This window comes from Tachysurus vachellii, chromosome 18 (genome assembly GCF_030014155.1).
Source record: "Tachysurus vachellii isolate PV-2020 chromosome 18, HZAU_Pvac_v1, whole genome shotgun sequence".
NCBI classification, from domain to species: Eukaryota; Metazoa; Chordata; class Actinopteri; order Siluriformes; family Bagridae; genus Tachysurus; species Tachysurus vachellii.
Window position 1 is genome coordinate 19,314,813 of NC_083477.1, and position 62,910 is coordinate 19,377,722.

Genomic DNA, 62,910 nt, shown 5'->3' on the forward strand with positions numbered 1-62,910 from the left:
GGGTGTATCCTGCCTTGATGCCCGATGACGCCTGAGATAGGCACAGGCTCCCCGTGACCCGAGGTAGTTCGGATAAGCGGTAGAAAATGAATGAATGAATGAATGAAAACCTTTTTCTCAACACAAAGCCAAACTATTATTACAAAAGGTAATTATCTTTGCTAACAGTATTCTTTTACTCATCAGTCTTTAGATGTCTACTTAGGATTTTCACCAGGTTGTTGCCATGGATATAATCCCGATGACGTTCCTGATTTTCTTTCACAATTCAAAATTGTGCCGTTGTTTCTGCATCAAAAAACGATTTATACTGTACTCAAACCTCCATCACTGAGGCAATTAAACATTTACTTGTACATTGTCATTTACTTTGTAGCAAAAATGCAAAGATGTATGACTTGCCATGTCGAAAAAAATGGCTTAATTATCAGGGTGATGGAATAATTGTGTTTTTGGACAACATCCATTTAACCGATGTCGAGAAAGCCATGCCAGGAAAGGTGAGGAAGGCACTTCACACAATCAAAGTTTCACTGACTGCTTTTCCAGCAATTACAATAACACAGCTGTGCTTTCATACACACACACACACACACACACACACACACACACAGCTTCTGCTGGCACCATGCAAAGCACCTCGATTCATGGTCTTTTGTTTCCCTGTAGCTCCGATCAATATTATGGATTGCTGTACCTCCAAGGACCTCAGCCTTAACAGAGATCCCAAGATAACCATTTTAATTAGGATAGAAGAAACAGCTTGTGATCTCTGGGGAAACAAAAAAAGCAAATGCAAATAATCTATGCACTCCAAGAAAGTTGAATTTAATCAGTGTCAGAAATCTGTCAAACTACAACTTTTCCAATTAATATAACCGGAATATTATTTGTATATTTCTCTTTTTATATGCACCAAATAGCAGAATATATATATATATATATATATATATATATATATATATATATATATATATATATATATATAAATAATATCTCTTCAGCAAAGCAGATGGTAAAGAAATGCAGGTTAAGTACCTTAATAGTTTATAAAATTCAGACCAGATGAAGCAGCAGTTGAAACAGAACTTACAGACATGAGCTCATAAACACTATGAGCTAGCATTCCTTGGACTCCAGGAGTCAAGAAACAAGCAGTCAGGAGTCAAAGGATCAAGAAAACACTCATCACCAGGATTTGAACTTGACAAAAAATAAAAAATATTTCTTCTTGAAGTCACTATTTAAGGATATACCACACCCGAATGCTTTCTTAATGATGTGACTCCTTGACTCCTGACCCCTTGTCACTTGACTCCTGGTGTCCAAGGAACGCTAGCTCATAGTGTTTATGAGCTCATGTATGTGGAAGAGGGAAAATAGAGCAGTTTCCTCTGTGACTTTGCCCTGTGGTGCAACACCTATCAGTATCTACTTTACATCTGTGTTGTACTTTACCACATACCGAATAACTTTATATCTTTAATGCCTGAACATATTTATTCATTCATATACATAGAGGAGAGAGAGGCAGAGGAAGAAACTTCAAACAAACAGGTGCCATCTGCTATAAAATTCTACACATACATTATATATGCACCAAAATCTGTTGAACCGATCCCAAGGATCAGCCAGTTACTTTCTATTTTTTATTTTAACAGCCTGGGTTTGTTTTTTTCAAAAACATTGCCTGTGATCAGCTTCCCCAGGTAACAGCTAGGATATAATTCCCTCTATTTTCTTTAATGGAAATGAGGAAGAGGTAGAGGAGGGGGTACGGGGATGACAGGTGCCTCTTTCAGATTTACCCAGGTGCCTCTTTAGGCCTGATTCATTTTGCGTGAAGTGCTGTTGTCTCCAGCATCTCATAAATGCAGAACAATGAGCCACCGCCTCCCCTACGCCGGCGTGTACAGAGATAATTACGGCACCTTTTTTTTCCTGCCATGTTTTGGCGTCCTCTTCGGATTGGAGACAAGGAGACAAGGAGACAAGAGCACTGCATCAGGTTTGAGGCATGCAGTGAGCAATCGTCTTGAAAATATAGAACTCATACAGACGTCTCAAGGGACAAAAAAAAGTGAAGTCGTGATCGGTTGTTAACTTCCATCACATCAGGGTCTCTCGTGCAGACGTGCTGATGATGCATGAGGGGGAAGTTATCATGATTATATATTATTTTCATTGAAAGGATTTAAGAGTGATGCTGTGAGGTATCCAATGAGAAGAAAGAGGATAATTAATATTGTTCAAAGTAAAATAATTGGGTATTAGCTGATTTGTTATTATCATTAATATCTTTACATAACTAAAAAATGACATTAAACTTTACACTGTTTACATTTACTTTTAATCTGGTGGAACTTCACAACACATGTTAGATCCTGTTCTTGTGCATGAACTTGTGCTTTAGCAGATATAAAGAGTTTTTCCTTCACCTGCATTTTCAAGATGAAAAAAAATGCAGATTGACACATTCTGTGATTAAAAAAAGACTAGCCTGAGTTGGAAAATAAGAGCTTTTGAGCTTTTTTTCACAGACCTGTGATATAAAACTCTTTTAAACATTCGGAAATTAAAGGAAAGAGTTTTGAAACAATTGAAACAAGACCATAAAATGATTTTTAGTAAAAGAAAATTTAAATAAATTGTCATGGTACATTGGACCTGACTACAACCTGATCAATTGACCCTGATGCTCGAAAGGTCACATGACTGTTTATGTTGCTTCTGGTCCAGTGAAACACCATCCCAAAATGGAGTAAAATCTGAATACGGGACATAAAGTTCTACAATCTTGTGAAGAAGTTTGGTCAACAAGATGATTGATACCAAACTGGATCCAGAGGCTTCAGGGCAGTAACTAAAACCTGCCTATAAATCACATCCTTGTAATCAAGACCTGTTGCCTTAACAATGGTATTGCTATTGTGCACAATGGAAACCTTTTTTCAGCTCAACCGGTTAGTGAAAATTCCTGCTTTGACTTGCGGTTCAACATTTTTTAAACACAATACCAGACAAAAATAACGGGAAGTTCACAATAATGTTGTTATATGACTTGAGCATTCAGGACATCCTGTTTAGAGCACCATATTTGTACATATCCATGAATTGATCTGGTTCCACTTCCATCTTAGCAAAGTTAAACCTCAGTGACCCTAACCAGACAGATACTAAGGATGAACGGATGAACTTGAAAGTATAAGCATAACCTTCACATCCCTTTTCTTATTATAGTATTACAGTATATTTTACTTTGATGCTATAAAAAAAATCTATCCTATTCATATCTATCGGTGTTTGATTGAGTCATGCAGGTATTGAGAAATCCTGCTCTGAGAGCGATGTGATTCATTTCCTTTGTATAGCAGCGTCACACACATTCACACACATTAATACCGGTCTGAATTATTTACGTTGTTTACCAAAGTCAGGGTGTATGGCCTGTCAGTGTGACACCCGAGGCTATATGGGTGGCGTTATCCCTCGTCACTTTCGCTCAGTGCTTTACTTCTTTCATTTTCTTTTTCTGCTCTTTAGATCGAACAATTTATCACTTGCTGAACAGCCTCTCAGATAGAGATCCTTTTTTTCTGTGAGTGAGATTCGTTTTCAGTGGATCGTGGATGATGTTTGACTTCCGTGGGCTGATATGTGGTAATTAACCGTCATATCCACTAAGTTCACATACCTCTAATTACACAGACCCGGATTCGTGTTAGCTGTTCATTAAATGTTAGCGAGAGGCAAAATTTAGCGAATCTTCCTTTTCTTCTTTACGGATGATCTCACCAGAGTTCGTTTGCAATTACTTTTAATACGATTTCAGTTAATGATACGTTTAATCCTTTTTCTGAGAAGGTACAGGCTGTTACCTTTGACCTGTGACACTCCTTCGAAACTTGTCTTAGTCGTTGTATCTAGCCAAAAAAACCTCTTTTTTCAAACGAGAGACAGTAAGCAGCACATAATGCATTGGCAGAAGAATTACACCTCACCTATATAGACAATTGCTGCGCATAATGATTCCAATAAAGTAATTGTCCGTAACGTGAACCCACTCAACCTGTCTGACCGTTTTGTTTTGAAGAAAGACAGACAGATAATGACTGAGAGCGACAGGCTTAGTTAAAAGCATCTAGATGTTTCTGCAGAGTAGTAGTGTGAGATTTAAGACTAGGTTGTCATGTCTGATTAATGCATATGAGTCGAAGGCATAATAGGACATGTGAAGGTGTTTCTTTCACAATATATAACAGTCTCAACCAGATGCTTTGTGGAACTTTCCGGCAAGTTTTCTATCTAATTCTATCTAAAAACGCGAGCGTTCTGCATCCGACATTTCCTCAACCTTAGTTATATCACCCATAATTGGTCTCAACTTATTTTTCCTGAAATATAAACAAGTTTTAAGCAAGTCATAAACCTTAACCAGGCAGATGCTAAGAATACATGAATGAATGCTGTACATACGTTTGTTTAAACCATGATAAATAAATAAAAAATGAAAAACAACCCAGGGCTGATGCACACCTCTAGTCTTAACTTAATGCTCAGTAACTCTTTCTGGCAAGCTTGTACACACCAGTGGGCTTCATATCTGACTGCTCGCCCATATGAATGTAGAAACCTCCCACTCATGTAACTTTTTGTGTGTGTGGGTCTCATGGGAACCCAGATCTGCTGAACTGTATGTGAAATTTTCTGGCATGCACCCATCCTGGTTTTTCTATCGGTTTGGAACACAATATCTGGTGGAATAATTTATTCGTATTGGGTTACGTTCATATTACATAACGAAGTCAAAAAGAGGAAAGAAGCTCCCACACACTGTATCCCAAAGCCCAGGGACATTCACCTGCAAGGGTTTATATATGAAGTACTGATTTTACTTCCAAAAAAAAAGAAAAGAAAAAAGAAAACTTTTTTCCAAGCTCTGGATCTACTGTCCTAGAAGCAACATGGTGAATCCATCGTCAGCATCTGTAGCAGGTGTCAAAACGGAGACATACAGTTTGAAAATAAACAGGCATGACTTGACAAGAAATTAAAGTCTCAGACAACACAAGACTTCCATAAATGTTAAACAAACATTCCCTTAGACAAAACTTTCTTTTTAAGTAACATTTATCTTTTATGAGTCATTTTAGTTCATATGAAGCGTCTGCTCTTTATGTAAATTAGTCACTATAGAGACAGTAATATGCATGAATTGGTATAAACCTGTGGAAAATGCATTAATAATTTTTGACCTGTCGGAACTGAAATGTCAACAGTGAATGTAAACTCTATTTAAACTCAAATTCTGAGCTTTTAAACATAACAATCTCTGCCTCTGTACCAGTGTATGTGTTCTTCTGTGACTCCTAACTCTTGGTAGATCTCATGTTTGCTATACAGCAACACCTGTGGCTTTTATCTACCACTGAGATGAAACATTTCTCCAGCTGAAGCTCGTATCCTCAAGAAACGTCTTCCAAACAGGCGCGCAAGGTAATTAGCACCCGGATAGAAAATTGTAATGCATGCTATCATTCCTATCTTATCACGATTCACTAAGCTGACACTAAGCTGAACGAACCATATCTCATTATTCACTGCTTTTCATGTCTTCTCAGGTGTAAATCATCGGCGAGATTGCTCTCAAACCAACGCCAGCACCCGACGGAACCAAATCAGCTTAATGGAACCCCAGTCTTTAGAAAAACCGTGTCCAGCTGCCACAGCTGTGTAAACCGGCTTAGCTCCATAAGATCAAGGACGTCAATCACACGGTTGTGACATTCCAGCATCAGTGCTGTGACCCGTTAGCCAACTCAAAAGCAAGGTTTCAGAACATGGCCTGTTAAGGCAGACCGAAAACATGCAACAGGAGGTTCTAACATGTACCTGGAGAAAAAAAAAGGAGCGCAATCACACCAACACCTCCCACGCGCCAGCCAATCAATTCTCACGCCCCACTGCACCACCCACGCAAGTGTTCTCACACTGGCCTAGCAAATGCTACCCCCTGATAACCAAGAGAGACTGGAAAAGAGAGGATTTTCTATTTCTTTCATTTCAAATGACTTCTGGAACTTTCCAAACATCTGATTACACTATCAATATATATATCATCATAATTGTTATAATATATTATATTATATAAAAAATGTCTTGATTATGAGAAGCTAATTCAATATTTGAATGCAGACTAATGCTGATGTAAGGAATAAAACACAATGAGTGCTGCTTTTATAAGGATATAATCGATGAGATAACATGTGAAGCCGTGTTACTCATAACACCTGGAATTTGATTATTTTTCCTATAACAACACATCCTGAAGTGTTTATGCCTCTTCTACCACAGATATTTTACCAATAATTGCATGTTTAATTGAATAAAACACTGTAGGTGATTTGATTTTTATCCATTTGTTGTTACCATAAAACGAGTTCCTGTTTTGGCTTTTACTGTGTTATAGCAGTTCAGAGAAAGTGCAACTTTTACATCTACAATTTTAAGACTTTAGGTCCGAAACCTTTAAAAGAACATCTTTATCTCTGACTGCTGCAAATCTTGGAACTGGAGACTCCTTCCATATATTTCTGAGGTAGAGAAAGAAATAGTATGTGAACTACAACAACAGTTAAAAGTTAGGATGTTTTCAATTTGTATACAGAAATTCAGACAATTTTATTAACATTCATGTGACCTTGGTGGCTTAGTGGTTAGCATGTTCGCCTCACACCTCCAGGGTTGGGGGTTCAATTCCCGCCTCCGCCTTGTGTGTGTGTGGAGTTTGCATGTTCTCCCGTTGCCTCGGGGGTTTCCTCCGGATACTTCGGTTTCCTCCCCCGGTCCAAAGATATGCATGGTAGGTTGATTGGCATCTCTGGAAAATTGTCCATAGTGTGTGAGTGAATGAGTGTGTGTGTGCCCTGCAATGGGCTGGCACTCTGTCCAGGGTGTATCCTGCCTTGATGCCCAATGACGCCTCTGACAGGCACAGGCTCCCCGTGACCCGAGGTAGTTCAGATAAGCGGTAGAAAATGAATGAATGAATTCACATGACCTGAATTTTTAAATGCTAACTCGTAAAGAATACGCCTCATAGAGTCAGCTTAAGGACAAAAAAAAGAATAAAAGCAATGGTTTATGTAATAAGAAATATCTATTTTCTATAGAAATGGATCATTATAATCTTTTCAATGGAGTATTGTATATCATGTAATAGAAATGGCTCTCTATATCCTACATCCTACATACTCTAATTATCTTTGCATGACATCACAGTGTAATTCTGGCAAGTAAACAGTATTTTAATTCATCCTTGTAATCTGTCTGTTGCTCCTAACTCCACACATGAGGCAACGTGAATCCTGCCCCAATTAACCTCCTGTTAGCACTTGTTGCAGTTCCCACATTTGTCCACTATACACTATGGCACTTTACCAAACTCTACGGACCTGAACATTCACTACGAGACTGGACAGTGTGCAAGCTGCTCCCATGATTGTGCAAAAATTCCAAAAATAGCAATCTGTCCATTTTTAAACTAGCACTGAATCAAAACAGATCATTAGCGTTTTACCAGAATTGAACGATGACTTTGTAAAGATTTGGTGAACATTTGCTGATAGAAAGTCTGCAGTGCTCTGACACTGGAGACTCCTTCCAGAGCTCTTCTCCATATCGATAATTACACGTAGGCTGTTAACACATCTACAAGTCCATCTGAAACATGTTACCATGGAAACCATGGTGTATTACAACAACATGTAAATATTTATGCAGAACCTTGTGGTAGAGCTACTTTGCAGAGCTGCTGTTAAGTTGCTGTTTTCACTGCAACTTACTTATAACTAACTTACTTCCACTTTACAATACCTTCTCATCTGTGAACGTAAGGAAATTTCTGAAACTCTGGAAAGAGCTAGTCCTTAAGGGAGAGATAAAAGTGCTTTGATTTACTCAGTGACTGAACGCACGCGCTGGCCGGCTCACTCCGTTATACTGCACTTGTAAAGCATATCAGTGATTACACAGTTTGGCATTTTCCTGGGGCAAACATTTTTTTCTCAGTTATTTACATATGCTGACGTACAGACAGAGAGAAGAAGCACAGATTGTGTGTGTGTCTGTGTGTGTGTGTGTGTGTGTGTGTGTGTGTGTATGTGTGTGTGCACGTGGTTACGTCACAGCTGGGTAGGCTTTATAAATGCGTCCCTGGCTTTTCTTCATAAGAACAAGAGCTTTCATTCTCAAACGAGCAGCACGCGCTCCTCAACAAGACAAGGTAAAGCCCTTTAACTGTCTGCCTGTTTATCTATCTATCTCTCTATCTATCTCTCTATCTATCTCTCTATCTATCTAGATTATGTATGATTCTACAAATACTATGTGGTTGGTACAAAATATTTGACATGCATACTGTTGCTTAACATTAATGCATTTGGCTAAAATTCTTGTTTAAATCTCTAAAAACAAAGATCCTACAGCCATATAACGACAATGAGCAAGCATTAAATAGAGGATTGTTTTTTTTTATGATTTATTATTATTATTAATATTTTATTTTGTTTTTATTTTTTTTCATTACGTCTTTATTTTTTACTTTATATTTTGCAGATGTAAAATACACTGTTGTGTTGTTATTAATAATTTTTCATAACAGAATGTTTGCAATATTCTTATCATATGGCTTATATCATATATTTTATTTAAAAATGTAATATTTTAGTTGATATAATTTTATTATTATAGTTTTTTTTAATATTTAAAAAATTTTATTTTCTAATTCTTTATTTTTTTTCCTCTTTTTTCCTCATTGTACAATAAATTGTTCTCATGCATCTATCTATCTATCTATCTATCTATCTATCTATCTATCTATCTATCTATCTATCTATCTATCTATCTATCTATCAACTAGATAAATACAACAATACTTCACTAGGAGAAAGCATGCAGAGCTTGTACTAACAAGAGTTCTCTTTTTTGTCTCTCTAATTCCACATGCCTCAAATACATTCACATGAACACACACAGGATGAACTGTGGTGTGTGTGTGTGTGTACTTCTGGCCGCCCTCTCGGTCACCTATGCGGCTCGCACCCGCTCCTCTCCTGTGCAAGATGAGAACAATGCTCTGCCCTCGCAGATGGACTCCAGCATGAGCGCTGGACACGATGCCAACCCCCGCGCCAACCTCAATGAGCTGCTGGCCAGACTTATCTCCAGGAAAGGTGAGAAAAACACACACACACACACACACACACACACAAATTAACAAGTAGGTACTACTGCCTGTAAATAGATTTGTTTCAAAAGAGAGATATAGAAAGAGAGAGAGAAACAGTGATCAGAGAGAAAGAACAAGAGTGTGAGAGAGAGAGAGAGAGAGAGAGAGAGAGAGAGAGAGAGAGAGGATGGAGAAAGGGACAAAGAATCCAAGAGAAATACATAGACAGAGAGAGGTAGAGCAGATCAAAAGAGAGAGAGAGAGAGAGAGAGAGAGAGAGAGAGAGAAGCAGATTTTATTTATTCTTTTCTTTTCAAATATGTTAAAAACAATTAATCAATTTACCAAACCTATGAAGATGAATTTTGATTTTATACTAATTTTACAGAGGTTTTTTCCTTTTTTTCTCTCTCCATTTTATCATTCTCTAAAATTCTCTAAATTTTAGTTTCATGTTTTAAAATGTTCTACTTTCTCTGTGTTTTTTCTGTTTGTTTTTCTTTTAAACAGTATATTCATTTTGGTTCTTTTTTTATTCTCCTCATATTTCTTCCGACTTTCATTTATTTGGTTGTTGAGAGAGAGAGAGAGAGAGAGAGAGAGAGAGAGAGAGAGAGAGAGAGAGAGAGAGAAGAAATGCACAACATAGTTTGAGCCCTTAATAAAGAAGCTTTAAGATTATTGCAGTGCTTTTCATTATCTTTACTGTGTGTGTGATAAAGTTCCTCAGTTCGTTTCTTTTATTTGTAAAGTGCACTGCAGGCGTATCCCAGGGCAACGTCACAATTCAGCTTAACACAAGACGGTAAAAATGTCCAGCTCCAAAAGACTGCTAAACACACTGGATAATGGGGTTTCGTTTATTGTATTAAGTGATGTTGTGAGAACTGTCAATAGCATACATCACGACCTGCAGCACTCACACACTGCGCTGAATACCGAGAAAGAGACAATGCATTTAGTGCTTTCTCAGATAGTTGTGTAGCATCAGATCAATCACATAATAGTGTTCTGTTAATGAACAGGTTCTTACACACAAACACACACATACACACACACATACACACGTTTGAAGGCTTGCAAATTCCATAAAAACATAAAATATGTGTAAAAAAGACAGGAGCAAAAAAGGTAAATCATTATAGTTCTTAGTAACCAACAATTTGCAGAAAGCTCTTTAAAAATCTACTTTTTTTTTTCCAGTTACCAAAACGCAGCATACCATAGTGACACTCTGTCTATCTCTTTATCTATCTCAGTGATCTGTCTGTGTCCTGGCAAATTACTAGATGTTTAATCACATGCCACATCAGTTTTATTAAATCATTTTATTTGTTTTTGTCAGCAGAGGATTCAGAAGCCTTTCATTACCTTGACTAATAGTTTTCTGAACTCTAGAGTAATTGAAAGCTGTTACAACAGTTCAGCGTCACGTGTTAAGCCTTCCGGCTGTTTCCCGAAAACACCGTAACATCAACAGGCCTAAACAGGAACCTGAAACAGCTGGGTGCACGCCTCAGAGCGGGATATTAGCTCACGGCTTCGATGCCATCTAATTGCGAATCCTCCCAGGGCGTTCTTGCCTTTGTTCCTTCTCTTTTGAGCGTGCTAGCATAATCGTGGCTGAGCACGAACTCCAAGGTGCTTCAGAGAAACGCCATCGCAACGGTCAACAACAGTAAACATTGAGTTGCATCACATGCCCCAGCATGGCCCGGGGTGTCTGAGTGAACTGCTTAGTGCTGAGGTTATAACGACTCAACGGAGCGGTTATATGCATGTGGGTGCAATGCACTTAGACGTGAAGCAGGGGCCGAAACACAACAGCTAGCTAAGATTTAAAAGAAACCGGTTAGCATTAATCTCCTAATAGGACACGCACACACACACACGCATCTGTGAGTGTGTCTGTGTGAATTACTGTGCAAGTGTGGGAAGTGTGACTTTCACACACATCTATAATTTGCACTGAAGTGGACTAGAAATGTGTGTTGCACGTGGCAAAATGTCCCCCATCTGTTGCATTAGTATCACACCCAAAAGCATTTTCAGCAGCTTTCGCCAACACACACACACACACACACACACACCATGCCACAACACAGAACTAAGTTTTTGTCTCTGTTTACTAAAAGAGCATTCTGCACCATCATCCTGGACATTTTGCAAGAAAAAAATCTAGGGGAAAAAAAACTTCTTTTTTTTTTGTTTGGCAGCATAGAAAAAAATATATATAACACTAGAAAATTAGACAAATTTTAGTTTTATTGAAGAAGTAAAAAATAAATAAATAAATGAAAATATATGATAGATAGATAGATAGATAGATAGATAGATAGATAGATAGATAGATAGATAGATAGATAGAAATGAAAGAGAGATGAAAGAGAGAAAGAGATAAAGAGAGAGATGAAATTGAATAAAAGCTAACTTTAACCAACTAGCTCCAGCTAGCTAAGCTTGAATGGTACTGCAACATCTACGTGTGTTTTGCTCGTCAACAGATGAAACAATATTTCACATTTCCTGTTTATTATAAGGACGACGAAAACCTGCAGATACCTTAATTTCTCTGAACCTAGGAGTCAGAATCAATTAAAGAGCTGAGAGTTGAAAGCTTTGCAGGTGCTGTCAGACAACCAGCAGCGATATTAAGCATAAGATGAAATTAGCTGTTTAATTAGGCTATAATTAAGGCTGATCGGTCAAACGTTTTCTTGTTTTTAACTTCAAAACCTCTATGTATGGCTTAGAAAACCTCGTGAATCATTTCGTAGACATGATTCCTTAACAGATTGCACTAATATTCCTCAGCCGTTAAATTACTGACATAATTGTCATTCAGATGATAAAAACTGTGAGAACACCCCCAGCATAAGCTAGCTAATGACTGAGGGCATTTATGTAGGCAGCATAAAGCCTTGTTTATGTAGAATGGAAAGGCACAGTGACACTGGAAAGGTGTCAATAGTGTCTGGAATGCCAACATTTCTCTCAGATATGTTGTTACTTTACTAAGAAAAGGTCCGGTTCAACTAAAATGATGGTGTATTAGCTGTAGCTGGATTCCACCATTTTGAGTAAAGTGAGTATTGTTTTCTACTTTGTTTTAGAAGATAGTTGATAGTAGGAGGCCGAGACATTCGTAAATATTCCTATTTAGAAAGCATTTCTATGGTTTATTTATTATTTATATTATTTTATACTCTTAGGGATTCTTAGCTGTAGCTGACTTAGCCAATCCTATACAAAGAAATATCAGAAGACTGTATATTCAGTATGTAAGATAAAATAAGGAAATATACGCATATTTTTCTTCCAAATGGGAGGATTTAAGGTACGTGGGTGAAATGAATCAGAGAAAGAACATCTGGAGCAGATGTGCATCTGTCATACCACTTCCAACAAAGATGGAAGGCTACGCTAAGTGCTTCCGTGTCTGTCTCTCCGTCTGTCAAAGTCTCATTTAGTGACAGAGAGAAACTTTTCCGACTTTTTCTCTAGTGTAGCATAAGTTTTGTTAATACAGTAAATTTAATTAAACATAAAGCATCGAAGGAAGAATTATGTGACATCTGGAAGATTTACAACCAAAATCTCAAAAACAATATTGGTGTTGATCCAGACTGGGATCCCAAATGCTTTATCTTTTTGTTTAGGGTTATAAATTAAATTTGTTTATATTTTGGAAACGAGATCCAATGACGATTATTTGAATTTGTTCAAAAAAGCTGCCAGCAAATGATTTGAGAATTTTTAAATCATGTTCACAAACAGGAAAATACATACATATCGCTTTGAATTATTATTTTTTTTTTTTACAATTAAGATCTTCTTGACTACTTGACCATGTAACAATGAAGGAATTATTTTGGATACCGAAACAAATGGTTTCAAAATCTGAGCCATTTTAAAATTTGTCTCAAAATTTTCAGTTTGGGTTTCAATCTAGCATAGAATTGTATTTCGAATGTATTATTATACAGAATGAACAGATAATATCGAGATTAAGATTTTTTAAGATTTAAGATTTTGAGATTTTATAATATATTTATTACATACATCACTGACAGGTGTAAAGAAAAATAATAATTGCGTACATAGGATTATAGGAATAGGAAAATAAGCCTGAGCACAATTCAATATATTACTATTTAGGCCACAGCCAGAGTTTTAATCCAAATTCTGATACTGGTACAAATTATTAGTATTGTGTAGAAAAGCATTAGAAAAAAAAACATCCTGTGCATATTTCTATATCAACAAAAGAAAAAAATCTTCTGCTTTAGGCCACACCCACTTTGAGTTTATATCCAAAGTCTTATACAGATCTTTGCAGACTTCTACAGTCTAGACTTATCTTAGCATATATGACGTCTTCAATGAAATTACAGCTAGCTTAATCTTCGTTTCATTCTCACTCTGGTCTTTTTCTGTCTTTTGCTCTTAGGTTCTGTTCGTCGGAACTCTGTGGCGAACAGCAAGGCGAGTGCTTTGAGCGCTAACCACCGGATAAAAGACCGGGACTACTTGGGATGGATGGACTTCGGTCGCCGGAGTGCCGAGGAATACGATTACTCCTCATGAGGGACCACGCCTCATTCATCACTTTCCTAAATAAAGAATATATTTATTATTATCTCCCTTCTTCTTATAATGATGCTGATGATGTATTTGATGTACATGTTTGTAAATTGATGATGCAATATACACTTATGCCAAATATTTTCAGAAACGTCTAAGGGTTTTTTTTGTTGTTGTTGTTTTCGCTTTTGTGGTCTTGTGAGTGACTGGGGAAATGAAAGCTGGTCTGGTGACACAGTGCTGTTAATGTGTTTCCAATAAACCAGGTCCAAATTCGACTATGGCCTCAAAATGTGTAGGCTCTGTCCTTCAAATACATTGCTCATGACAATACATTAGCCACATGTGCTAGTGCTAATGGGGGCAGGTGACCACAAACAGGGATGTGCAGTAGGGTACTGGGGAACGGTGCTTAGAGACGATAAGTGCTTTGTGGTTAAAGATGCATCATGGAAGTGGAAATTAAGTTCACCACATTAAACACTCAAGACAACGGAGATGACTGTTCTGTCTGCAGGATGAAAAGTAATTAGCATTTTGCTGCATAGCAAGAAAATGACATATTATTGCCACATACACACACACACACCTATGCATAAGCTACCTACAATTTAGAGATGCCAATCAACTTACAGCACGTCTTTGATCTAGTGAAGGAAACCATAGTGTCAGGAGGAAAAAACTATATCACACTCATTTCCTTAACAATTAAATTAACAATTAAAAGTAATTTATTTTGCAGTGTGTTTAATAATAGGCATTGCCACATAGCAGAAATATGAAAATCTGGACATAAAGTTCTGTTTTAAATTTTATCATCTTTCAATTTAATAAGACTAAAAAAGACACAAAGGTCCCGCCTCCACCTTGTGTGTGTGGAGTTTGCATGTTCTCCCCGTGCCTCGGGGGTTTCCTCTGGGTACTCCGGTTTCCTCCCCCGGTCCAAAGACATGCATGGTAGGTTGATTGGCATCTCTGGAAAATTGTCCCTAGTGTGTGATTGCGTGAGTGAATGAGAGTGTGTGTGTGTGCCCTGCGATGGGTTGGCACTCCGTCCAGGGTGTATCCTGCCTTGATGCCCGATGACGCCTGAGATAGGCACAGGCTCCCCGTGACCCGAGGTAGTTCGGATAAGCGGTAGAAGATGAATGAGTGAATGAATGAATGAAAGACACAAAGGCACAATACGGATGACCGCCCGTGTCAGGAGAAGTTAAGTTAAAGCTTTATCTGTGACCGTTTAAAATCAGAAACTTCACCAGATTAAAACTGACATATTTTTAATTAGTTTGTCTAACATACTATACAGGTTGAATTACAAGCAGTAACAAGATAACTCAACACCTTATGATGACCGGGTTCAACAACAGCAACAATAACACTGCTGAAATTGTACAGATGGTATTGATGATTGCAATGTTTCTTCTGCAACCCCTGTATTTCACCGTGTCTCTTAAATCATCTTCAAAGAAAGAACATTGTGTATCTGACCTCAGCAGTGAGCTCACAAAAATCACAACCTGTACAAGTGTCAGACTTATCCCAATGTGTTACGCTGCAAAATGCACACCATGGAAAGAGAAAAGAAAGAGAAAGCGGGGCAAAAAATATCTTTTGGAGCCGATCAATTGGCGAAAATGACTACCCAAAGGACCGGGCTCAATCTTGTAAGGTGAGAAATAGTGAGACTGTGTGCTATTGGTGCAATTATTATAGCTATGAATCACATGGCTCACATTCACAGCTCTTTTATATAGCTGACCCCCCCAACTACCCTCACACACACAAAGCTCTACTCAAACAATATTGAAGATATTTACAAAAATGGAACTGCATTACTTCTAACCTCTGTCGACCTTTAATAAAAGGAAGATCATACTAAGCTGTAATGCAATATGAACAAATGTTAATCTCATCACTGTCCCCGTTAACGGATAAGCCCATGTGTTATACAAAACCATGACAACGTATTGCACCAAATGACCTTCTTATTAGATCTTCTTATTGATGTATGATTGGCTCCATAATTACCTGCCATTGCGCATCGCCCGCAGGTAGTGAATCGTTTATAGGAATGTGGTTCTTAGTAAGATAATATCACTTCAAAGTAGATTTGGTTACAGCAGGTTTAATGCATTTTAACTGTGCGGTTTTTGAAAGGAAAAAAACACAGTTATGGAAGAACACTATAAGGACCTGGTTTATACCTGTTAATTAGGGACTTAAACATTAGTCATTAACTAGGGACAGGAAATTTTACTTTATATCCTCTGTGTAGGAAATAACAGGCTTTATTTTTCTGCAGCAGGATCCAAAACTCTGACACTACAGTGATATTTGAAATAAGCATAAGGATTTAGAACTATTTCTAGGATGCACTTCCTGACGCAACCCTCCGATTTTTATCCAGGCTTTGGACCGGCACTGATATTTAACTCTTCAGTGGCTGGATTAGCTCCCTGCCTGGGAATCGAACCCGGGCAACGGCAAAGAGGGCAGATTATACCCCTAAACCACAAGGAGGCTATACACAGTCTATAATGAGTAAAAGGCATTATTTTCAGTCCACTAGAAAGGCAATAGAAGCCTACACCATAGATTCATACGAAGTCTGTAGGGAGCAAGGTTTGAATCCATACATATCCTTTGTGACTTGGTACTATAATGTATTCGAATGAACACAGTAATACACTCTACAATAACCTTGCAGATGAAACTACTGACCAATCAGTACTGAGCATTTAATTTAACAGCAATGAAATATAAAATGCAGTAGCCACCTCATACCAGCTAATACATAACATATACTATATGTGTTACAGTGGGTGGAATTGGTGCCTCAGAGCTCCAGCGTTCAAGCCTGAGCTTGGATTACTCTCTGTGTTGAAGACAGATACGTTTTCCTTGCACCTGCGTGGGTTTCCTCCAGATTCTCTGGTTTCCTCCCACCTACCTAAAAAAACAACACCAGTAGGTGGATTGGCTATGTTAGGTGTGAAATAGAGACAAAGCATGCATCAGAGACACAAAGGTAAACTTTGCGCCAAAGTGCCATCATGAGGTAGTTCGAAACAAATATAAAGATTTGCGTGAAAAAGTCTATAAGCACCAAACACTAATAGGGTTTAATAAAGATCAAAAGGAAAAGGCTTGGTAATGAACTTGATCTAAGAGCCAGGTGTGAGCATGTACTTTCGATTAATTAAAGACACAAACGGAATGCACTAAGCAGTCAGCTAATGCCTCAACATGCAATACAGACACACGGGTGAAGTTGCCATGAGAACCACAATAGCAAGGTGCAGAACAGAAGGTCCTGACACATGAGATGAAAAACTGTTAGAACTCCTGCACTTCGGCTCTGTCACATAAGGAGTCAGAAAAGCATCCAAGATTTGCAACAGACAAACAGAAAAGGAAGAATAAAACTCTGCTAGGTTTAAATATAAAGAAACTGAATGATAAATTATCTGAAAAGTATGCAAGTTCTTGGTTATTTTTATGAGAAGATTGCATGGGATGAGATGGGATGTGATGGACGGGTAAATAAGTGGATGGATAAATGAATGGATAGATGGATGCATGGGTGGTTGGATGGATGGATAGATGGATGGATTGATTGATGGAAAACTTGACGGACCTTTGAGAGAACTGATTTGTCACAACAGCAAACAAGCAATCAAGCAGCAAACAAGCAATCATTCAAGTGTTGGTCAAAAAAGGTCTCAGCCAGGTCTCAACAGATCTGGTGCTGATTTATGGACTAAGAATGCCTGCAAATTGAGCAAGTCAGTAGCCTCAGGCGTTGGTGAATTAAGAAAACAAATCAGATCAATTAAGAGTCTGGAATTTAGTCTATCGAGTGTCTGCATTTTTGAGTGTTGGTTAAAGTGCCGGAAGATTAGGAGAGAGTCAGGATGCTGGCGATTAGCATTGTGCCCTAATTACTAATACAGGAGCTCAAGCCCTGGAGGGTCAGTAGCAAGAGCAACTGGAGAGGGAAGACCAGTCTGAGGGAGTCATTATGTTGACAGCAGAGCCAACGATACTGGCAAGTGTAAGATCTGGCAGTCGTGGACATACAAGTGGGTGGTGCCAGCAGCATGCTTAACATCTACTGAAATATCGTGTCTTAATTATTTAGGTACTATTTGGCAGACAGGTTACATTTTGGTCATGGGAGACTTTACATTACTGTGACAAAAGAAAAATAATGTATTAGAACAGATGCATTCAAATAAATCTGTGATTTGTTTGTATGTGGAACTCAAATTAAAGCAAATTAAAGTAAACATCAAATCAACCTAGCAAATATCATTTTACTCCTGCTTAGTAACTGCATTATTTTGTTCAGTGACAATGAAATTGCTTCCCATTGCAATGCCTTCTGGGTACTTTCTGCTCTTGAATACAAGTTTACTGGATACATCATACCTCTATAAACTGTTGCTGTATGGACTACGCCTTTGAGCTTTGGGTTTAGCTGAACAAATCAATATAGTAGTGCAGGAAAAGATCTCATGAGTACATGCCACTACACATATAGTCCTGTCCGAAAACATAATGGCTTCAACAAGCAATTACTTCTGGTATTTAATATCCGACCCAATGACGCAAATAGCTTTCAAGCATATGAGATTGGGTCCAGAAAATGAAGAAGTAATGAAGAATTTGGCTTCTGAGGTTCTGCCGTGTTTTGACATGAATCATGTCATGAAGTGGATTAAAAGAACTAGAAAGTTCTAAACTGCTGGTTAATATATTTTTAAATGAATGTTTATGTGGATTTAGTTCAGATACTGCAGTATATGAACTATTAAAGACGACAAACATCACTACACAATGATACATCCAGCACTTGCATTAAATACAAACATAACTACTCTTTGCCGACAAAGTAAGCAGAACAAGATGAGTGGGATGTGATAGCCTAGTGGTTAAGGTGCTAGACTACCAATTGGAAGGTTGTGAGTTCAATTCCCACGTCCACCAGGCTGACATTGCTAGGCCCTTGAGCAAGACCCTTAACCCTCAATTGCTCAGTTGTATAAAATGAGATAAAAATGTAAGTCACTCTGGATAAGGGTGTCTGGTAAATGTGTACGGTTCACAAGTTCATGTTCACATTAAACATCAGAGTGGGGAAAAATGTTATCTCACTGCCTTTAAGCATGAAACGATTATTGCAGTAGATTTGCAAATCTAGAGTCTCAAAAAGCATAAAACATCCAGTGAGCAGTAAATCTGAAGGTGAAGACACCTTGTTTTTGAGAGATTAGAATGGTTAGACTGGTATGAGCTGACAGGAAGCCTATGCAAATAACTGACTGGAAGTGAAGTGAATACTTTTTACAACAGCTTGTCTTGTCTTGACTTGACTTACACAGTACACGTTACACGCACTCCCCCTTGTGGACAATCGTCAAATTTCAGCTTGAATTGTAAGATATTTGATTTTTTAAATCGAATTTGATTGAAACACTTTAAATGCTAATAATGAATATAGCAGCATGGATCTTCTCTGTATCTCATATGGGAGCTGTCAGGATGAGAGATTTTCCATCATCTTCCATTTTATTCACAGGTTTTGACAGAAATATAAGATTTAACTCCTGTAATGTCCTTGACACAGAGTTTGGAGTTTTTATTATTATTATTAATGATATTTTTAACACCACAGCAGCCAACTTGAAACTGCTTGCATTACTGTAGCAGACACTTAGCATAACTAGCATAAATGTTTTCCGTTTAAAACAGTTTCGAACTTGAAAAATATATATATGGATGGATGGATGGATGGATGGATGGATGGATGTTTATTATTGTACATTTTTACGGTTACATACAGATACAATTACCTGTATTTTTATTTGCTTTCATTGCTATATGTAATGTTTTATTCTTTAATTAACTTCTTTAAGCTGTTCTTTAAGTTTCTTCTGTTGAGCCAACACAAAGAGTCTAAAAAAGTAGACAATATATTATTGTACACAGGTGGAGGTATTTATTTAATTATTTATTTATTTTTACAGTGTGTGAGGGTGTGTGTGTGTGTGTGTGTGTGTGTGTGTGTGTGTGTGTGTGAGAGAGAGAGAGAGAGAGAGAGAGAGAGAGAGAGAGAGAGAGTGAGAGTGTAGGTGTGTGTGTGTGAGTGCCACCTGTGCAAAGGTCCCTAGAATTCAGACGCATCCTTGTGCATTCAAATGTTGCCCTCTGGTGGCTACAATGGGAAATGCAGACTGAAAAAGCACATTTCGTGATCGTTGAACATCATCCACTAATTTCAAGTTCCTCATGTTACTATGCCACATCATGATGTGCAATCATTATTAATTATATAGCTGCATTGTTGTTCTGCTGTCACTGGGACATCATCATGATCTCGCTATAGCATCATTAGCTATTTATCTAGCTCCAGTTCTAAACAGTTATGACCCAAGTCAATGGTCACTGCTTATCAATTCAGACTCACACAGCAATAACATTTCCAAATTTATTTCAGTATCCATGGCTTTTATATTCATTGGCTCATGTTTTCTTAACTTACAGATGTTGGGAAGTGTAGCGTGGCTTAGCATAACGGACAGTCTGCCTAATATTTCAGTTTAAATGGATATATGCCTAAAGGACCTTGTCTGTAATCCATCCCTGCATGTCATAGTTCATGAAAATCTCATTCTGTATATTGCTGTGTTGATCAGGTGTCCAAAATACGTTTGGCCATGTACTGTAGGTAGAATTACTGAATTACTGGTGAGATTGTTGTATTTATGCCAAATGATATAGATTTTTTTCTTTTTTGGTTTAATTCTCAAGGGTTTGTTCTTTATGGTATTTTCCACCTAAATGTTGTTGAGCAAAGTACTAAAGCTTTACTTTGTGTTTTACACACTAGGGTGTGGAGAATAGTGCTCTAGTGCAAATAGGCTGAATTTTGCTTTTGGGTGACAGAACTTAAATACATATGATGCAGTAGTTTGAGTGATTATGCGTCATCTATTTAAGACTAGTCTGCTTGGGAAGCTTCGGAGATAGGATCAGCTCATCTTTTTGGGGTCCAGGGCCCTTCATAGCCATGCTTGCACCAACCACAGCTGGGTAACTCCGATTGCGCCTTAATCCTTCATTTAGGGGTGTAAAGGGAGAGCCCGTCCTCCTCAGACCACCTAGAGGGCCCAGGATGTGGCGCGGCCCTGAGATCCCACTTGCTCCTGGACTTGCCAGCCCCAGCCTCTTTAGCTTATCTACCAGGTTCAGGTTGTACACGCTGACATCCGTCTGACTCTCACAATCCCTCGCCTGGGCACCCTCCGCCACCTCTTTCAGAATGGACCGTGCTGGCTTAGAGGCAAGGAAGTTCTCATAGGATGGGGTCTTGAATGAAAAGTCTGCGGGGTTGTCCTGATCAACAGTGTGGGGGCTTGGAGTGTGTCGGGCAGGGGAGTTTGGTGGAGTAGAAAGTTTCTGAGAGCCTGGAGGGGATGATGGAGGGAGGACAGAGGTGGATAAATGGACATCCCCACTGGCCCTGTCCCAACTTCGTGGCTGATAGACGGCGGCAGAGATCCCTCGCTCCTGTAGGAGGCGCACTAACCCCAGTGAGGTGCTAAAGGTCTTCGTTGAGTCACGCAAGTTGGTGAAGGACTGGGACTGGGAGAGGCTTAAGCGCCGAGGAGTGCAGGGTGTGGCAGCAGGGGTGGAGCGAAGGCTGGAGGACATCGCACATGAAGAGGCCGGGGCAGGGTTTAGACTGGAGAGAGAAAAGTGAATAAGAATAAGAAAGTTAGTTTGTTATAAAAAGTTTGGGTTCTAACTTTGTTTTATTTATTTTAACTGAATAGTGAAAGACTCACTGACCTGGGAGTTACTCTGGTGACCTCATCCGATGGGTGGAGGATCTTACAGGTAGTGAACGTGTAGGTTGAACTAGTGTGGGCCATACACTTACCTGGGTAGTGAACTGCAAAACAGGCCATAAAATCCAATCAGATTTACTAGTACATAATACAGTAAATAATCTTTACTGGTGACATACATGAAGGTCTTTACCATTATAATAATATACCAGAAAGAATGTGCATGCTACTTTATGTGTTAATAAACTACAGTGACCGCACCCGAGAACTCTGCAGTGGCGTGGCCAGTGCTTAGGCAGGGCGACGGAGAGGCTGAGGGGGCATGGCTAAAACCAGGATTAGATGTAGTGGTGGTGGTTGGAAGGTTCTGGAAGTACTGATCTCCAGGCTCGTCCTCCTCGAAGTCGCTGTAGTGATAGACCTCCTCTAGATCGAGTTCCAGAGGACGGAAACCCTTAGGGACTACACCAGGACGTGCGTCCAGAATCCCGCCTAAGTTAGGCTGAGCTAACTGCTGCCAGTGCTGTAAGGTTGCAGAGCCTGAGAGAGCGCGGAAGAAGAAGAAGAATGTAATTCATATGTTGACATTTTTTATATAGTATTTGACCTGGGTTGGTTAATGGTTTCATATGTTACCCACAATGGCTGGAGTTTCTCACCTTCCAAAGGTTTGACGATCTGCAGCTTGTCTGGGAGGTAGGGCCGGCTCGGCCACATGCCCAGCGACATGATGCTTTCTCCAGACACAATGCCATGAAGTGAGGCATCATGGTGCTTCCTCTCACGCGCCTCCTCAAAGAAACGACGCTCGCTCAGGCAGTTCTGTCGGCGCAGTGAGAGTCGGCGCAATGCAAGCTTCAGGTCTTCCGAGCTGGAACGCTTTTCAGTGCTGTCAAAACTGGAGGCAGAGGAAAAAATTGCCACAGGCCCACAGTAGAAAACATATACAGCTATTCTATTATAGACAATTTGCTTAAAAGCACAGAATTGTTTATCTTATGATGCCAAGTGACAGTTCAGTAGCTCTGGTGGAAATCTAAAGAAGCTCTGGGTACCAAACATCTTTGTTGTTTACACTATAACACTTATATATATATAATATATAACACTTGTAAGAGTTGCGTATTAAGCACCACCCACTTGGCATCTGTCGACTCTGCCTCCAGGAGCATGCTCTGTTCGCGGTTATCAAGGCCGGCCAAGTTGTCAGTGTTGCCGTCAGAGAGGGCGGAACTTATGGACGAGTGCGTCTGGTTGGACCCAGGGATATTAGCAATAGGCGGAGCCGGCGAGCGTTGCCTGACTGACTGGTTAATGTTTTTAACCGTCTCAAATACACGCTTATGACGCACCCTGCAAACAAAGATGTTTACACAAAATCAGTGCAAAAATAAAGTGAACTGTTCACATGAGACATAAAAGGGAGAAACAATGAATTGTGTTGCTATATTTTAAAAACATTGTTGACTGCTTTAAAGGAGTGTGAAGTTATAACTTAAGTACATTACAAGGATGCATGTGCAGCAGGAAGTGATGTCCCAAAGAACTGCATTGGAATGGTTAGTGTCAGTCATCAGCTTGGTAACATGCTAATCAGGTTGTCTTATAAATAGCTAGCATGGTGGAAGTCAGTTCTGGCTTTACCTAATCAATATTGAGAGATCTATATGTAGTCTTTTCTTGGTCTTGATCAGTAGTTTCCGATATTTAATATAGCTTCAGGATTCAGCATTTTTGTTTTGATTAAATAAAAGCTTTATACTTTTGCTCCTCCTGTTCAGGGTGCTCGGGATTCAACTCCATCCTCATAGTGCCCTCAATTTCAGCGGCCAGAGAGTCCTGAAACACACACCCACGCAATGCTTGTGATCGTCTTACTTACATAAATACATGCACGTACACAACAATCCGGTATTCGTTTGGTATGATCGGATTGGCCGAGAGAAATAATTCTAGCTCTAGGTATATTGTTATCAGAAGAGAGTATTGTATTAAAAAGAATAACACGTGTTCGTGTGTACCATAGGGAAGAGTCCAAAAGGATGGTACCGCCGTGGTGTTCCAGTAGACATGCTCCTGTTCCGCAGGTACTTCAGCTCTTCCTGAGCCTCATGCAGCATTTCAATACACTCCATATACTTTTCACCCAGCTCCTGAAGCTATGTGTTTAACAAAGAAGAATGAATTGTATCATTCATAACAACTATAAATAAATAAATACAAAATAATCAAAGATAAGAAACGTGTGTATGTGTGTGACATCACAGATCTGCCCTACCTCGGCTGTGAGTTGCCTCTGGGCGTCTTTAGCTGCCACCAGATGTTGAGAGAGCTCCTCGTTCTCCAGAGCATGCTGTCAACACACAAAACACACAAACGCAGATCAACGAATGCAGGTTTTCTCTTCAATCAGAGTGTTTTCTGTGCGAGTGCGAATGCTGACCGTTTTGGCCTTTTTCTGCAAGTCGACAACCTGCGAGAGCAAGTGGGTGATTTCCTCCTGCTGGCGGGCCGCATCCTCTGTCTTCCTGGTCAGTTCCTCTGCTATGGTGGAGATCTGCAGACTGGATTGTCCTGGAGGTCGTGTTCAGAGATGAGTTACGCACAGGAGTTAGGATTCAATACCAAGATTAATAAAAAAAAAAAAAAAAAAGTCAAAACTACAGACATAAGCGCTATTAAGAAGAGGAACAGTATTTTTATAAAATAATTGCTGGATCAAGTGCTATTTTATAAGCTGCTGGAAGCCATATTTTTACACTTTTTACACATAATGTAAAGCCTTTTTGTAAAAAAAAAAAATGTGGGTTTTATGTTACATCGCGGGGGGCACGGTGGCTTAGTGGTTAGCACGTTCGCCTCACACCTCCAGGTTTGGGGGTTTGATTCCCACCTCCACCTTGTGTGTGTGGAGTTTGCATGTTCTCCCCGTGCCTCGGGAGTTTCCTCCAGGTACTCCGGTTTCCTCCCCCGGTCCAAAGACATGCATGGTAGGTTGATTGGCATCTCTGGAAAATTGTACGTAGTGTGTGATTGCGTGAGTGTGTGTGTGTGTGCCCTGTGATGGGTTGGCACTCCGTCCAGGCTGTATCCTGCCTTGATGCCCGATGACGCCTGAGATAGGCACAGGCTCCCCGTGACCCGAGGTAGTTCGGATAAGCGGTAGAAGATGAGTGAGTGAGTGAAATACGTAAGCACCTGCGTATCCCTCTGACTTGCGTCGTCAACTTGTGTCTTGTTTAACTTACTGAGTTCCTTCACACAGTCGTTCACCAGCTGCTGCTCTTTCTCCTCAAACGTCTCGGTCTCAGACTTCAAATGGCTCGCCTGAACAGAGAAACACACAGAGAATCATTTCCCGCTTAAATCTGTTTGACTGTTGCGTTTAAAAATACCTCAAATCTGTGGAGTTCCCGAATCCGATTTCAATAGCAGTGGTTCTGACTGTACAGCATTGTTTCTATAGTAACAACTAACACGAGGCTGCGCCACGTAAACGGTAACCATAGTAACGGTAACACGGAAAAGCCATGAGGACGCAGGAATTACAGAGATCTGACTAAAACCCATCTGTTCTATGATCACACACATCCTCATGTGTGTCCTGCACATACCTCTGATCTAAGAGAGACGTTCTCCTCCTCCAGGTCTCTGAGTTTCCTCTGAAGTATGTCCACATGGGAGCCACCCGGAAAAGGCAACGGCGTCCTGCCGAGCCGACATCTGACCCCACAAACACGACACAACACAGCTTGTTATCACGGTGCCTCTATTGCACATTTACAGCATTACACTGCACAGGTAAGGTAAGAGTGTACTTATTATTCACAAAGCACTGAGAACGTGCACTTGAAAATAAGGGAAGACATTTTTTTTTTAAACAGACTAACGGTGGAGACGTGACGTCCTCCTCACTTTCCTCGGCTGCGTTGGTGTAGAACTGCAAAAGCTCATCTTTCAGATTTAGCTCATGATGGAGCTGGATCACCTAAGAGAGAGAGAGAGAGAGAGAGAGAGAGAGAGAGAGAGAGATGCAAAAGTGTCTCCAGAAATTTCACAACATGAAGAACTTCTGCACTGTATTAGGTTTAAATTAATCTATTTACTCTGGTCCGTCCATCTCACCTCCTCTCTGATGTTCCCCACTTGTTCCTCTAGGTACTCATTCTGCTCAGATAAACTCTGGTTCTTCTTCAGCAGGGACTGGCCAATCCGAGCAGCCAGTTCCAGGTCCCGTTCTTTCTGTACAGCCAGACAGACGGAATTTTTTAATTGAAAGTTTAACCCTTGATTAAACCCCGATGTAAAAGCACCAGATTTGTACAACTCACCTCCTCCAGAAGTCTGGTGACAGCGTCGATGTCATTGTAGGTCTTAGTCATCTGGCCCACTCGTTCAGCACATAGCACTATGGGTAAGACAGAAAGACTTTCAAAGAACCAGACTGATCCATGAGATGAATCTATAACCAGTTGTTAATGACAGTAGTAGTGAATTTCCAGGGTTGTTATGATAAGATCAGTGCTTGGATGTGAACACATGTAAGCTATTCCCTGTGTGTTCTGAAGTGATCCTTGTGATGCTGAAATCACGGCATGATTTCCCCGGCAACTGCTGCCATGTCGACAGTACTCGGCAACTGCAACCACTCGGATAACTCTGCTGTTTCAGTCACACACACGTACATACATACAGTACATACACATCCAGAACAGCGTTACATCCTCCACATTTTGAGTGGAAAAAATACACTGTGAGACCATGTAATTTGCAGCAAATTCACTGAAAGAAAACTACATGGAAAAAATATAAAGCTAAACCTTTTTACAGGCTATTAAAAATGCAACCGTGTGGGGAAAAACTAGAAACTTTAAATTACTATGCTATCATTTATAGAGAGAAAGAGACAGATGGTAAAGAGAGCAAGAAAGACAGAAAGCGCTCACGGCATTAAAAGAAACCTTGAGCCTTTTATGTCATGCACACACACACACACACACACACTTTACCAGTGGTGCAGTCCTTACTGAAGCGCTCCAGCTCTGTGCACTCATCCCTAACGCTCCTGTACATCCTCCTACACTTCTCTTTTTCTATCTCTCTAGTTCTCTCGCTGTTTAATGATGAGATATGTACTCGGATTCTATCCCACAACCTCCTTAGGCAACACAGTCATACGTCATGTGTATACTGTAAGCGCATGATCCACAGAATGCGCTAAGGCAGAGAGAGAGAGAGAGAGAGAGAGAGAGGGAGAGAGAGAGAGAGAGAGAGAGAGAGAGAGAGAGAGAGAAAAAGAGAGAAAGTGAGAGAGAGAGAGAGAGAGAGAGAGAGGGAGAGAGAGAGAGAGAGAAAGAGAGAAAGAAAGAGAGAGAGAGAGAGAGAGAGAGAGAGTGAGAGAGAGAGAGAGAGAGAGAGAGAGAGAGGGGTGATCATTTCAAGTCGGCTTTTAGACATGAGCAAGTTTTCTCCCTATTTTTAGCACTCTTGGCCGTCCTCCTTTCTCTATCTGTACCTCACATCCTCTGCCCCGATTACGCACCAAAAATATGAACATTTTCAGCTTCACACCATCACATTATTAAAGCAAGTAAAAGCTCTCACTTCATCTCAAATGACTGAACTCTGCTCAGAAAAAGATGCTAACGATGAGGATTAAGGTGGCACCGATGGGCTCAGGGGCCCAGCAGTGGCAGCTTGGTGGACCTGGGATCGAACTCACACCCTTCCGATTGGTAGCCCAACATCTTAACCACTAGGCTACCACATGCCCACATACCACAACTAGATCATAAGGATGAGGATGATGAGACATATGCATACTTACAGAAGTAGTTGAGGGTCTCCTCGATCTGCTCGGAGGTCAGGTCGATGTGTGTGTCCGGAGAGATGACAGGAGTGTGTATCCAGTCGTCGTGCTCATAGCCGTAGACGCTGTCAGCCCTCAGCTTGTACACCGGGAGCTTCTCCTCCAACAGGCTGATGATCTCCACCTCAGGGAGCTCGGTGCTGTTACACACATCTGCACACAGATACGAGAGAAGGAACGCATGATAACGAACAAACTGTTCCTTCAACAAAACTGCTTTAAAGCAAATGCACTATTAAAAGCTTTCAGTGGCAGAACAACAGCGCTGCAAATATATTTTATTTATTTGATTGCCATTTTAAGGAATTCTGTTCATGTTTTATACATAAATAAGAATCGATTTGTACAAATCAATTAAAATATGATTTAGAACTTGCTATCCATAAAGGCAAATGAAAAGATTCTATTAACAGTCTAAAAAAAAGGCACAAAATGATAAAACTAGCTGAAACTGAAAGAGGTAACGCTAGGCTGTTACCTATAATGCTCAGGCTCATTAACCTGGACTGCATTTGTCACATCTTTGTTGTGAGGTGGTATGGTAGGAATCCTTAGTCCAAACCGTTCACCATACATTTATGTGTGTGTGTGTGTGTCAGAGTAGTAGAGAATTTAATCACAGCTCTCAAACCTTATGTCTCATGAGCGCTCTGATCCTCAATGACTCAGTCTCTGTGGTCTACATGGCTAAAAGCACCTTCTAAATGATTAAAACACATTACTGTAGTTCACATGGCAAAACTGAAATAGCTGACATAGCACAGGGGCTTGTAGCAGTCTGTTAGATTACGTTCAATGCAATTGTGCTAGTGATCAGTGCTGGCTTATTACATTTACTTTGCTGTATGTTTAAATGTATTGGTAAAAGCACCTTACAGAAACAGCAAAGGCCTGCAGTGATGTTATATCATACATGCTTTTCAAAGTCAAATTTTATTAAAATAATGTGCACTTAGGCACTTAAATGTCACTGACCGGTGATGGTCTCTGCGTCCCGATAGACAGTGTGCGGCAGCAGAGGTGCAGGTTCATTGGTTCCGTCGCCTACATATTGCTCCTCTTGAATGGCCCCAGGAGTGAGCGATGTGTGAGAGCCTGTTCTCGAGCGGTCAGAGCCCAACTCGTCCAGCTTGGCAAATTCTCACCGAGGACCAAAAATGTCTGCCATGGGACACAGGACCTCCTGACAAGACCTAAGCAAGAATTTGAATGTGCATTGATAAACAAATTGCTTGGTTTGTGGTTGTTTTGACATCCATACTGAAAGGTGAAAAGAATAGCAATGTCATCTCCTACAGAACCCGTGATCGTAAAAACAAGCTATTGTGGGTTGTAATCACAATGAAAGGGAGATGTTTGGTAGATTTCCAATGGGATTCTGGTGTCTCATGCCATCTTTGTGGTAATAAACTATTATACGTTAATGGACGCCTTTGATACTTGCAGTAATGTAATCAGTAATGACTGCAGTTAAAGAGTAAAGCCTTCCTGGGATGTTTTTCGAAATAAATTTAACCAATATATAAGCACAATACGATACGTAAATCATGGTAGCATCAATGCAGTTATCGTAAAACAAAAGGGTTTCACACTAACATCATACCGAAGCAGAGAACTGAAATTGGGACAATGTCTTTTTGTCCATTGGACCACTAGGAGTGATAAAATGCTCAGCCATTTTTAAATAGGCCATTTTTTATAGGCCAATTTTACAGGGATTTATTTTTATTTTTTTTCCATGAAAGTTGTGTATTTGGAAACATTGGTACGTTTCTCTTGACAAGAATCTTACACTGCTGTCTCATCAAACCAGGTATTCTGTCTGTACTAGACCGAGGATAATAACTATGATCAACTAGTTCTATAAATCCTTCTAAACATGTATCTAATGACGGCCTCATATGAGCCTGAGGTATCAAGTTTGAACAGTTAGCCACATGCTAACACCTGTAGAGCAGGTGTTTATGGGATATGTAGTTTTAAATACTGGAATGAACTCGTAGCCATAGTTACTACAAATCTTATTACAAGGGTTTGTATAAAATCTATAACCCTGAATTAAATTGTGTAATAACACAATAAAGACTCAAAGCTATTATTTCAAATAATAATAATAATAATAATAATAATAATAATAATAATAATAATAATAATAATAATACTCCGGTAGGAGTGCAACGTCGCCACGTCGGGGCGCAGTAGGTTTGTCTGTAATGTGACGTCATGACGTCGTCTCAAGGATGCTGCGGCTCACCTTGCGTAAACAAACCGATTCCGTGCGAACATAAACAAAAAGCCCACATTCAAAGCACAGAAATGAAAATGTAAACATAAACGTTCGTTATTTTTTTTTTTTACATTTGCATTTACACTTAGACCGTTTTGGCCACTTACAGAAAACAACAACAACGACGACGAGCAGCTCTGAAACCCGGTGATGTTTCCTTACTGAAACAATAAAGTCGGTATATTTAAGTATTTAAGACGAACGCAGGTGAAAACGTCCTCAGCCCCGGTCACAGATGATGAGGATGATGATGATCAGGTCACAGATGATGAAGGTTGCTGATGTTGCGCGCGCGCACTTGAACAATGTCGAGACAAAGACAAGGAAACATTTCCGGTATTCTGTTCCCACAGCACTCTACAGTCTAGTCTTGTCTTTATTTATTTATCCATCCATCCATCCCTCTCTCTCTCTCTCTCTCTCTCTCCCTATCTTTATTCCGTTTCTCCTCTTTCTACACCGAAGCTGCATCACCCACAGCTGCTACACGGGGTGTGACGTCACACTGACGTCACTCCAGACCGTGCCATGCTGCAGCACACGTGTTATTACATTTCTAATATGATAGTGTTGTGTTTATTCCATGTGCATTTTTGTTTTTTTTTTATGGTGCCGGTCCCACTTCTGTCAGCCAAGAAAAGCTGAGGCTGCAGTAGGAAGTGAGTGACTTGGGAGGGTCAGAATTCACCCAACCTGCCTTGTATCAACAGTCTTGCCTGGTGGAGGCGGTGTAATGGTGTGGGGAAAGTTTCATTGGCACCGCAGTGAATACCGCGGAATACCGGAATACCGCAGCCTGTTTTATCATGGTATATTATTCCCGATTATGTATCTGCACCCCCTTAAAGGTGGGTTCTCTGTTGTTTGAAAGCCAATGTTGACATTTGAAATCACCAAAACAAACACGCCCCTAACCCAAATGGGTCCCACCCCTGTGTTGATAGCTCCGCCCACACATACATACGCAACCCAGGCAACTAATGGAAAGAAATGTGTCTTTATCATATCTGAAGGGAAGAACAATACGATTGCAGATAAACAAACAAGCAAATATGACACACAAGCATAATCATGTAAAGGACAAAGGCATATATTAGTTCTGTGTAACAAAGCAAAACCAACGTTACTCACCTATCGAGAAGGAAAAAAGCGCCTCGGCGTCTTAAGTAAAGTTGGTCACATATTCACAGATTGGAGTTTCCTGAGTCAATAACTCCTGAGCTAAACACTGTTACTACACAAAACACGGTTGTAGCTGCGTCTCTACATTACTACGATAGAAAAGAGGTGTTATTTGTGTAGTAACAGCGTTTAGCTCAGGAGTTATTGACTCGGGAAACTCGGATCTGTGAATATGTGGCCAACTTCCTGCTCCTTCAGTTCTCTCCAGCGCTGGAAAGCTGATCCTATATTAACACGTCCTACTTCTTGCCTTATCGTAAGCCTTTCTTCGCTTTCTTTCTTTGTTTTTATCCTCCATGTCAATGTTAAAACCGCTTTCTGCTAATGTCACACATGCAGTTTTCTGAAGCATTTCTCAAACAACGGAGACCCCACCTTTAATGTCCACGTATAATATCTACTTCTAGCGTGATATGGCACCATGTCACAGAGCAAAAGTCGTCAGAGTTCACTATAATTCATTGGCACCTTTTGGGATGAGGTGGAAAAATTTGTAAGAATTACCTGCTGTGATTATGTCAACACGGACCAGAATCTCAAAGGAATGTTTCCAATGGAATCCATCCCACAAAGAATTGAAGGCCCTGTCCAGGATTAATGTTTAGTTTATCAGATATCAAATAAGTGACTTTGTAGATTAGTATACTCACCTCACCCTCATACAGCTGTTGAACAATGGCTGTACACATCTGGATATGGTTGCCAGAACAGACACAGCTTAACCTTGATAATCAGACCACGTTACTGCCTAGAACGAAAGCCTCAAGCGAACAGATATTTAGTGGTTATGTAAGTTCCAAATGTTCACAATATGAACCCGCACAATATTTTCAACACATCTGTCCAGTCATCTGGATCCATATACAGCTCTATTAGTCAGAAGAATTTGGTTTGGACGATGATGATGATGATGCCGTAAGAAGTTCTTGTTTGTCAAACAGTCACCAGATGGCAGCAGTGCATAGAAAACCCCCTGCACTGGAACTGCACAATGCATTATGGGTAATTGCATCCCCATTAGACCTCTAATCTATTGCAGTGCATTATGGGCTCTGGAGATTTTCCACACAGCATTTGGATTTAGGTCTGGAGAGACTCCTGCTTTGAGGAAAGATGAGCCAGGGATCCAGGAAAACTGTTAATCACACATCATCATTCATCTGGTCAGACTGCTGTATGGTAGTATGAGAAGATGCTTAATCTATGCAGCACTACATTTCATTCACATTGTGATTGATACTCTTTAACGCCACAATTATAAATAAATAAGCACAATGTGCATTGAGCTTCATTAGGTTTTTAGCTGAAGATTCAAACTATGGATACTAACCAATCGTAACATCATGACTACATGGCCAAATCTATACGCACAAGTCTTTTGCAACACGATCCAGTCACAATTTTCTTCATATTCCAGCTGTGTAATCATCTGGAGACTTTGCTGCTATCTGGTAGACGCTTCTGAGCTCAAGTGTAACTGCATGTGGATACATTTTTATATTCCATATACAATCAACCCATCAATAAAAGAATAGTCTTGAGACACTTTCAGCACGATATTCACAACATAACATTCATTCATTTTCTACCGCTTATCCGAACTACCTCGGGTCACGGGGAGCCTGTGCCTATCTCAGGCGTCATCGGGCATCAAGGCAGGATACACCCTGGACGGAGTGCCAACCCATTGCAGGGCACACACACACACACTAGGGACAATTTTCCTGAGATGCCAATCAACCTACCATTCATGTCTTTGGACCGGGGGAGGAAACCAAAGGTGCAAAGGTGGAGGCGGGAATCGAACCCCGACCCTGGAGGTGTGAGGCGAACGTGCTAACCACTAAGCCACCGTGCCCCCGCAACATAACATGCAACCTGTTAATTATGAATTATACTGCACCAATATGTGGATTTCTTGCTTTCTTCAGCATCAGTGCTAAATTTGTAATTTGCACACTATCTATCTATCTATCTATCTATCTATCTATCTATCTATCTATCTAGCTTTTCTTCCTTCTTCGGGACATCAAATGTTCCAATCAGGTCACTCATTGGTCCCTAATCAACCAATAACAATCAACCTACTAATCTAGGAACACCGCACGATGCGGTATGATAACGTTGCAAAGCCAACCTGTTTAAATCGGACCCGTTAGACTCACTAATAAGGGAGATCTCAGTATTCCTCATTATTTGCTGCTTTCATCAGGAACCTCAAGGGAGATTAATGAGGGCAGCCATAATTGGGTGGAACTGGATTGAATCGCCGCATTTGCGTATTTGAAAACATGTAAATATTAATGCCTTTAGCTTGACTGGGAACTTGGTGCTCCAGTTTATAGAGTCTTCTAGACTTTATCTACTCTAGTAAGCCAAGTCTTTATGCCTTATTCTCTGAGCTCTAAAGCGAACAGTTGAGATAAGAAAAAGAAAAAAAAAAAAGATTTAGGCATGTATTTTTCTCCCAATTGTGACTTTTTAAATATTGTCAGAAATCTTTCCATCTTTTAAGCTTTATTTAGTGAAAGAACCAAATAACGTGAGGACGGTAAAGCGTCCAGGAACCAGATTGGACTCGGGGACTGTCGAGGACGTTAGCTATATAATATATAATACATTCACAGATTGCTGTAGTATCAGAACAACACTTTACAAAAACATTCATTGATTATTTTCTTATACTTCTTATAAGATATATGTTATATTATTGTGTATTAAAAACAGAGTTGGTGCTTTACTGTGTTTAATTGATTTATAACACCGTAATGATTTACTGACAAGAACATTCTTCTTATTTGACAGTCCTGGTGTGTGTATGTGTGTGTGTGTGTGTGGAAGGGAAGGTGGGGGTGTAGACTGACATAAAAGAGACTCAGGTCCCTGCAGGTCTTTATCCCACCTGTGCTGCTTTAAAAGGAAGGGAGGGGGAAAAAAGAGTGATTTAGAGACTGAATGAGTGTGCTGTCAAAGAGAGCGAGAGACAAAGAAAAAGACAACATGTCCAGACTGATCACACACACATACACACCTCCTACTCTTTTTTTTAAATAAAAGCCCTTTCCTTCAAGCACACTGCCTCACTACTTTTAGAACCGTTCTGTACATATCATCGATGAGATAAAAGACATCTCATGCCCAAACAACACACCATGACAAAGAACAGGAATGACTGACTGACTGAGGTGGTCCGACTGCCGTGTGGGTGAACAGGACGGGTGTTTGGGTCTAACCCTTATCAAGTACACCTGTCCTGGCTAATCAGACATCAGCAGTTTACTGTTAGATCCTGTAGTCAGTTGGAGTCCAAAAGCTGCACAAATTCCAGGTGGAATTTAAGTTGAAGTTAGTCAGTGCTTATGGATTAAACAAGATTTGTGGAGTAAAATATATATTGTATTAAATGTAATGTATAATGTGTCTCTATGTTCCCGGTGATCAACGATATGCAATGTGATTTCTAGACATATCACATGTTCTGCGTCACATTTTCCACATTAAATATTTCACTTTTTTTTTTTCATTCATTCATCTTCTACCGCTTATCCGAACTACCTCGGGTCACGGGGAGCCTGTGCCTATCTCAGGCGTCATCGGGCATCAAGGCAGGATACACCCTGGACGGAGTGCCAACCCATCGCAGGGCGCACACACACTCTCATTCACTCACACAATCACACACTAGGGACAATTTTCCAGAGATGCCAATCAACCTACCATGCATGTCTTTGGACTGGGGAGGAAACCGGAGTACCCGGAGGAAACCCCCGAGGCACGAGGAGAACATGCAAACTCCACACACACAAGGTGGAGGCGGGAATCGAACCCCGACCCTGGAGGTGTGAGGCAAACGTGCTAACCACTAAACGTGCTAACCACTAAACCAAAAAATTTTTTTTTAATTTACTTAATTTTTTTGTTTTATTTCCACATTAAATTTCAGACCGCTGACACGTATTTATTACACATTTCTATGCAACTTAATAAAGGTTAGTGAACGATGTTAACATACAGTGTCTTGGTGCTGCACAATCTGGAGGTCGTTTTCCATCATTTTGTTTGAAGGGTGTACAAACTTTTGCATGTCCGTCCAACTCCCCATCCGCCCTCCCTGTTTGCTCAGTAATCATAGGACATCTTTAGATTTTTCTCTGAGACGTCACAACGCCACAAAGCGATTTATATGCAAATTAGTTTAATCCATATTTAAATACTGTGTGGAAATCTCAGGCAGGCCAGATTTAAATGTGTGTGTTTGTTCAGCCGTGTCATCGCTTGCTTTGCTTATTCTGTTTATCGATGACCTTCTTTCACTGACAGAGAAACATACACACACATTCATCGCCTACTAAACTTGTGAGGACCTTCCATCGATGCCATTATTAATGAATTCTATGCTATACTTCAATCTTAATCTTAATCTTAGTAACCAAAAGAGAACTGAAAAATATTTAAATCTAAAATAAAAGTTGCAGGATTTGTTTAAACAAAGGTTTCCTTGTTGGGACCAGACAAACGTCGTCAGATATTTCGTCCCCATCAATAAAAAACACACATACACACACACACACACATAAACCACATACTCTTGAATGATGTTGTATAAATAATACATAAAAACAAAATCAGTAAGATTTGTTTTGATATTGATTTGTTTTTGAAATCTCAGAAATCGATCATAACCCGAGAAAAAAACAGACGTATCTTTTTATGGAAACATTTCCGGGTTTCAGAAAAAAAATCTTTAAAAAAAAAAATCGAAATCCTGTCGTTGCTATTGGTTACAGAATCCGATATCAGGGTATCAGATATCAGATCGATGCCATCGTTAACAAGGTGCCATAGACAAGGTGCTAGCTGGTGCTAGCTTGTATTATACATACACACGTTAACGCAAATTACGTTCAAATCTATACAATGACTGAAAAGATACAGTGATGTAAGATCGAGTACGAGGAAGGTTTTGCTTTTCAGTGTGAAGCTTCATCTTCGGGTCTTTAGTTACAGATGAAAACGTTACAAGCTTTGTGTTACGTTTTACGTTTACGCCCACATTTTCCTCTCTCGCACATGGTGGATTAGGTAAATAACTGGAGAATCAGAAAACAGTTTTAGGTTTTCAAGTGAACTGTATGGATGAAGTAATAAAATGGATGTAAGTCGGTAAATATAAATATTAATAATCTCAAATTAGGATCTCATCAAACATAGAGAGGGAGAAACGAGTCCCTGTCCAATTACTTACAGAACGTAGTGCACTTTCACCCTGCTTAAAGTCGATAGGTCTGTTAGTGTGTGTGTGTATGGTCCCAGTCCTCATAATATTCATTATTATTGACTGTCCAATGTGTGTGTGTGTGTGTGTGTGTGTGTGTGTGTGTGTGTGTGTGTGTGTATGAACGAGAAAGGGACGGATTAAAGACTCCAGGGAATCCAGGAGGTGTCCCAGCGGTCCTCATTATCCCCCTATTGGGCCTTGCTGTGGCCAAACATGAATATTAAAGGGTGTAGCGCTGAAGGAGTAACCTGACTCTGTGTGTGTGTGTGTGTGTGTGTGTGTTCAGTCATGAAAAACGAGCAGAAATAAATGAAATTACGCTTGCACTGAGAGAGATGAGCTAAAGTTTACTGGACCATGTGGTTTAATTTACATTTTTTTTTTTTGTTGTTTTCTCAACTAGCTTCATAATATTTGCTGAAGCAGTCCCTTGTGAGAATAACCGTGCTGAGCCTTTCCCTCGATCCGAGACTCCTGCAGAGGAATCGTTGTCCAGTTCTCCATGCAGTGGTTGTGTATTTGTGTAGTTAAGTTTGTGTTATGTATATTTTTCCTTTCACAAGCTAGAATACTAAGCCAACTGCATGAACTATTGGGTTCCTCATAAACATTCGTTAGAGACAAAAAAAATACGTACAGCATCATTTTAAAACACTTTAAAAAATAAACTAAAGCATATGTAGCTCTTAAACTAATCTTTAACAATGAAGCAAGGATTATATTCTATACTCTCTCGTATACATGCGAAGAAATCTCCTGACTAGACCGAGAAGAGGTTTCTGAGGTCGTAGGGTCACGAGGTCATTGTCTCTGATTTCCCAGGGAGAGAGGTCCGGGGTCATAGGGGCGGAGCTACGGTTCAACCCGCCTCTGGCAGTGAGATGGAACAATGGCCCAGGGCGACTCGTGATTGGCAGATCCTCAATCTCTTAATACCGCTTGAGGGTGGATTGGATCACATTGGGCCACAAAATACCGCTTTGTATGATCACATATACTGTACTTCGTATCAGTCTTATAATCTATGAGTCAACAAAAATTATTAGCTAAAAAAATAAAAAGACTTCAACCAGAATGACGAATTTGTTCCAATAAGTTCTTGGTAACTTATACTACATACTAATCCTTGTAGTCACTTGAGAGCACAAGCTAGTATTACACCAATGGGTGAATTCTTGATTTTGATTGGTCAGAAGGTTTTTTTTGTTTTTGTTGTCCCTGATAGAGGTTAACGCTACGTAATAGTAACCGGCGGTGATATGGTTTTCATCGGACGTTGAAGTTTTCATCGTTTCTGGAAGGAGTCTCCAGTGTCAGAACTTTCTGTCCTAGTCAAAATGTTATAAATGTATCTATATATAGTGCTTGATAATGTGCTTCGCTTTACATCGTTGATTTGTTTTCTGTAACAGCATACCTACCTCCTAGTGTTTTTATTCCTCACACCTCCTTCCGTCTCGAGCTGCATATGAGGAGTTGTAAAGCCTTTAAAGCAGCTACTTGCGTTCTCATGCTGTGACATCATTTATTTACGTCACATGACATCACTTATTCATGTGACACCGAGCCTTTGATCCTGTGTCCTGCACAGGACAGCATCCAGAGTGTGTGTGTGTGTGTTGGGGGGGACTGAGAGAGAGTTCACTTAGAGCTAACCTGCTTAGAGACGAGCCTCGAGTCAGCCTTATTGGATTTTTACCTTTAAGGTAATCTCTTTGATCTGTTGATGTTTTGCTTTCATCTTCCTGTTCCAGCTACCAGTGAACACCTGCACATATGCAAGTGTGAGTGTGTGTGTGTGTGTTTGTGGACAAGTACCTCTCAAAGCCAGGAGCCTCTGCGGTTGCCAGGCAACAGTCCTCTTGTTCTTGTGAAAGCAGACTGTGTGTGTGTGTGCTATTACATTACGGCTGAATCAAAAGTTAGCTAATATACTGTAGACTCTCTAAATATCATAATTTTTTTTTGTATTTAGATATCGTTTTATTACACCGTACCCCTATACATGCAAATACGTTGTTCCTAACTTCAGACTTGTTGCCTGGAATGTGCTGATCTCATTTCCTTCAGTACGAAGATGAAAGGACCCACTTGTTTTTCCTCGACGTATTAAATAAGGCTCTGTTCCTTTTCTTTTATTTAAAGTCAGTTTAAACAATCACGCAGTTCAAACGCCAGGTTGTGACCCTGTCTTCATTAAATGTGAGCTTCTCTGTCTCACACAGGTGCAGTGTGTAGCCTCCAGCGAAGTGTGTGTGTGTGTGTGGAGGTCACGGAGTTCTCTTGTATTTCCTCTCTCGCTCGCTCTGTCTAAAATCTCCTTCCATCTCCCTTATCTCCCTTCCCCTCGCTCCTCTTTGATCCTTTGATATATGACTCCGGTGTGTTTCAGCTTGTGTGTGTGTGTGTGTGTGTGTGTGTGTGTGTGTGTGTGTGTGTGTGTTTAAGGGGGACATGGGGAGCTCCTAGAGAGCCTTGGAAAAATATCTGCACCCTCACGCCTCCTGTTTTGTTTTATTTCGCAGCACAACATCATTACAAAGAAAGACAAATCCTTCTTCCTCCTACTCGTTCTGAGAAGGAGGGATGAGCGTGTGATCTGTTTGAAGTCGCTGGTGGAGCCAAAGCGCCATGGCACGGCTTCAAACTGGAGCCGGCCGCCTTGGCGAGAGCTCAGTGAAATTCCTTGCACCACAACAAAGAAGGGGGGGAGGGGACAAACTTTTCTCCCTCCATCCCCCCCTTTCACCCAAGTATGAGCATGTGCTACAGAGCTAGCAAAGTCAGCGTCTCTCTGCTTACAATAAACGTTAGAAATATCTAAAAATAAATAACTACACAAACTAAACTTTTGGATAGTAAATTGGTTTAGAAAGTAGCTAGCTACGCTACTAGCTACGGTACAAGCTACTAAGGCCTTCGAAAAAACGTTAGTAAATTGTTCCAATTTTAATTGTAGTCTGTTTTGGAAATTGCTTCTGATTAAATTCTTATTAAACGAATAACCAACTATTTTAACGTGGCGCCATGACTTTAAATCACTGGCACTAGCATCGTGGACTTGAGCACAGGATGTTCCACCACAGACACATTTAAATGAATTAAAGATTAATAAAAAATGTTCGCTTATAAACAAAGTTCTAAGGGAAAGAGAGAACTCACTCCGCTTCTCGTGGTTCACTTTGTTTCTGGAAAGATCGAACTAGTCGGTTTCCTCGTGCTGCAATGCTTTAAAAAAAAAAAAAAAAAAAAAATTGTACTCGATTGGTTCATAAAGCTACAAGCTGCTTTCCAATTAACTTGTTTCTTCTTCCACCAAGAAATCTTGAGATCGACGTACAAATGGTGCTCAATTAAAGTGCTGACGCTTGCATTATGTTTATATTGTGGGAAATGGGACCAAAGGGTGAGACAGTAGCAGTCAGGATTCCTTCAGGAACCCACAGGATTCGTCAGATTTCCATCAACAGTGGAAGGCATTGGGTCAGAGTTCATTTAGGTGTGGAGAGGATTAAGATTTTCTCCCGGAACAGAGAGGATTGTTCAAAGTTCCTTAGGAAGCAGACAGAAGCGGGAAGCTTTCCTTCAGGATGGTGTGGGATTCCTGGTCCAGACACACGCTTGTAAAAATGCTCATGTTTAGGACGCGATAAAATGTATCCGTCATATTTAATATACATCGTTTTAGCATTTTGCAGCAACTGAACTAGTCCTGAAACAATCAAGAGGAATAAAGGAAGAGATCCTGCATGCTGTACATTCCCTTTAACATGGCTATACAAAAGCTTAGGCTTCTGACATGATAAAGAAACAGTATCTATTTATAAAAGAAGGTTGACTAGTTACACACACACCCCGATGCCTCTCACTTTGATCTCAAACACACCAGAAAAAAAAAAAGAAAAAAAATAAATAAAATTCTGTACATCAGTGACGTTAAACCAATTACACACAAGGGCTTCAAATAGCATGACGATGATGGCGATAGACATCTTTGTTCCTGATAATCTGAAGCATGAAACACAGCTGAGGATACGACAGTCCTCTTCTAAGCATAAATATATAATAAGTTACTTTATAATTTATCTGTTTACATCTATGGTTTCATAACACAGCGACCAAGAAGCTGCACCACACAAAACAAAAATCTAACACCATAGAATCAGCACCTAATGATAGTGAAGAAAGGAGGGGAAAAGAAAAAAAAAAAAGTCCTTGGATACACAGTGGAATAAAAGTCTTTTATTGTTTAGCTATGTCATTATCCATGTTCCCAAAAGAAGCCGCACAGGCAAACGAAAACAACGACGTCGCTTCAATAGAGAGACTACCTCAAGATAGCATAGAAAAGAAAGGAAAACAAAAATAATCTGACAAGTCTGTGCCCCCCTCTCCTCCCTTGATCTCCATGTTTTCACCCCACACCTTATATAGAACAAGTGTGACACTGAAAAGTGCCTCTCCAGGCATACTTTTTTCTTTAATAAGAATGCATATATTTCTCCCAATGCTCAACAGCTGATCGTATAAAAAAAAAAGAAAAAAAAAAAGCTACACATCGTTACACTTTGTCAGATTACATAGAAACCGATTATTAGTGTTCGACACCGTTTATGTGAGAAAGCTTGAGAAACTGACATGAGGCAAGTCCACTACAACACTACAGAAGACAAAAAGGAAATACAAATTACCGCTGAAAAAAAAAAAATGGAATACATAATAGAAGTCAAAACCAAGCTAGGAGGTCAGCATCGTAGACTGATCTTAAAAAAATAAAAATAAAAGGAAAATTGAAATAAAAACAAAGATAAAAAGGTTTACAGTTCCATCTTTAGACCTTCTGTCTTTGCTGTTAAAAGAGCACCCGCTTCCAAAATCCAATCTCGACTTCCCTTCCTCCGTCATGGCCAAGTGTGGAAAAAAAAAGGTCCAGAATAACAACAACAAAAAAAGGGGGGGTTGGCATCCCTTCCTCTTGTTCCTCGTAGAAAACTCCCTCTAATCTCCAACAGGTTTGTACATGTATGTGTGTGTATGCAGTGTGTGTGTGTGTGTGTGCGCATTGTGTCAGGCACTTTCTGATATGCTCGCCCACCCGCCGCAACCCTTCGGTGACTCTTTAGGCAAAAATCACAATCCAGTTTCATTCACGCAATACAGCTGCAATGAAAAACAAAAACGATTTTAAAAAATTTTTAGCTTTATAGGAACAAGTGGTTACCAGAAATGAGTGACCTTACAAAAAGTGAATCATTTGAATCATGGGGTCATGTCCGAAACGTCCTGTACGTTTTAGCCATAAGTTTTTCTTGTTCCTTTCTCTTACCTTCTCTACTTGCAGACTGTGTGTGAGAATGTGTTTAGAGGTCCGTGTCGAACCAGGCCAGCTGATTGGAGTCTGTGGGAGGAAGGCCGTCCATCAGGTCGTGGCTGTGGCCGAGGTCAGGAAGCCCCTCCACTGGGTACTCTGCTCCGGGATGGTGACCAGCGAGCTCATGTTCCAGTATGCCATCCATGCCCAGGCTGTCCTGGGCGTAGCCTGCGTGGAAGGAGCGGTAGCTTGGCTCTATAACAGAGTGAATGAAAAATGAGCGCACAGAAATACAATAACCTTCTGTTTAAAACTCAAAATATTAATGATGCATGCATTCACTTATGTTTCCCCTAAATATTCATGATACGCTTACCACTGTAGGAGTTAAAGAACAAAAAAAAAAAAAAAAGAAAATGCTACTAAAAACTATATTAAATAACTTAATGAGATCAGTGTAACTCAATATATATTACACTGAGCTAGAATTACAATCTTAAATAAAAGTCGGAGTATGATCACACTAACATCTATAAACCAAGACCATTTAACGGTTTCAATATAATGGATACAGCAGGGAAAAGGTGACAGGACTCTTACCGTCTGTTCTGTATCCAACAGGCTCTCCCTGAGCTCCTATATCCAGACCCATATCACCAGTCTAAGAAAGAAGAACAGAAAAATCGAATGGAGGCAGACTGTTAATCAGGTGTGTGTGTGCGCACCTTATTCCCGGGTGTTACCTACCTCGTTCCAGGCCATGGGCTCTGTTCTGAAGAGAGAGCTAGTGAGCTCAACAGACAGGCGCTTCTTGTAGTCCTGAGGTTTGTCCTCAGACATGCGGAACAGCACAGCTGCCGCATACGTAGCTAGACAAAGAGAAAAGCGGGATTTAAAAATAAATAAAAACCAGACCAAAGCATTACAGTTTAGTAACATTAGCAGCAAGATTACCCAATTTGTTTCATTTAAGAATAATTGTGTAGACTTCATCAAGGCTAATTATAATAGGATTTTGTACTCGAGTACACGCAGGATCTTAAATGAACAGTAAACGTAACGAGTGCCTGAAACTTCATGGTCTGATGAACTAAATTACGGGATTGCCTTTTCCAAACGAGGACACATTGTGCTACTTTGAATTCGTCCAAAATAAGCAAACCTCAGAAGACAGCTGTCCTTATGCTGCCTTCCAAATAGAACAGACTGTACCTGTCTAAAAAAAGCTGAAGCAACGAAAAGGCCATGAAGAACTGATCAAGCCCATATAGCTCCTAAACTGCTGTCATACATTAGTTTGTAATCAAAGGAAAAAAATAAAAAAAATTGAAACTGTTTTACAAACTGAAATTTCAACAATTTCCTTGCAAATGGTTTGCACTTTTTGAGAGGAACGTGTATCTGATGAGCAGTTCAAAAGTTGGAAAAAGCTATTAAACATAAGGTTTTTCTAAACATTTAGATTCTAAGTTTAGTCTAAGCTGTAAACAGTTTAGCTTGAAACCACCCGCCTAAACACACTCACCCACTCCCTCGTTCCTGGAGTGCAGCAGTTCAGTGAGAGGTGCCGTCGCTCCCTCGGCTTCGATGGCCTCGGCCGCTTCCTTGTCCTGTGCCAGTTCGCAAAGTACGCCTGCTGCGACACGCTGGATGTTCTCGATCGGTGAGTACAGCAACTACACAATAAAGCAAAAAGGCGGCTCTTGAGTATCGGTGCTTTTGTCATAAATATCATCCGAGTCAAGAAGTCATTACAGACCTGAACAAACAGAGGGATGGTGTTGAGTCCTCGGATAACAATTCTGTTGTGCACATCTCTGGCCAGGATGTGGAGTGCACCAGTACAGCCCTCTACTATCTCCTCCATTCGAACTCCCTCCTTGAAGAGCATGCATACAAAACAACCGTAATCATAATCTTAAGAGAACGTGTCCGAGTATAAAAAAAAAGTAGTCATTTGCCAAAATACTCACCACAAATTGTTGCTGTGTGCCTCCCATGGAGGTGCGTCTCTGGGTGTCCTGGTGTGCCCTCACGAGCAGCTGGACTAATCGGGGGATGGCACCCTGCTCGCGCAGAGGTGCGTGATTGGCTGGACATAGTGCCAGGTTACGGATCAGACCAACTGTGGCCTGGGACGGAGGAGCACAACACAATGATAAGACTTGTAAAGCAGACATGAAAATGGACAAACAGGCAACAGAAGCAGATCTGATGGACAACTACGTAATTCAAATATCTATTGTAAAGGGGAAAAAAAAAGGTTAAAAGATTCTGATTAAAAGCTGGTGAAAACCTTGTACCTTAATAAGCGGCCAGTGTGAGGGTGGGTGCAGCAGTTTGACCACCACTGGAAGACCGTAGTGCAGACGCACAGCATTCTGGGCCATTTCGGCGTCCTGGTGTCTGGAAGTGAGATGGCGGAGGGCGCACACGGCTGGTTCTGTGATGTCCTCACGGTCTCCAGCTCTAAGCACGGTACGCACAAGTGACTCGATGCCGCCGACCTGGCACACCATCATTTTGTTCTTGTAGTTGTTGCACGTGAGGTTGGACAGAATGCCGGCGGCACACGTCACCACATTGATGTCATCTGAGCCGAGCAGCTGGACCAGGGTGCCGAGCAAACCTTCCATACCCTCCTGTTGTGGGCAAAGAAAATGAAGGCCATGTTAACAAGGATAAAAATAAAGAATGAGAATCAAATACAACATGCTTTGTTCATTTTTAAATAATATTACTAATTTTGTTGTGTGTGTGTGTGTGTGTGTGTGTGTAAAAAACAGAGTGTGAGTACCTGCTTCGTGGCAGCATCCGACAAGTTTCTGAGGGTCCAGAGGCAGTTCTGTACCAGACGCTGACTGGGGTCAGTCAGATGAAGTCCAAGAGCTTGCATGCCTCCTGTGTATAAAAAAAAAAAGGGGGCACACAAATCAATTAAAAATCACATGTAAAGAAAGTATGAAAAAAATAAATGTGCATTTCCCAGACACCAGATTTACAACAACAAGAAAAGCCTAAAGGGTTAAATTAGATTATATTTAAAGCCTTGAATTTTTAAAATGTAATTCCAGCCAAATGAATGCTTTCTAACGAACACGCTTTGTTCCTCTAGCAAACTAATTGTGTTAGTAATTATGTCATATCCAATAAAGGCCTGGACACTTTGATCATTGCGTATGTTTGCTTGTATAAACGCACCAGCCTCCACAATGGCGGGTTTGTTGCTGGAGCAAACGGACAGCACTTTGAGCACACGGCTGGTGGTCCACAGAAGCTTCTCGTACGTATAGGTCCTCATGATGTTCACCAGAGCCTGAGGGCCTCCGCTAGCCAAGATGATCAACTAAGGAAAACAAGCCAGTTTGCTTAGTCCACACGTCGGTTCAACAATATTACAAAATCAGCAGCAGAAACAAATGTTATGAATCGGTCATACATCCTCACCTTGCTTTCCTGGTTGCCGTAGGCCAGGATCTGTAGGCAGTCTGTGGTGATGGCGAGGAATTTAACGTTGGTCTTGTTCAGCAGGGCGACCATCTTCTGCAGGCCGCTGGCCAGACGGACGGCCATTTTAGCTCCTTCCTGGTGCAGTAGGAGGTTGTGTAGGGTGGTGATGGCGTAGAACAGCACGCTGTCAACTGGAGATCTGTCACACATGTTTAGAGCACTTTACTCTATAGTTAACAGCAACTCTGCTTCAAATAGACATTTTGTTACCCAACCTGTGAATATGTGTATGAATTTCTTACCCCAGCATCTTGACGAGAGCAGGGATGCCACCAGATTTGAAGATGGCGAGAAGGCCCTCCCGGTGGTGGGAGAGATTGTGCAGCGTGCCGGCAGTGCAGCGTGCCGTCTCCACATCGGCAGTGTTCTGCATGGTCCTCACGATGGCCGACACCATCTGAGGGGAGCGCATGATGGCGTGCCGTGACGCCTCCTTCTTCGACAGCTGATGCACCATGACGGACGCCTTATTTACCACCACCTCCAGAGAGAAAAGGTAGACGGTTAAAAAGCGAAACATGCTGCTCCAATTTTGTGAAAACTCTTCTCTAAAGTCCTCCTGTCCTTTTTTTTTATTTTTATAGTGAAGATGCTACACTACAGAAACATTTTTGGGTCAACCTTAAAATAACCCGTACCTCGTTGATTCTGAAATACAGTCACAGTTAGGTTAAATCTCCTAGGCCAAAAGATATACTTTCATTAGTGAAGAAAGAAATCTAAGCAATTTTCACCTGGTCTTCATCATTGAGGAGCTTGGTGAGCTCTGGAATAGCCCTGGTAGCAAGTTCGGCATCATCCTGATAGTTGATGAGGTTGACCACAGCGTGTTTGAGCATCTGGGACGGCTCGGCCAGCCGCTGCACGTTGGTGGGGTTAGCGGAATCAAATTGGGTGGTGGGGATCTGCATGCCCTCATCCAGGGTCTCAGGAAACATGGCGGCACGGACACGCTGGGCACGAGTCATGGCGTATTGCCCGTCCATTTCTAAAAAAGAAATAAAATTAATTATGGATGTTAGCGTTGCATCAAGGCACACAGCAATCTGTGTATGTGACAAGCTACACTGCTGTCACCACTAGACCACAGAAACCAACTCATACCTGCTACATGCTCCGGCGTAAAGGGCTGACTGAAGCCCTGCTCCCACTCATACAGCACCTGGTTGTCCAGTTCCTCGTCCTCTGGGTTCCCCTTGCCAGAGAGTGAGGGTGCCGTGGTGGTGGCTCCAGAATGGATACCTGAGTCCAGGTAGGACTGCTGCTGCCAGTGGCTCACTGCAGCTTTCCGGTCCTGCTCCATCGCCATGTCCAGCTCCATCAGATCAGCTACACCCCCACAGCAAAGGAGCGATGTTAACATTAGACAGAGCAAAGTAATAAATGAAAAAGAAAAAAAAAAACAACAAACAAACAAACAACTCTTAAAAACGTTTACCAGTTAAACAACTAGAAAACTTCAGCAACTGTGCCTTTCATCTACGGTTGACAAACGAAAATTTATTTCAGTTCACTACTTGCACGATAAAGTGCTCAATTCTAGACCCTGACTGTCCATTAGCGCTTCAATAGTTCAAAGTGCCCGTGGATCCTGTAGGTGGAGCTTTATAAAAAGGAGTTGGGCTCAAGTAGTAACCAAATTATAATTTCCAGCATTTAGCAGACACCATTATCCAGAGCAACTTACGTTAAGGGCCTTGCACAGGGGCCCCAGCAGTGGCAGCCTGGTGGCCCTGGGAATCGAACTCAACCTTTCAATTGTTAGTCTTAACCACTAAACTACCACATCCCTCAATTAACTTTAATGTTCTGCTCTTAAAAAGAGTGTAATACATGCACATGTTTTACTACCCTGAAAACTACATGCAGGACATGCAGGCAGAGTAAGTAAGCCATTATATCCTGCACACTACAATGGCTAGCTTTCAGACTTTACACCAAGATCTTTCTACATGTCTCAACACAACCTGTCCAAGCATCAGTCACCGTGTGTGGCACCAGTAGAGGTGTTTGCGTACGCAGCGGGGGGAGGGCACCGTGTTTACCGCACAAACCTGCTCATTTGCTTCCCGACTATAATTAGAATTTCCAAGACTGTCGAAAACCGTGTACTTACTCTGGGTAGCCATCGTGATGCCGAGCCGTCAGTCCGAACTACTTCCGAATCTGCGGGGGAGAGCAAAGAAAAGCAGTCGTGAATGTAAAGAAGAAAACTCTGTACAGAGTGCAAGTTGGCAGAGCTGAGAAAGAGGACATGCGATACGGGCTTTTACAAACAAGCTGAAATCCGAGCGGCTGTATTCAACACGCTGTTCCTTTCAGACAACAGCTGTCTGTGTGTGAGAGGGGGCTCGAGTCATACAGCCTCAAGCTGCGTGTGTGTGTGTGTGTGTTCTCGGGGAAACTCCCAGCATTCAAGCAGCTGTGTCTCACCCTCCACACACACACACACACACACACGAGTGAGTCATCCTGGCACTGGCAATAAAAACATTCCTGAGGGTTAGTCAGCGTCATCCATCAGCGCTTGATGAGAGTATCGAGATGTGCTGAACAATGTGATGAAGATCAACAAGCTAATTGAACATAAACAGCCTTGGGATAGACAGACCGATTTCTACCAGACGCTTTTAAATGGTTTATTGCACTGTGCCCTGACTGGGTCTGTCTGCATCTCACTCTCGATCCCAAGTCTGCAACATAAAAACTTGCCTTTTCTTTTTTTAAGACACCGAAACTAAAATGACTAAAATTTAAATGGAATCTGGTGGAAACTTTGGACCGTTACAGACTTGATTCTCCAGGGAACGTCTTATACCCACAATTAAAAGAAGTTTTTCATAGTGGAAAACTCAGTAGATCCTCATCAGGTCTTTGAAAAGTTTGAAAGAATTATAATTTATACATATCAACTTTCACCTTTTTTATAAACAGCTGTTCCAGCAAAAGCACATTTTATGCTGAATTTGCTAGTTTTTTTTTTTTAATATGCTGACTAGAGTACTTGTATAAACATGTTCGAAGCCACGTCAGATCAACACGAGACGAGATTGCCTTCATGTTTCTGCTGAGCGAGAGAGGATGTAGACTGAATCCAGGACAACGGAAACCACTTAGGTACGGCTTCCTGTGCTGCGACTCGCTGGGCCGACGATTGAACGCCTCACGAGTTCCACGGCAGTTTGGTCTAGAGTGTTTTCCTTTTTGCAACACGGCCAAAAATCGACTCACCACTAATTTGAATTCCCCTTGAGCTACCAAGGAAGTGATTGAAGATTAATTCAACATTGACTAAGAAGCAAATCCTTTTACCAGTCTTGCTTTTCCACTGGTGGTATTAACAAATCTACCAAAACAGCATGAGAACTAATGAATCTACTGAAAACCACAATGTCTCTAACGTCTACATCTCTGTAGCTCTTCAGCGTCTAATAACGTACGTGATGGGGACGAGTGATCGAGTACACGCAAGAGGCAGCAGAAATCGGTCACAAACTGGTATGAACTCATGCCTCATGAACCCTCTCTGGGCGGCTCTGGGGTAATTATCTATTTTAAAGGTGATTTTTTTTTTTCCCCCATGGGAATCAGCCAGGATGGTGATTTTTTTCATCCTCCTCTGAGAAAATTGCAGGGAAATTACTTGTTTACCCGTTCCCACACCCAGGTAAACATTTCAGTCTGGATGGACATGTCTGTGATTGAGAAAAGGGGAAAGAAAGAAAAAAAAAAAAAAAAAAGCCGTGTTTGCTGCCATTTGCTGTATTTTATTTAGTCTCGTCGTCTTCGCATGATTAACCCTCCCCAAGCTGTGTGAAACAGACGTTGACTCCCAAACTGCATGTTGTGAAAGGATCACGATCGCGTCAGCTCAGTGAATGTACGGGTTCCTGAACATGCTAGAAGCTCGCTCCACCTGGGGATATACCCCTCATATTAAATTGTCTTGTCTTGATGTTGTGAAACACTCCACAGTATAATCTCGGAAATAGCTGACCAAAAAAATAAATAAAATTAGTCAAATCATGTAAAATAATATATTTAACAGTTAGTTTCCAAATTTAAGGAAATTTCATTTTTTTTTTTTTTTTTTTAGAAAAAGAGCAGAGTGTCAGAAACTACAGCCTCGAGCCCAAAGAAAATGATAGTGAAAGCTGTGCCATGTAGCGCAAACACAAACACAGCTGAGAGAAAAATCAGGGCACTACCCAGACTCCAATAACCACATCCGAGAGAAAGGCGCAGCTAACATCCGAACCGTTGGCCAAAGACCTGCTGCGGCTCCGTTTTGTCAAGACACCACAGGCTTCTCGAGAGCCTGTGAGAGAATCATCTCTGTCGAATGAAATGCAAAACTAGCTTCACGAACGAAGAAAAAAAAGCTTCTCAAAATAAAGTAAAAAGCACTCAGTGTTGGTTGCCAGTTTGTTCTTTAGGAATTGGGGGGGGGGGGATTTCTGTCTCTACTTGCATTATATATAAACGATTGAGCTTTTCATGCCTCGTTAGCCACATTAACATTTGAGAGGAGCTTAAAATACAGCAATTCACACCGTTCTTTAGGCTTAAAGCAGTTAAGCTGCTCATCTGAAGCTCTTACTCACAAAAAAGAGCCCCTTTTACACTCAGGTAATTACAGGAACCCACATTTATGAAAACATCCTGCAGTCAGCATCGGACATTCCAGTGTGTGTGTGTGTGTGTGTGCGTGTGTCTGCCGGGGAGGTACTGTACAGCACTTCAGACGTCTGCCTACACCGAAGCAGACAGAAAGCTTCTTAATAGGAGGAGGGAAACTGTAGCGCTGTGAACTTGTGCCAAAGTTAATAAATCGGGCCCTTTTTTTCCCAAAAGCGGGCGAAGGGAGGTTTTCCAAAACGCTCCGAGCACACAGAGGAGCAGCTGTGGCTATGAAAACACACTTTGTAAGCAGTTCATTCAACATCGTTTAGAAAAAGAGAGAAAAACATTTCAACGCATTTACCATGAAGCTGAAAACACTTCCGTGACTGCCTCAGGAGTTGCTCAAAATCAGAGTGGAATAAAGTGATAAAGCCTCTACATGACAAACTACCTATTATTAACCACACTGTTTTTCTTTTCCCCTTATTAAATATTTCACCTATCTGCTTTTTAAGAGTCATCTTTGCCCAAACGGAAGTCATTTAGAAAAGCCACATCCACGAACATAGCGCAAGACACGGCACGGCCCGCCGTCACGTCTTCATTAGGACTTACTACGCAGTGATGGAAATAAAGATGCTAAGGCGACTAAACTAAATTACACTAAACATGTTATTCTCCTTCTACATTTTCCGTGCTGTGGCGTAAGGGAAAGCGGATGGAGCTCTGCTGGGGTTCCCCCCCCTTCTGTGTCTGTAAGATCAAAGAGCAGCTCTATATCCTGCTCCTTCGTTCTCCTGCCTCTGCACAAACACTAGTGTTTATTTCCTTACGAAAGGCTGTTAAAGGTGCTGCCGATGAGACGAGGCCTGTGGTAGAGGAGGGATTGCATTAAAACGCAGTCTAAGGTGCAAGAGTTTCTGAAGAAAAAAAAATGCATCAAGAGTGAAGTGAGCTGTTCTTAGAAAACACCACACTAAATTTGTATGAACTCCTAGGAAAATAAGGCAATTGGGTTTTTAAGCAAATATTTCTTGGCAGCACACCGATATCACACACACACACCGAATTTACCCCGTATGAACTCGATCCTGGTGCAGTTTACAGATTACTAACAGATTAGTGATTCGTTTCGACACCGATTCAAACTAAAACGACTCGACAGGAGAAAGTGAATCAAACACCACACAGATTTCTGAACTGATCCAAGAGACGGAGTCGTAGACAAAAAGAAATCAAAGCTTTATGGGAATGTTTTCATCCCTACAAGCCTCACAGCTTTGCTTCAAACCAAACGACTTGTTGTGTTTTATTTTAGCTAAATGAGAGAACTCGTGCTAAACAAACTAAATAAGAAATCCATAAGAAAATCTTTACTCACGTTTTTGAGCATAATTACAGAACTTACTTAACAATCCAAGTTTTAGGTGTGTATAAAAGTGTGACAAACTCTTAGCTGCGTTCACGTGTTGATTTATTCCTCCATTTTGTGCATTTTTATGAAAAACAGGTTGCAATTAAGTAGCTAGAGAACTTCTTTGATAAACCGAATACACGCAAAAAAAACCCATAACTTTATACATTTTAATGTAATATAGTAACCTTTAGTGCAGCTTCAAAAACGTTGACACAATAAAAAAAATCCACCTTTTTAAAAAAAAAAAAAAAAAAATCAAAATAAACTAGCATGCTAGTCAAATGTAGCTTGAATAAAGAACACTCGTAGTCACACCTATATTCGAGTAAGTCCCGCCTCGTCACACAGGATTGGCTCATGTCCACAAAAAACGCCGCGCTGATTGGCTAGTGAGTGCACGCATACCGCAAAGCCGTAGTGCGTGCTGATTGATAACCAATCCGCTCCCGTATGATAGAATACGGGTAGGAAAAATAATAAAACAAAAAAAAAAAAAAAAAAAAATTAGGTATCTAAACAGTGGTTTCTTTTCTCTCTCTCTCTCGCTCGCTCTCTCACACACACCTGAAACGTGCGGGTAGTTGTGGAGTTTTGGTGCAAAGAATGTGAAAATCTAAAACACAAATCTATTACAAGTAAAAAAAAAACATTTCAATGTGACGAGAAAAACCGATGGCTAATTATCCAAGTAGTCAGAAATGTCACTTAGCACGTAGTTAGCGTAGAAGGACAAAAAAAAAAGTTATCATTAGTTACAAGTCAGTAATAAGAGCTAAAAATCGCTCGTCTTTTAAAAGCAGACACACGAAGCTAGTTAGGAAAAGTAAAAACGCTTCGACGGCTAACAGAAGAAACGCCTAAACTTCTATGAACTCTCTCACACACACACACACACGTTATAAACGTACCTGATAGCAAAGAAAAACGGACAACCCGTTTTTTTTCCCCCTTTTTTCTTCTTCTTTAAGCGGCGTGAGAGCAACGCTGTCTGTATCCGAGACTGAAATAAAAAAAAGAAATAACCGTCCGTCCCTCCGCACCGCCGCAGCTCGCTGTTATGTTAACTGGAAACTGGAGCCTCAAAATGGCGTCGCGTCACTGTCGCCCCTGCCCGAGTCGCACTGCGCATGCGCACTGTTCTCACGCACACCGCACACCTCAGAGGAAGTTCTTATTACGGTGAATGCGGTTTAATGTATCCTACCGCGTAGTTAAAAAAATAAACCGCTACCTGCTGTGTGTTCGTGTGGGTTTCCGACACACGTGGAATAACGACCAGAACGCTTTGACGATTAAAGTACGATACAGATAGCGATAAATTTGTTTATTATTAATGAACATGTGTCCGTTTGGCCACATTTCGTTCGAAGTAAACTATGTGGTATGTGCGGAAGGATACGGTGTGATGATGGTGTCTGTAGTTCGGTCGAGGGCCATTCATTAGTACGGAATGTGCCTGATTTGAACAGGATTTTGGAGGATCAACTTTCAAAGTAGCTTTTATGTTAAGACCGGGTATTATTCACGACATTAAATAAATAAAAAAATATATATAAATAGTACGTTTTTTTTTTATTTTTTACTTAGATTGAGTTTTATATAATCTTAGGTTTGATGTTAAATCATTTGGCCTCCTGATTTACATTTACTTTACATTTCCAGTATTTTTACTTTTCCAGAGTGACTTACATTATCTCATTTTTTTTTAATACAACTTAGGGTTAAGGGCCTTGCTCAGGGGTCCAAAAGTGGCAGCTTGGTGGACCAGGTATCAAACTCACAACCTCCTGATTGGTAGCCCAACACTCCAACACTTTAACCACTAGGCTACCAATCAGAAGGTTGTGAGTTCGATCCCAGGTCCCCAACACCTTAACCACCAGGCTACCAATCAGAAGGTTGTGAGTTCGATCCCAGGTCCCCAACACCTTAACCACCAGGCTACCAATCAGAAGGTTGTGAGTTCGATCCCAGGTCCCCAACACCTTAACCACTAGGCTACCGATCAGAAGGTTGTGAGTTCAATTCCAGGTCCCCAACACCTTAACCACTAGGCTACCAATCAGAAGGTTGTGAGTTCGATCCCAGGTCCCCAACACCTTAACCACTAGGCTACCAATCGGAAGGTTGTGAGTTTGATCCCAGGTCCGAAGCTTATCCAGAGCAACTTACCTTTAACAAATACTTATATGCAAATTGAACAGATCAGAATTATTATATATATATATATTTTTTTTATTCTACACATAGAAAAAATATTGTGCATAAATATGACTTGTCTTGGTACACAGTAAAACATGTAAGTTCTTCACCATTTAAATGAATCAAGAATAAATGATTCACCGTTCTATTGTAGATGGTGACTCGTTTCATTTTATTTCACATTTACTCTGACAGTCTTATGCCATTCCTCAAAACAGTTTCTAGTCAGCTGCAGGCAAAGTGGAACGTCGCACTTCCTGCACTTCCACGGGGTGCCACTCTTCTTGGAATTTTGCGATCGGCAGACGACGCAGGTCCTGCGACCTTGCGAAGCCACCTGACTTACGTCTGTAGACAGCTTGGCCACGGGCACCGGGACGTGATCGCAGCTGGCACGTTTGAAAGGGATTTTCCGTGACATGCCGCACAGCTGGGCAGTCAGCTCTTCCATGAATGTTTTGTGCGTTAAGGCAGGGCACAGTTGTCGCGACGCAAGCTCTTTGTGCAGGATGTATGCGTTTGTAGCCGCAATGTCTAAGAAGTGCAAAAACAGCTTCCGGTACCATTTCATGGTCTTGTGCTGTGTTGTGTAGTACTGGATCAGTTGGTCGGACAAGTCCACACCTCCCATGTGTTTGTTGTACTTTAGGATGGGAGAGGGGCACAAAAATGTCTGCGTGGTCCATTTTCCTTTTGTAGTTTTCACCTTGCGTTGTATCGTCTCGCCGTTGAAAGCAGTGTGAATTGTCGAGCAAACAGAGACTTCTTGAACATCCATCCACTTCACAAACACCAGAGGACCGTCCCTGATCCACCTGAAGTCTCCTCTGGATGATGTTCTACCCAGGGCGTTCACTGTAGTGCATGGACAGTCCTTACAGTTCTTCTTCTTGTCCCTGTACGTGCCACAAGCCCCAAATTTCAGAGCATGTAAGTCCCTGAATAGCTTTGGGCTCGTGTAGAAATTGTCCATGTACACATGGTAGCCAGAACCCAAGAAGAATGGATCCATGAATGACATCACAGTGTCATATGAAATCCCTCTTCCTGTGTACGAGCCATCCTTTCCTGTGTACACGGCAAAATCCACTGTGTATCCGTTGCTCGAGTCGGCCAATACAAACAACTTGAAGCCCCATTTGGTGGGCTTTCTCTTCATGTACTGTGTCATACATTGGTTGCTACCATTCGTTCGTCAACCGCAAGGTTCCTCTGTGGATGATAAAAGGTTTTGCAGGCCTCCCGAATCCTGCCCATGAGCGGTTTCACACGGAATAGTCGGTCATACTGTGGTGTCCCATGCCTCATATCGTTCTCTCGATCTTCATCCGGATTGCTCATGTGCACGTTCCAGGAAATGGTTCTATATCGGTCTCTGGTCATCACCGTCCCCGGGAAGGCAATGGAAAAAATGTTGTTTTGCCGCCAGTAGTCTTGGATATGGTCCAGTTTTATCAGGGCCATGTAAAAAACCAGGCCAATGTACTTGTAGAACTCATCTACTGTCAAAGCACTCCATTTGTACTTGCACCCTTGGGCGATGTTCCTGGCAGCTTGTTTATTGGTGTTCCGACACAGTGTCTCTATGGCGTCTTGAGAGAAGAAGAGTTTGAACAACTCCAGAGGTGGATACGTGTTTGCTGGATTTAGTTGCACCCCAGGAGGCCTTGCAGGCTGGAACCGAATGGCCGGTGGAGTCACATCAGCATCTTCAAATGTCTTCCATGCTGGGGGAGATTTTGACTGAGCAGACTTGTGTGGTTTCACAGGTGGCGGAAGTTGCTCATCATCTTCACTTCTGCAAATACAATCAGTTTACCTAAGCAAGAAAACTATTGATTGCAACTTGTTCCAGCCAAGAGGTGCTCATTGAAACTATAACATTACTGACTGAACTGGAGGAACAAAAGTATTAGAATAAAATTCACCTTGTGTAGCCTTTTCATAGAGTATGAATGAGCAGTTACCTCAATATTTTTTAAATGCCTGTATTTTTTCCCATCAAAACATTTGCATCCTTTTTGCGTCTCATGAAAAGTCACTCCCTGCCACTCCTGCAATGTTTTTGGCAAAATTTCACCTTGTAAACTTCTATGATATCGGTTCATGTGCCTCATTTAGAAAGCTGCTACACTGATACGTTTTTAGAGTGTCCTGTCGGATTCTTCTCTTAGGTGTCCTCGCTTAGTTACTGTTGCTAAGTTACTTACTCGTCAGCCGAATCGCTCTCACCCAGTCCCAATGTTTCTTCATCGCTGTCCTTGTCCTCCAAATGTGATAAGTTATTTCCATTATCATAATCGTCGCTGCTTTCCTGAAGGCCATCAATTGGTTCGGATGGGGCCGTGCTGGATTCCATGTTCTGAATGGAATTGCTTTAACACTGAGCTTTTTTCTGCTTTTGAACAAAACAACAGAACTGATTTGCATGCTCTAGGTCTGGGCAAGTTTGCCTACTTCTTCATCTTCTTCTCCTTCTTCTCCTTTTTGTAGCATTTATTAGCGTTTGGCAAGCCAGCTTTCAGTGGATTACAGTTACTGAGTGGACAGTAGAGCATCAACGTGAAAATTTAACAAATTATTCTGTCTTTCTTTAAGATACTTTAAAACAGTGCCAGACATCTTTCTGCTTTGAAGATTAATTAGAAACTGTCCGATCTTACACTGTGACTAACTCTAAAACCATGACAATCAGCACTAAAAGCTCTGGTCGGTACATTTTTCTTATTGCTAGTGGAACCTGTTGAAATACAGTCTATGTCCTTGAAAATCTTTTCATACCTTCATGCTGAGGGGGGCATGGTGGCTTAGTGGTTAGCACGTTCACCTCACACCTCCAGGGTTGGGGGTTCGATTCCCGCCTTCGCCTTGTGTGTGTGGAGTTTGCATGTTCTCCACGTGCCTCGGGGGTTTCCTCCGGGTACTCCGGTTTCCTCCCCCGGTCCAAAGACATGCACGGTAGGTTGATTGGCATCTCTGGAAAATTGTCCATAGTGTGTGATTGTGAGTGAATGAGAGTGTGTGTGTGTTGCCCTGCGATGGGTTGGCACTCCGTCCAGGATGTATCCTGCCTTGATGCCCGATGACTCCCCGTGACCCGAGGTAGTTCGAATAAGCGGTAGAAAATGAATGAGTGAGTGAGAGACCTTCATGCTGGAAAGATGTTATTGGCATAAATATATTAAACTCAACCACCAGTAAGAGTGACTCAGGGTTTATAAAACCTTTTAGGCAAATCCACACGCAAATAAGGATTGTAAAAAATATTGGAAGGACAAACCAATACTTTTCTTTCTTTTCAGTGTTGTGTGCAAGGAGATTTTTCAAATAGGGAGTAAACAAGTCATTTTCCTCCAAAGACCAACCGAATATAATGAACAAATACAGAAAAATGCACCTTTATGTGAAGGTTCTTGTGTTGGCTTCAACTTTGAGCTATTTGTGTTAATAAATTCTTTCTCACCTATTAGTTCTTTAACACTATTAGTGTATTGGTCATGCTAGCTTGAGGCAAAAAATTCAGTCATCTGATGCCCTTTTATTTACAATGGAATTTTATTTATTTATAGTATACCGGAAATTATTTGGCTGCCGTTAAGCTAAAATACTTTAAATCTGACTATCTTTAGGTTTTAACCGTGTCTTCGCTTCATCTTAGTTAAGAAAAGAAAGAATAACAAACACACACTAACATACAAAAGTTGTCATTTATGGATAGAAAGAATTAAAGAAAGACAGAAAGAAAGAAAATAGCAATATATTAAATGTATATATTCTACAGTAGAATGAAAGAAAGAAAAATCTAAGAAATGAGCAGTTTGTGCAGTTAGTGTAGTATTTTTTTCAGTCTTGTTCTGTACTGACTTTAAAAAACAGAAATTATTGAGAAATAACTCCACTCCTGTCTGTCGCTGCAAAACACCGCTGTATAACACGGCTTTGAAATTCAATAACCGGAGGATCAAGGACAAATATTTTCAACCCACAAAGAAGAGACGACTAATTCATATTTCATTCAAAGGATTACATGTCAGGGTTTTTTTTTTCATTTGTTTAAGAAAATCTAATAGAAATGTATGAGGTAAAACAAAAGGCAAGTGTGCGGGTGACTTTATATGTCCTCATTTTACAGACGATTGTTAGAAATTGACATGTTTTCCCATGACTCGTTTGTGTGTCTGTGTGAGTGATGTTAAACTTAGTATTCAGTATTCAGACCAGTAAATTCAGCAGTGTGTAGAGAGTGTATGAGTCACACAAGTGAGCCTTTGTTTGGCCACCGAAGCAAAAGTCCTTCTGTATGAAGGCATGAAAGACAGAAAATCAGTCTGAAATGCCATTAAAGTGAATATGAACGGTTGAACATTGAACACTATTTAAAGGTCAATCAGTACATTTATTTGTTTGGTAGATGCTTTTTATCCACTGCATCTTTTTTTCTTTTTCTTTTTAGTGACCAGAATCACGGTGGCTTAGTGGTTAGCACGTTCACCTCATTCGCCTGAGATAGGCACAGGCTCCCTGTGACCCGAGGTAGTTCGGATAAGCGGTAGAAGATGAATGAATGAATGAATGAATGACCAGAATCACAGAATCTAAACCTGGCCATGTGCCATAAAAGTTCCAAAAGTTTAGTAAATAAAACTAATACCACCAGCGCTGCTGAAAGCGTTTGGGGAAAATCGGGGGAAAATTCTCTCAGTCGAATGCGTTGTTTGTTTCGGGATGAAGAATCCGATGGAAACCCAATCACTAGGCGAAGGAACTGGGAGCATTTCTATATAGCAACAGCTGAAATAATAAACTTGTTAGAACATGTATTTAAAAAAATATTTTGCCTATGATGGATAAAAAAATAAGTTAGTACATTTTTCACTCACTCTCTTTCACTCATTTTCTACCGCTTATCCGAACTACCTCGGGTCACGGGGAGCCTGTGCCTAGCTCAGGCGTCATCGGGCATCAAGGCAGGATACACCCTGGACGGAGTGCCAACCCATCGCAGGGCACACACACACACTCTCATTCACTCACGCACTCACACACTACGGACAATTTTCCAGAGATGCCAATCAACCTACCATGAATGTCTTTGGACCGGGGGAGGAAACCGGAGTACCCGGAGGAAACCCCCGAGGCACGGTGAGAAGGGAATCAAACCCACAACCCTAGAGGTGTGAGACGAACGTGCTAACCACTAAGCCACCGTGCCCCCCGTACATTTTTCAATGTGGAGGTATTTTCTTGGGTAAAAAGACAAAACGCAAATGTCAGAATGTAAAAAAAAAAGAAAAAAAAGAATTCATTTTCAGTTTAATTTTGGCTTAGCTATAAGCAAACACTGAGGTTTCGTGTAGTTTTCAGTGCACATTTCACAACTATTTCCTTAGACCCGTAGTCACAATAACGCTATTTGTATAATATTCACTCTATTCACATGACCTCCAGCTCTCTCCTATTCCTTTCCTAATAAAAAAAAAAAAGTGCTCACATCAGGATAAGAGAAAGCAGGATTCATCCTGACTGATCCTCACTCTCGTCTGTTCTGCCTTTTATACCTCTGTATTCTTCTCTAAGATCCAGGCTCTTACTGATGCTGCTTGATGTTGCATTTCTAAAATATTCGCAAAGGAATCAGCTCTTACTCAGTCAGCGCAGTTACCAAGCTAATAATGATGATACAATCATGTGATGATAAAGGAGTAGTGTATTGATGATGATTATATAATCAGTGCTTTTATTATTAGAAGTATTACCCCACAGTGGTGCCTGTGTAATCTTGATTTTTACTGGCTGATGGAAGTTCTGTCACAAAGTGTTATTCAAATCATGGTCGATTTAATCTAACGTGATAATAACGTAACGAGAAGCGACACGTGTTGTCATGGTAACGATTTATCTGACAAATTGTTTATTTCACAATAAGGACCATGGGAAAGTCTTCAGGTTAGAGGACTTAGACTGCTGTGATATAAGAGGTATAAAACAGGAAACTGTTACAGGAAAATAATCAACTTTGTGGTGGTAAAAGTAATAGCTTTGCATCCAACCACCATGTCATTGATTATTTTCCTGTAAGTGTTTTATTCATTATTATGGCGGATGTGTGCAAGGTGGAGGGCACGGTGGCTTAGTGGTTAGCACGTTCGCCACACACCTCCAGGGTTGGGGGTTCGATTCTCGCCTCCACCTTGTGTGTGTGGAGTTTGCATGTTCTCCCCGTGCCTCGGGGGTTTCCTCCGGGTACTCCGGTTTCCTCCCCCGGTCCAAAGACATGCATGGTAGGTTGATTGGCATCTCTGGAAAATTGTCCGTAGTGTGTGATTGCGTGAGTGAATGAGAGTGTGTGTGTGCCCTGCGATGGGTTGGCACTCCGTCCAGGGTGTATCCTGCCTTGATGCCCGATGACGCCTGAGATAGGCACAGGCTCCCCGTGACCCGAGGTAGTTCTGATAAGCGGTAGAAAATGAATGAATGTGTGCAAGGTGTTTCATTTGCAGCTAGTCACTCATCGATAGAGATAGGACATGGTCTTCACTTTATAAACTTGGTTCAGTTTTATAAGCTTGAATATGTTTTTTTTTATATTTATTTGCACGAATGACAGTTGCGAGGAAAGACTTCACAACGTTTAGCCATATATTATAGCATGTAGGATTTATACCAAAACTTCACAGAGATTTTTCTTCAGCAACACTTTTAAACATTGTCCATGTTTTATTAATCGACACCTCTTACTTGGCAAACGCTTGTTTTCCATTGGATTTTCCAAGAGATGCTAGAAAAGATTGAGCACTTCTGAGCATCTTTACAGTAAAGAAATCCACAGAATTACTTTTCCAATAGAATCAATACCAGTAAATATGGAGATACAGTATATTGGCCTTGAAGATCCAAACATGATTTAATCTTTCTAGATTCATGCACACTTGAATTAATTGACCTCTGCATTTAAAACTCTTCCAGTCCCAGTAGTCATAAGCAACAATTAGTATGTCTACATACTAAATCGTGGTTTTCACATGAAATAAGATGAGATATGAGCTACGGTGGCTAAGGAGAACTACAACAATACGGTATATAAGGAAGCAGATTTGAACACACACACTTCCCCACTCCTACGTGAGATAGCTTTAGCACCTGAAGGCTTTTTCCAGAAATGTGATGCTAATCCCAAGCCCGCACATGGAATACTGAGCATGCTGTAGGAAGAGACGCTGGCCTTATCTTGCACTGCTTAATGTGAATACGGATTCAAATCAGCAGGGGGTACAGCTGCACCCGTCATTAGCATGCATGCAGACATGCACACAGAAATTTTGTTAAAGTAACCATTGCTTCAGAAAGCAGCATTTACACTCTTTACACAAAAATACAATTATTAGCAATGCGAGATTTTTTTTTCATTAAACTTATTAAGTGTGACAGGTTATGGCTTGTATTATAGCTAAATTCAATAGCTTATAGTTCTGTATCCACAGAATACAGCTGGTGTTTAAGCTTAGAAACTACACCTATGGATGAGTAGCCACGGGTTATAGGTCAGTAATTACATAGTACGGATGAGTAGCTACCTGTCACAGCTCTGTAACTAAATGCTTTGGCTCAAACAGAAGGTTATAGTTAAGCACCTACAGGTTGTAACTCATAGATTATATTTCACTGTGGATTATAGATTAATAACCACTGGTTATGACTCATTATTACTCAAGCTTGACTAGCTCCAGAGTTCTGACAAGTCCTGCAGGACAAAACGGGACTGGACAATTACTACTTTCAAGTAGGACAAAGGCAGCCCGTGTACATTAAGCCCATGTCACTATAGTGGACACAGTGCACTGTTTGCCCTGTGAAAAGAAATTTGTCAAAAGCTATTGGTGCAGGAGCAGAACTGGTCAAGAGTGACTGTGGGAGCAGGTGGGTATCTTCTCTAAAGGCCCTACTTGAGGCCAGAGTCAATTTATATTTAAAGTTGGAAAGTCCAAAGTCTAAAATTAAAAAAGTCTCAATCTCTAGAGTCAAAGGTTAGTCCCGAGTCCTCAGATCAACAGGCAAAGTAGAGTTCAAAAGTTGAGTTAAATATACATACTGAGAACAAAGTTGAGTTCAAGGTGAGTCCAAAGCCTGTTGCTCTAAGAGTCCGAGTCAAATCCAGTGTCAAGAGTCCTCAGCTCAAAGGTCCAAGTCAAGTGTAGAATCTCCAGGACAAGATTCCAAGTTGACTCCAGAGTCCCCAGTTCCAGAGTCCAATTTGACTCCAGAGTCCCCAGTTCCAGAGTCCAATTTGACTCCAGAGTCCCCAGTTCCAGAGTCCAATTTGACTCCAGAGTTCAAATCTCAAGAGTCCAAGACATGTCCAGTGTCCCTGCCTCAACATCTAATTACAGTTTAATGTTTTAAGCCCAATAGTTGAAATGTATCTTTAACTCAAAGGAATTTCAAGCTAAATAGGCAAAACAAAACCAAAGACAATCTTAACTTTTAATATTAACTAGCCTATATTTTTTCACAGTGTATTTTATTCTGTTGTTATTCTGGGACCACATACATTACAAGAACCTGTTCTTTTTGTACCCACTTATACCAAATTACAATAGACTTGTTCAAGATATCTTCCACCCAAAGGTTTAGCACTCTGCTGAGATCACTGACATGTTTTGGCTAGTCGACTTGATTCACAATGAGCGGCTCATCGTGGGCTTTTTATATTTCATGAAAAAAGTCAATATCACAGAGGGGTTTGTCTCTTACCTTCTCACCTGAAAATTTATTAACAGTGAGTCATCTCATCTCATTCGCATGACTAACTCTAAAGTGAAACTGACCCAGATAGACATCCTGCCAATAAAGACAAAAAATAAATACTCCCACGTATATGCATACATACTTTTGGGAGGTTGTCAGAGAGTGAGAGGAGGAAATGGCCATGCTAAAGTAACACAGACTTCCTGCAATTCTCTCTTAACCTCCAGTTATGATTGAAAAGGGGACAACACACACACACCACACACACATTTTTATATACATTTCTGAAATCCACACCCCCACTACATTACCTGGAAGAAATTAATCTTCTTAAACACGTTCTCGTTTATATCGCCATCTAGTGGTTGCCTTGTATACTTCATGTTGGGGTGAGATAAGGACGTGAGGACAATTATGGTTTTGTAAAAAAAAAAAGAAAAGAAAAATAAGATTTATTATTATTATTAATTACAAATTCAGCATCATTTCAAAAATAACTCAATATTAAATAAATTGATGCCACCACCCCTCAGTAGAAACACTTTCTCGTTTATATCGCCATCTAGTGGCTGCTTTGTAGACTTTATTTTGGGGTGAGAAGAGGACATGGTAATAATTCATTCATTCATCTTCTACCGATTATCCGAACTACCTCGGGTCACGGGGAGCCTGTGCCTATCTCAGGTGTCATCGGGCATCAAGGCAGGATACACCCTGGACGGAGTGCCAACCCATCACAGGGCACACACACACACTCTCATTCACTCACACAATCACACACTACGGACAATTTTCCAGAGATGCCAATCAACCTACC

General features: G+C 40.8%; 3 protein-coding genes across 3 annotated transcripts; 1 reads left to right on the forward strand and 2 right to left on the reverse strand.

The window, feature by feature from the left end:
• Window positions 1–8,219: 8,219 nt before the first annotated feature.
• cckb (cholecystokinin b) lies at window positions 8,220–13,964 on the forward strand. The gene is made up of 3 exons (XM_060892491.1): window positions 8,220–8,284; window positions 9,037–9,233; window positions 13,680–13,964. The coding sequence occupies exons 2-3, from the start codon at window positions 9,038–9,040 to the stop codon at window positions 13,814–13,816; spliced, it is 333 nt and encodes a 110-aa protein (XP_060748474.1). The 5' UTR covers window positions 8,220–8,284; window position 9,037; the 3' UTR covers window positions 13,817–13,964.
• A 6,328-nt stretch (window positions 13,965–20,292) lies between these two features.
• trak1b (trafficking protein, kinesin binding 1b) lies at window positions 20,293–28,679 on the reverse strand. The gene is made up of 16 exons (XM_060892936.1): window positions 28,514–28,679; window positions 27,497–27,691; window positions 26,001–26,077; window positions 25,795–25,911; window positions 25,560–25,657; window positions 25,284–25,392; window positions 24,918–24,996; window positions 24,113–24,243; window positions 23,948–24,022; window positions 23,691–23,828; window positions 23,432–23,508; window positions 22,810–23,022; window positions 22,329–22,567; window positions 21,931–22,209; window positions 21,671–21,773; window positions 20,293–21,563 (listed from the first exon to the last, which is right to left on the reverse strand). Exons 3-16 carry the CDS (start codon window positions 26,049–26,051, stop codon window positions 20,810–20,812), a joined length of 2,463 nt encoding a protein of 820 aa, XP_060748919.1. The 5' UTR covers window positions 26,052–26,077; window positions 27,497–27,691; window positions 28,514–28,679; the 3' UTR covers window positions 20,293–20,809.
• An 11,833-nt stretch (window positions 28,680–40,512) lies between these two features.
• On the reverse strand, window positions 40,513–52,283 carry LOC132860692 (catenin beta-1-like). Its single transcript, XM_060891967.1, has 16 exons — window positions 52,055–52,283; window positions 47,223–47,272; window positions 46,211–46,435; window positions 45,841–46,094; window positions 45,349–45,587; window positions 45,044–45,245; window positions 44,798–44,942; window positions 44,394–44,497; window positions 43,900–44,238; window positions 43,570–43,728; window positions 43,356–43,475; window positions 43,122–43,272; window positions 42,344–42,465; window positions 42,197–42,257; window positions 41,612–41,851; window positions 40,513–41,445 (listed from the first exon to the last, which is right to left on the reverse strand). Exons 2-15 carry the CDS (start codon window positions 47,233–47,235, stop codon window positions 41,646–41,648), a joined length of 2,340 nt encoding a protein of 779 aa, XP_060747950.1. The 5' UTR covers window positions 47,236–47,272; window positions 52,055–52,283; the 3' UTR covers window positions 40,513–41,445; window positions 41,612–41,645.
• Window positions 52,284–62,910: the final 10,627 nt, after the last annotated feature.

Coding starts and splice junctions, on each gene's coding strand:
- cckb (XM_060892491.1), top strand. CDS start 9,038: ATGAACTGTGGTGTGTGTGTGTGTGTACTTCTGGCCGCCCTCTCGGTC. Junction 9,234..13,679: donor CAGACTTATCTCCAGGAAAG/GTGAGAAAAACA, acceptor TTTTGCTCTTAG/GTTCTGTTCGTCGGAACTCT.
- LOC132860692 (XM_060891967.1), bottom strand. Junction 45,246..45,348: donor GCTCTCGTCAAGATGCTGGG/GTAAGAAATTCA, acceptor CATGTGTGACAG/ATCTCCAGTTGACAGCGTGC. Junction 42,258..42,343: donor AGCCCATGGCCTGGAACGAG/GTAGGTAACACC, acceptor CTTCTTTCTTAG/ACTGGTGATATGGGTCTGGA.
- trak1b (XM_060892936.1), bottom strand. CDS start 26,051: ATGACTAAGACCTACAATGACATCGACGCTGTCACCAGACTTCTGGAG. Junction 25,912..26,000: donor TCACCAGACTTCTGGAGGAG/GTGAGTTGTACA, acceptor CTGGCTGTACAG/AAAGAACGGGACCTGGAACT. Junction 23,509..23,690: donor CTTTTGGACTCTTCCCTATG/GTACACACGAAC, acceptor TGTGTGTTTCAG/GACTCTCTGGCCGCTGAAAT.